Here is a 72,089-nt window from a genome sequence, read left to right on the forward strand (position 1 = left end):
ATGGTCTTTGGGAATGCCTGATAATCAGAATTATTGCCGCCAGATACATAGCTGTATTCATAAAATGACAAATGCTCATTTCAATTTCTGTCCTTGGCCATACAAATTAGAAGATCCTGTAGAGGGGACCCATTTTAGCAATCCAGGCCGGATTCAACCTAGCATAGTGGTTGGGAGACATACTACTGAAAAGGTGAAAGACACCAGGGGCTCCCTCCTTGAAGGATTGCTTCACAAAACTGGGTGAAATAGCTGCATGTGATCAGGTATCAAGTATGTGTTAAAATGAGGAAAATATTTGATGAACATCTGTAGATAATAGGGTAGCAGTCCTACTTTCACATAGGTCTGTTGCTATAACGAGAGAACATATTGTCACTATGCAGTACTCATGATTGGACGTTGTCAGGTCCCCTGCTTACATCATGTGACTTAATGAGGCACAGGCTAGGTAGCACAGCTGTGGTTAAACCTCTACTTAAAAAAACACACCTTGATCCAGGGTCTCTTAATAACTATTGGCCAGTCTCTAATCTTCCATTCTTCTCTAAAGTACTAGAGAGAGTTGTGTACCCATATAAAAGAAAACTATCTATATGAACCTTTTCAGTCGGCTTTCAGGCCCTGTCACTCCACTGAAACTGATCTGACCAGAGTGGTAAATGATCTTCTACTGGCGATCGACTCTGATTCCACTTCTGTGCTTCTACTACTGGACCTCAGTGCAGCCTTTGACACCATTGATCACTGTGTACTTTTAGATAGATTAAATTGTAATTTTGGTGTCTCTGGCTTAGCTCTCTCTTGGCTTAAGTCCTACTTATCTGGAAGAACATATTGTGTCTGCTATAATAATATTATATCAAAATTTTCTGACATGAAATATGGTTTGCCTCAGGGCTCAGTACTTGGTACTTTTCTCTCTTTACATTACACCTCTTGGCCAAACTATACGCAGTTATGGAGTAAATTTCCACTGCTATGCTGATGATACTCAGTTGTATGTGCCTATAAGGGCTGATGATCATACTCAAATCATTAACTTAGAGGCCTGCTTGGCTACTGTGAAAAACTGGATGTCACTTAACTTTCTGCTTTTAAATTCAGATAAAACCAAGATGCTAGTCATTGGCCCTGCTAGACACAGACACCAATTTGATCAAGTAACGATAACAATCGACAACTCTGGTTTCACAAAGTGTGGCAGCCAAAAATCTTGTTAAGTTTGATCCCAGCCTTTCCTTTGATAAGCACATTAAAGAAATCACCAAGACTGCCTTTTTTCACTTACGTAACATAGCTAAAATTCGGTCTTTTCTCTCCACGGCTGACGCAGAGATTCTAATACATGTATTTGTTTCATCGGTTTGGTTATCCACCTGTCTAAATCTTCCTCCTCTTCATCCTGCCAGCTAACTGCCTTCCCCCTGCCCCTAAACCCCCCCACTCCAACTCCCTCCCCCCAAATGCTCAGAATCATCTGAAATGCCGAGAAAAGTGGTTTTTAGCCATTTTTAGAAAATGCATAATTATAAATAATTATCTACTCATATATTTTCGTAACGTGTGTGTGTTAGTTAGTGTAGATAGCGGGACCGAAAACTAAAGCATTTATGATCCTAATTCTTTTTGGAGGTGGTAGGTATTGTCTCAGAGAGTAAGGGAAAAATCCCAGAAAATTAAAATTATGCATAATTATGCATAAATATGCAAAATATGCATTTTTCTAAAAATGGCTAAAAAACACTTTTCTCGGCATTTCAGACGATTCTGAGCATCGTTGATTTTCTCACCTATATAAAAAGAAATTTCTGGGACTTAGAAATGTTTTGGCATTATGCAAAATATATGCATTTTTGCAAAAATGCACTTATGATCCTAATTTTCTTTGGAGGTGGTAGGTATTGTTCCAGAGAGGACCAGAAAAATAGCAGAAAATTAAAATAACTGTAATAATTATGCATAATTATGAAAAATATGAATTTTCCAAAAATGGCTAAAAACCACTTTTCTCAGCATTTCAGATGATTCTGAGCATTTGGGGGGAGGGAGTTGGAGTGGGGGGGGGGGTTAGGGGCAGGGGGAAGGCGGTTAGCTGGCAGGATGAAGAGGAGGGAGATTTAGACGGGTGGATAGCCAAACCGCTACATTGTAGCGGGGTTCTTCTAGTTATAATTATATTTTAATTTTCTGCTATTTTCCTGGTCCTTTCTGGAACAATACCTACCACCTCCAAAAAAATTAGTATCATGAGTGCATTTTTGCAAAAATGCATATATTTTGCATAATGCCAAAACATTTCTAAGTCCCAGAAATTTTTTTTTATATACAGTGCTGCTTGAAAGTTTGTGAACTCTCCAGACATGGTCACTGTTTTTGTAAAAAACATTAAAATAAGCTTATTACACATACATCCAAATCCCAATTTGTAAAGCACACCTTCCAAATAATGGACACACACACAAAAAGCGATATATTTTCATTTTTTAATTCAACAAAGGTGGTTTATTTCACAAAAACTGAAAATTTAACATGTGCAAAAGTATGTGAACCCTTGTATTAGTAGCTTGTGGCTCCTCCTTTTGCAGCCATTACTTCAACCAAACGTCTTCTGTAACCACTAACCAGTCTCTCGCATCTGCTTATGGGGATTTTTGCCCAATCCTCCTTGCAGAACTCAGCCAGTTGAGAGAGGTTGGAGGGACATCTGGTATGTGTCAACTTCTTCAGATCTTGCCACAACATTTCAATTGGATTAAGGTCCGGACTTTGACTGGGCCTATCCAGAGTACGAATCCTCTTTCTCTGAAGCCATTCCTTTGTAGTTTTGCAGGAATGCTTTGGGTCATTGTCTTGTTGCACAATCCATTTTCGTCCCAGCTTCAACTCCCTGACTGATGGCAGGGGATTCTGGTCAAGAATTTGTTGATATGCTGCAGAATTCATGGTTCCTTGGATAATATGGAGTCATCCAGGTCCAGAAGCAGAAAAGCAGCCCCAGACCTTCACATTTCCACCACCATGCTTCACTGTTGGGAGGAGGTTCTTTTCTTCATATGCAGTGTTGGCTTTTCTCCAAACATGTTGGTTTTGATTGTGACCAAATAATTCTATTTTGGACTCGTCTGTCCAGAGAATGGACTTCCAGAAGGTCTCTGGTTTGTCCAAGTGCTCTCTGGCAAAGTTGAAACGGGCAGCTTTGTTCTTTTTTGAGAGCAGAGGCTTCCTTCTAGCAACCCTCCCATGAATGTCATGGCTATTCAATTTTCGTCTGATTGTAGATGCATGCACATTTGTCCCAGATGCTACCAGAGAGGTCTGCAACTCTCTAGAGGTGATGTGTGGGTTGGCCTTTACCCGATTTATTATTTTTCTGGTGCTTCTGGGTGATAGTTTTGATGGGCGTCCACTTCTAGGCAGAGTTGCTGTCATGTTGAAGGCCGTCCATTTGTAAATTAATTGTCTTACAGTGGATGGATGGAGCTGGAATCTTTTGGAGATGGTCTTATACCCCTCCCCAGACTGATGGGCTATCACTACCCTCTTCTTCATGTCCTCGGATATCTCCTTTGCTCTCGGCATTGTTGATTTGTATGGGACCACAGTGGTTTGGTTGGTTTCCTCTCTCTTTTAATTAGTGCTGGCCAAACCCTTTTCCAAGGATGTCTCATTTCATTGATCTGCTTAAATGATTAATTAAGCACCCAAATGTGTTTCACCACAGTCTGTTACCTGCTTGACTTAACCAATGCAGCTGGGGGTTCACTTACTTTTGCACATACCCTAATTCCATGTTTCATGTAGTTTTTTGGGTTCTTAAACAAGTTCCACTAAACAAGTAGATGGAATTGATAAACATATATCTGACATTTCATACATAAAAACTGGTGATGATAAAATAAGAAAATCATGGTAAAACAACAGAAACATCTGAACTGCTCAAGGGGTTCACATACTTTCAAGCAGCACTGTAGGTGAAAAAATCAAAGATGCTCAGAATCATCTGAAATGCCGAGAAAAGTGGTTTTTAGCCATTTTTAGAAAAAATAATATTTTGCATATTTATGCATAATTATGCATAATTTTAACTTTCTGGGATTTTCCCCTTACTCTCTGAGACAATACCTACCACCTCCAAAAAGAATTAGGATCATAAGTGCTTTAGTTTTCGGTCCCGCTATCTACACTAACTAACACACACACACACACGTTACGAAAATATATGAGTAGACTAGAAGAACCCCGCTACAATGTAGCGGTTTGGTTATCCACCCGTCTAAATCTCCCTCCTCTTCATCCTGCCAGCTAACCGCCTTCCCCCTGCCCCTAACCCCCCCCCCCCACTCCAACTCCCTCCCCCCAAATGCTCAGAATCATCTGAAATGCCGAGAAAAGTGGTTTAACCCCCCCCCACTCCAACTCCCTCCCCCCAAATGCTCAGAATCATCTGAAATGAGCATTTGGGGGGAGGGGGTTGGAGTGGGGGGGGGTTTAGGGGCAAGGGGAAGGCGGTTAGCTGGCAGGATGAAGAGGAGGGAGATTTAGACGGGTGGATAACCAAACCGCTACATTGTAGCGGGGTTCTTCTAGTGTTCTTCATAAATTCTATGTCCATTATAATTCTGTTATCCTCTTTCAATGTTGTATTATGTAAATTGCGTGAACACAACATCCATTGCATGCTGTCCGTCTTGGGAGAGAGGTCCCTCCTCTGTTGCTCTCCCTGAGGTTTCTTCCTATTTTTTCTCCCTGTTAAAGGGGTTTTGTAGGGAGTTGTTCCTTATCCGATGAGAGGGTCTAAGGACAGGATGTTGTGTTGCTGTTAAGCCCACTGAGGCAAATTTGTAATTTGTGATATTAGGCTATACAAATAAAATTGATTTGATTTGATTTGATGGGCAGAGCTATAGGTGATGCTGGAGCAGTGGATAGGAGATAACACAACAGTACAATACATTCCCAGCTTACACTTGGTTTCAACACTCTGCTTGTTGTGTGAAGTGTGTTTAGCACCCTTCTTGCTGTCTTCTTTAACATCACTGCTGCAACTGCTATTTTCGTTTTGCTCTGTATTCATCTTTGCCTTGGCTTTGTCTGTGAAAGACGGTTCTTCATCTTGTTTGGCCACAACCTACGCAAGGAAGAGCTCCTTAGTGGGTATGTCCTCCCCCTTATCTTTGTGGCAGGGTCTTTACTTGCCCCACTGGAATTCTGTTGGCTGGATGGGATTCACTTCAACTGCCAACCATCATGTTTCGCTGAAGGAACATCAGCTGTGGCCTGAGGTATGCTACCAACCGGACTGTACTCTTACCCATAAGTGGTAGAGGTTATCCGAACTGATGAAGCCTCTTGGATGAGAGGCAAAACGTCTTCATGGATATATACCAAGTCAAGTTCATGAACTGATGAAGCCTCTTGGATGAGAGGCGAAACGTCTTCACGGATATATACCAAGTCCAGTTGCACTCGATTCAATTCCTTTGGATAACCATGACCTGGATGAATGAGAACATTCACAGACAAGTGGTAGAGGGATTCTGCGTGGTGACTGGAGAGAGAAGGGCACATCGTCTGGCTTCAGCTTAATTGTATAAGGCCTCTGAACAAGACCAAGGCCGCTACACAGCTTTGGGTATGTCTGTTTCACTGTCTCCATGGTGATGCTGTCTAAGCTGGACACTAGTTGAAGTTTTGTTATTGCAGGCCTACCTAACAGTGCAGTGTGTGGGTTTTTCACGGCATAAATATCCTCTTAGGCAGTCTTTTTGCCTCTGCGCAGTGTTTCTTTGGCTACAACCAGCATGGAGAGCACAGTGCCTCCTGGCCCCAGCAATGGCCTCGTCGCCTCTGCCAGGCTCTCCATGTCTTGTCCCGCTGTGATGTCATGGTACACCTTAGCTGGAAGGACAGTGACATCAGCACCAGTGTCTACCCTTTTCTGTCTCACCTGAAGCTGCGCTGACCACGGGTCTTCTCCAGCAGCTACCTTTCCTAAGAAAAAGGTTGGCTGGATACCGTCTCCCTGCAGTCACCGCAAACGAAGCTACCTTTTTCTTAGGAAAGGTAGCTTCGTCTGCGGTGACTGCATTCAGAGATTTGGCATTGGCTCTGCATACTTCTTCTTCGTCTGGATTAATGGCGAATTGCAACCAGATGGAGAATTATCGCCATCTACTGTTGCACATACCCCCTCCCCTCTGAACAGGCGCTCCGACCGACCAGAGGAAACGCTAGTGCAGCGACGAGAACACATACCCACATCCGGCTTCCCATCCGCAGACACGGCCAATTGTGTCTGGACACCCGACCAAGAGGGAGGTAACATGGGGATTCGAGCCGCCGATCCCCGTGTTGGTAGGCAACGGGATAGACTCCCCCCTCCCCCCGCCATCGGGACGCACTGCCGCTCCTCTTTCCGTCAGCACCACTTTGCCCTGAAAGGAAATGTATTCTCCCTTGCTTTGACTGAGTTAACGCAGTACATCCGGCTTATTCAACCCACTTCAATTCAATTCAAATCTCTGTTGGTCTGCAGCCAGTGTTTGGTGTACCAGAGACGCGAGCACACACACACACACACACACACACACACACACACACACACACACACACACACACACACACACACACACACACACAAATCTTCTTCGGGTGCAGAGTCAAAGAAATCAAAATTGATCTGGGAAAAAGAACTCGCAAACAGATTTATTCCACCAGTAGAAACTTTAACCGCGCTGGAATAACTCTGCTGTGGAGCGTTGCATTTAGTTGCAGCCAGGGTTCAGCATAAGTACAAGGAGACAAACAGTACAATGCCAATGACCACATCAATACAATATCTGCATTCAGTGTTATGAACACATATATACACATAAAGGCAGAGATTAAAAATGCAAGCTTCAGTAACAAATACAAAAGCGCAGAAGAAGCGTATTGTTTCTACCACGCAATGCCGTTATATGTCAACAGTTATGGGGAAAGACCTTACTATACTGCAAACCTGTCGTGTTCCCTCATATCGAGAGATTTGTTTTTGAGCATCTTATTACGATATACAGACTTAAAAGAAGTTGTCCAATCCTTTAACTAAAAATAAATGTTGCGTGAGGTCCACGTGTGAGCAAGGCATTCGATTGTTTCTGTTACGCCATACGTGGAAACGTACACCGCAAATAAAACCAGTTTCTGATTCTGAGCACATCGGCTGAGGTGAACGCCACGTGATATCCAGATTGATGGATCCCCTCCTCTTCACCCACATGGCAGGGCCAGGGCCGTACCGTCTCCCTTTTCCATCGGCACCAATTTAATTGCGGAGAAAGAGGTCTTGGAATCCAGGAGCGCCCTGCGGCACCGTGTTTCACTTTTTACTGCCTCAATGAGGTGTGCCACGTCAGGACATCCGGGTTATAAAAGCGAATGACCCGCGGCTCCGGCCTGGAATATTTCAGCTATTACTGTCCATCACAAATCAGCACGTAACGAGATAAAGAATGGGACCGCGGAATCAACGGAAGGGGGCTGGGAAACACAATTAAAGAGCCAATTAAATGAGCTACGTTCTCTGAGCAGATTAAGCAGTGTAAAAACTTCCTCCTCTTTGGCTTTGCTCGCTTTGCCCCTTCTCCACACCTTCACATCCATTGTACACCTTTCTATTTCTTTTACTTATTTTTTTTCCCAGTTTCAACACTGACAAAACGTCGGAGGTGAAGAAGGGATCAGAGGGCAGCTTTCATCACGAGGAAGCAAAGCGCTGTTCAGGGGGCTCCTGGGATACCTCGAGGTGGTGCGGAGTAGAGGGAAAGTTTGCGGGTTGTGAATGCAGGGATGAGGCGGTCGGGCTGCAACCGTTAATGAGGGAGGGGATCAGGGATGACGCAAAGCCAGGACATGGGCGCGTTCAGCTCCGACAAAACGCTTATTTGAACGGAAACGGTGGTGCGTTTAATTTAACCCTGTCGTGTTATGCAAATGTTGCAACAACGGCCATCCTGGCCAGCTGCATCTCAGTGTGGTGCGACAACTGCACATCAGTAGACCGGAAAGCTCTGCAGCGGGTCGTCAAGGCGGCCCAGCATATCACCGGTACCCAGCCATAAAAGACATTTCTCACAAACGCTGCCTTCAAAGGGGTCTCAACATCAGCAGAGATCCCCCCCCCCTGCGCTCTGGTAGGTGCTACAGGAGCCCCAGAGCCCCGCACTACCAGGCTCAAAAACAGATTCTTTCCCCAAGCTGTTAACCCCCTGAACCTGGCCACCCACTGAATGTCTGTAAATCTGTTTACATTCGTGCTCTTTTTTTTTAAACTCATCTTTAGCTTTTAGTCTTCATCTATATATATATTATACTGTAGAGCCGAAGGAACGGAGAAGACCGTAGGTTCACACTTTAGCCGTGTAGGCAACTTTCTTTAATCCACGGTAAATCAGAGAGACAACCAAACCACAGCTCGACTGAGCGGAGGTGGCAATAATCACCAGAAAACTGGCTGGACACCATAACTTAACCCTGCGTTAACCTGCCAGGGCAACCATGACTTAACCCTTAGTTCCTGGGTTGAATTCTGTCCCCAATACGTGTCCACCACATGAGCCCCCCCAGAATTCGCCCTAGTAATCGAAGTCAGGCAGGCGCGGGGGGACGACAGGCCGTCCGCGGCGGCTCCGGATAACAGGGGCCGGAGTGTCTCTGGGAGGCATTGACGCGGGCCTGTGGAGGTCGGCCTGAGGAGCAGAAGAGGCAGCTCGGGCCTCCACGGGGGGAGGAGGCGGAGCCGGGGGACGACCGCGACGAGGAGGTTGGGCTAACTCCAACGGCTGCGTCAAGTCCAGGTGTGCGGGTTTAACTCGGTCCACTGAAACATGCTCGGCCGTGCCCCCAAGATCCACCACCAGGTGCTTAGTTCCCCGTTCCAGGACGCGGAAGGGGCCGTCATAAGGGGGTTGCAGAGGGGGGCGGTGTGCGTCGTGACGGATGAACACGTAGTCCGCTGACTGCAGACCTGGGGGCACCTGGGACACCGGCGCGCCGTGTTGGGCGGTAGGGACGGGTGTGAAAGCTCTGACCCCATCCAGCAAGGAGGCTCGTTGGTCCACAGCTGACCAGGGACGCGTTGCATTGGGCATGAAATCGCCTGGGACTCGCAGCGGCGTGCCGTACACCAGCTCCGCAGAGGAGGCTTGTAGGTCTTCCTTCGGGGCGGTCCGCAGACCCAGCATGACCCATGGGAGCTTGTCGACCCAGTTGCAGTCCTTGAGAGTAGCCCGAAGCGCAGCCTTCATGGACCGGTGGAAGCGCTCACATAGGCCGTTCGCCTGAGGGTGGTAGGCGGTAGTGCGATGAAGCTTGACGTCCAGAGCCTCACCCACAGCATTCCATAGCTCTGAGGTAAACTGTGGCCCGCGGTCAGATGAAAGGTCGGAAGGCGTACCGAAACGTGAGACCCACGACCCAATAAAAGCCCGGGCCACATCAGCAGACGTCGTGGATGCCAGGGGAACAGCTTCAGGCCAGCGCGTAGTCCTGTCCACCACAGTGAAGAGGTAGGTGAATCCATGGGAGGGGGGTAGGGGACCAACCAGGTCGACGTGGACATGGTCAAATCGTCTCTCCGGCACTGCAAAGCGTTCCAGGGGCGCCTTAATGTGGCGGTGTATCTTAGCCCGCTGACAGGCAACACACGAGTCGGCCCACGCTTTCACGTCTCTCTTAAGTCCCTCCCACACAAACTTAGCAGAGGTCAGGCGCACGGATGGCTTACCGCCTGGATGAGAGAGGCCGTGCACAGCTTCAAATACGGGGCGTCTCCAGCTGTGCGGGACGATGGGCCTGGGCTGTCCTGTGGAGACGTCACACAGGAGGGTGACACCTGTGTCGCTGAAAGGAACGTCCTGCAGGCGGAGCCCCGTGTCGGAGGCCCGGAGACGGAGGATGCTCGGGTCCGTGGCCTGGTCAGCGGCCATCTGTGCATAGTCAAGGCCTAGGTGGACCGCTCCAATCACTGCCCTAGAGAGGCAGTCAGCTACCTGGTTAGACTTACCAGCGACGTGCTGGATGTCGGTTGTGAATTCCGAAATGTAGGAGAGTTGTCGCTGCTGGCGAGCGGACCATGGCTCGGCCGTCTTGGACATGGCAAACGTGAAGGGCTTGTGGTCCACGTACGCAGTAAACTCGCGGCCCTCTAGCAGGAAACGGAAATGCCGGACGGCGAGCCAGAGACCGAGGAGTTCCCTGTCAAAAGTACTATACTTGCGCTCTCGGGGTGTAAGCTGGCGACTGAAAAAGGCCAAAGGCTGCCAAGCCCCCCCCACCCACTGTTCATGAACCGCACCAACAGCATAGTCCGATGCATCCGTGGTTATGGAAATAGGCGCTGTAGGTGAAGGATGCGCTAGCAGGGTAGCCTGGGAGAGCGCAGCTTTAGTCTCGGTGAACGCACGGTCCCGCTCTGCTGTCCAGTCGACCGCCTGGTTGGGGGACATGCCTTTCAGCGCCTCGTACAGTGGCCGGATGATAAAGGCGGCTCGGGGAATGAAGCGGTGGTAGAATGTCACCATCCCGATGAACTCCCTGAGCGCACGAGCTGTTTGGGGGCGCGGAAAGGCCGCCACCGCTTCCACCTTTGAGGGCAGGGGGACTGCCCCGTCCCCAGTGATGCGGTGCCCGAGGAAATCAATGGCTGTCAGCCCGAACCGGCACTTCGCCGGGTTGACGATCAGCCCATGCTGGCTGAGGCGTGTGAAGAGGGCGTGAAGATGGGACAGGTGTTCTTCCTCGGAGGCGCTGGCGATGAGTATGTCGTCCAAATAGACAAAGATGAAAGGAAGGCCACGGAGCACTGAATCCATCAGCCGCTGAAAGGACTGGGCCGCGTTTTTGAGTCCAAATGGCATTCGTAGGAATTCAAATAGGCCGAATGGGGTAGTCACCGCTGTCTTGGGGATGTCTGAGGGGTGCACGGGAACTTGATGATAACCACGGACCAGGTCGACTTTTGAGAAGACGCATTTGCCAGACAGGTTTGCAGAAAAGTCCTGGATATGCGGGACAGGATAGCGGTCGGGCGTGGTGGCGTCATTTAGTCGGCGGTAGTCCCCGCATGGGCGCCAACCTCCATCAGGTTTAGCGACGATGTGGAGTGGGGACGCCCACGGGCTGTCAGAGCGGCGGATGATCCCCATGCGTTCCAGGTGCTCGAACTCAGACTTGGCAATGGTGAGTTTGGCGGGGTCGAGACGCCTGGTTCTGGCGTAGACCGGGGGCCCCTTCGTAGCAATGTGATGCTCCACCCCATGCTTAGCGGTGGGTGCAGAGAAGGTAGGCTGGGTGAGGTCAGGGAACTCAGCGAGGAGGCGGTTGAACTTGTCTGCCTCTGAGAGAGAGTTGGCTAGACCTGCATAGGCCGCTTCCCTCCGCGTAGATGCGAAGGAGGAGAAGGTTAAGGCATCGACCAGACGGCTGTTCTGAATGTCCACTAGCAAACCGTAAGCGCACAAAAAATCAGCTCCGAGGAGGGGAAGCGTTACATTGGCCATGACGAACTCCCACGTGAAACGTTGTCCACCAAAACACAGTTCTACAGACCGCACGCCGTAGGTGTGGATAGGGCTGCCGTCAGCCGTCGCCAACTGGGGGCCCCGCTCCCCGCCCATGATGTCGACGTCAGTAGCAGGGAGCACGCTTCTCTGTGCGCCCGTGTCACAAAGAAATCGCCGACCGGAGATGGTGTCGAGGATGAAGAGTAGCCTGCTCGTATCGCCAACACTCATGGCCACTACTGAGTGTTGGCCCTCTCGTTTCCCGTCGGCCTGTAGTTGCAGGGGGAACGGCACCGTTTAGCTTTCGCACCAAATCGAGCGTGGCACATACAGAGTCCAGAGGGCTTGTAGCGGTCTGACGCTGTGGCGCCACCGTCGGGCCACGCCCGCGATGTCGGCGGGGGGCCAGTGAAGGTAGGAGCCAGCACCCCGGCATGGGAGGAACGTTGTGTAGCGACGAAGAATCGGTCAGCCTCCTTTGCCAGCTCACGGGGATCAGTGATGGTGGAGTTAGCGAGCGCAGTCTGGACGTGGGGCGGCATGTTGCGCAGAAACAGCTCCATAAACAGGAAACATGGCTTTTCTTGACCCAGTAGGTTTAACATCCTGCTCATTAGCTCCGATGGTTTGCCATCTCCCAAGCCCTGAATTGCGAAGAGGCGACGTGCTCTCTCCGTTGTTGACAGTTCAAAAGTTTCAAGGAGGAGATGTTTAAGTGCGGCGTATTTACCATCGGCCGGTGGGTTGGTTATGAAACCGCTTATCCTGGAGGCCGTAGCGCCCCCAGCGCTGCCACTACGTAGTAGCACCTGGTCTCGTCTGCTGTTATGTCTCTGAGCGCGAACTGTGCCTCAGCCTGCGCGAACCATGTAGCCGCGGAAGACTCCCAAAACTCCGGCAGTTTCATTGCAACGGCGTTCGTAGCCATAATGTGTGTGGTTTCAGAAAACTTATCCGAAAACCGACGTCGGGGTCACCAGTGTAGAGCCGAAGGAACGGAGAAGACCGTAGGTTCAAACTTTAGCCGTGTAGGCAACTTTCTTTAATCCACGGTAAATCAGAGAGACAACCAAACCACAGCTCGACTGAGCGGAGGTGGCAAGAATAACCAGAAAACTGGCTGGACAACCATAACTTAACCCTGCGTTAACCTGCCAGGGCAACCATGACTTAACCCTTAGTTCCTGGGTTGAATTCTGTCCCCAATACGTGGCCACCACAATACTATGTTTGCCATGTTCGTCTATGTCTGTCTTGCACTGTTTGGCGAAGCTGCAGCCGTCATTTCGTTTTTACACATGTGCCTGCACATTGTTTTTAATGACAGTAAATTGAGTTGAATTGAATTGAATATGGGCAGCTGAGAAGGCCTTTCATTGCCTTCTTTTCGAAGAATTTTCGGAGCCGGTTTACATATGTGTTTAAAATCGAGATGAAATGGAAAAATATCTATTTAACCCTTTTATATAACATCCCAGGACATATTGTGCACCTACTTAACAATAGATGCAAAAAAATAAATTTCTTTGTGCTTTTATATCAAAATCCAATCATGTTTGTTGTGTATTGATAAATGTTCTATCATTCACTGTTGATACGGAACTACTTATTGTTTACATGTTGTTGACCGGATGTAACCCCGCCCAGAAAGGAGATAAATATTAGGTGCAAAAGCGCCAAAACCCAGAACTGCGCTCTCTAATGCCTTGACAGTAAGGTGGACATGTACAGCCGAGAGATATGAATAAAAGCTCCTGTACATTAAGTAATCTCCGGGTACTGTGTCAATAAGAACGCAATACTGGCGACGAGGGGGATTCGTTTTTCCACGAAAACTTTTTCTTCTGAGACGGAGAAAAAGGTGTGAGAGAAGAGAGAGCTAACCGGAGCAACGCGCTAGCTAGTAAGCAAAGGAGCAACTAGCAACGTCAGTCACGACATGGCTGTGTTTAGCAGTGATTCGGGTTTGTGCTTCAACGAGGCTAACGAAAGCTTCAGCACGGACGAGGATCGTTTTGCACAGTTTATCGAAGCCAACGGGATTGAGGAGGGGAAGCAACGGGCTGTGTTCCTATCCGTGGTGGGTGCAAAGACTTTCGCTTTACTGACTGACTTGGTAGCGCCAAAGAAGCAATTGGAAACGCCATTAGCTGATATTTTTAAAGCATTGAGGGTGTTAGGGTTTGTGGAAGACCCCGAGCGCACGACACCAGAGAGAGATGGGGTTAGCCGAAAACTGGCGTACTTTATTCCTTACGCGTACAAATAGTTAAACATCGACAAGGAAAAAACGGAAAGTCCAAGGGGGAAAAAAACTCGCGGGTAATCCAAACGGGAACACGGCAGGATACTTCCACGGGAAAACTTTGCAAGGGAAAAACATGAACCAAGGGCTGGGATGAGTTCGTAGAGAAAAGGACCGTGGGAGTACAGTACCCCCCCCCCCCGTCCCCGGGAGCCACCAGGCGACTTGCCCGGCTTGTCGGGATGGGAATGATGGAACTCAGTGAGCAGCCCAGGGTCCAGGATGAGCTGGCGGGAGACCCAGCTACGTTCTTCCGGACCGTAGCCCTCCCAGTCCACCAAATACTGGAACCCCCATCCTCGGCGCCGGACGTCCCATCCACGATCTCAGGGGGAGGCGGAGCCGGGGCCGGAGGCATCAGAGGACTGTGGGAGACAGGCTTAACCCGAGACACATGAAACACGGGATGGGTCTTCAAGGGAGCCGGAAGCTTAAGACTCACCGCTGCGGGGCTGAGAACCTTCCTGATCTCAAAGGGCCCGACAAACCGGGGGTTCAGCTTCTTCGCGGTGGACTGAAGCGGGAGATCCTTCGAGGACAGCCACACCCTTTGGCCTGGTTGGTGCGTAGGTGCTGGGGACCGGCGTCAGTTGGCTCCCCGACTGGCGTGCTCAGCTGCCCGGAGCAGAGCAGCTCTGGTCACCTCCCAGACGCGACGACACTGGTTCAGATGGGCCTGCACGGAGGGAACCGCTACTTCCGACTCCTGCGCAGCAAAGAGAGGCGGCTGGTAGCCCAGGGACACCTCAAAAGGTGAGAGGCCGGTGGCAGAGCTGACCAGGGAGTTGATGGCATACTCGACCCAGGGGAGGAACCGGCTCCAGGAGCTGGGCTTCTTGGCGGCCACGCACCGAAGGGCAGACTCCACGCTCTGGTTCATCCTCTCTGTCTGTCCGTTAGTCTGTGGGTGATAGCCAGAGGAGAGACTAACAGAGGCACCCAACCCCTTATAAAAGGCCCGCCATACCTGGGAGACGAACTGGGGCCCTCGGTCCGAGACGACGTCCAGAGGAAGGCCGTGGAGACGGAACACATGGCTTGTCAGGAGGTCCGCCGTCTTTTCAGTCTGGGGAGGGCCACCAGGTGCACTCCCTTACTGAAGCGTTCCACCACTGTCAGGATCACAGTGTTACCCTGGGAGGGAGGCAGTCCGGAGACAAAATCCAATGCCACATGGGACCAGGGCCGGCTTGGAGTTGGGAGGGGCTTCAGCAGACCCGTGGGTGCCTGGTGAGAGGCCTTGCTGCGAGCACAGACGGAGCAGGCCCCTACGAAGTCCCTGACATCGTTCCTCATGGTGGGCCACCAGAAACGCCGAGCCAGAAAGGTGAAGGTGCGGTGGACACCCGGGTGGCAAGCAAACTGACTGGCATGGCCCCACTGGAGAACCCGGGGCCGGACTGCGTCCGGGACGAATAGGCAGCGTGGAGGGACGTGGCTCGGGGCGGGATGGGAGCGCAACGCCTGCCTGACCACGGTCTCGATGCCCCAGGTAACCACGCCAACCACCCTGGCCTCAGGAAGGATGGGAGTCGGCTCCTCTGTAGCTGGCTCCCTCCTCGGGTGTTGTCGGGACAGGGAGTCTGCGTTCGTGTTGCAGGACTCGGGGCGATAAGTCAGCGTGAAGTCAAACCGACTGAGGAAGCTGGCCCACCGTGCCTGCCGACCATTGAGGCGCTTGGTTGCCAGCAGCTCCCGGTTCCCGACATCGTAGTTCTCCTCGGCGGGGAGGAACCGGCGAGAAAAGAAGGCGCATGGGTGGACCTTCTGGTCAGACGCTGACCGCTGGGAGAGGACAGCCCCCAACCTGGTGTCCGAAGCGTCCACCTCTACGATGAACTGCCTCTTGGGGTCGGGGTGGAGCAGGACCGGGGCGCTGGTGAACCTCTCCTTGAGGGACTGGAACACAGAGCGGGCAGCCGGGGACCAGATGAACGGCTGGGAGGGGGAGGTCAGCCTGGTGAGAGGTTCTGCCACGTGGCTGTAGTTCCGGATGAACCTCCGATAGAAGTTCACAAACCCGAGGAAGCTCTGTAATTCCTTCCGTGATGTGGGATCGGGCCAGTCCACCACAGCCTGGATTTTGGGTCTGTCCCCTCTCAACGACGAAGCCCAGGTAGTCAACGGAAGGGGAATGGAACCGGCACTTCTCTGCCTTGACGAAGAGCCGGTTCCGGAGGAGACGTTCGAGTACCCGGCGGACATGCTGGACATGTTCCTTGAGGGTCCTGGAGAAGATGAGGATGTCATCGAGGTACACCACCACAAACTCGTCGAGCATGTCGCGGAGAATGTCATTTATGAGAGCCTGGAATACCGCCGGGGCGTTGGTGAGGCCGAACGGCATGACCAGGTACTCATAATGACCCCGGGGCGTCTTAAAGGCTGTCTTCCACTCGTCCCCCTTCCGGATCCAGACCAGATGATAGGCACACTGGAGGTCCAGCTTAGTGAAGACTGTAGCCTGGGTGAGGGGCTCAAGGGTGGAACTCATGAGAGGAAGGGGGTACTTGTTCTTGACGGTTATCTCATTGAGTTGGCGATAGTCAATGCAGGGTCGGAGGCCCCCGTCCTTCTTCTTCACGAAAAAGAATCCAGCTGCCACCTGGGAGGACGAGGGCCGAATGAGCCCCGCTGCCAAGGACTCGGAGATGTACTCGTCCATCGCAGCCTTCTCGGGGATGGTCAGACTGTACAGACGACTGCTGGGAAGGGGTGCCCCAGAGTGGAGGTCGATAGCACAGTCATAAGGCCGATGAGGAGGAAGAGATTGGGCCCGGGTCTTGCTGAAAACCTCACCTAACTCATGGTACTCAGGGGGAACAGAGGAGAGGTCGGGAGGCGGGGTACTAGGGGCACGTCGTGGGGATGGGGCGGGAGCAGCCTGGAGACATTGGGCATGACAGGAGGAGCTCCACTCCATGATGGTACCGGAGGCCCAGGCGATGTGTGGCTCATGCTGCACGAACCAGGGGCGCCCTAGGATCACAGGGACTAACGGGGACTGGATGATGTAGAACCGAAGTCTCTCCAAATGGTTACCTGCTATGGTGAGAGAGACAGGGTGGGAGCGTTGGGTGACGCTGGCCAGGCAGCACTCGTCCAGCGGGAAGGCCTCCATGGGCTTCTCCAGCGTCTCCAGCGGGATGTTAGCCTGGGCAGCAAACTCCGAATCCAGGAAACACTCATCAGCCCCCGAGTCGAGGAGTGCACCCACCGTGAGCCGCTGGTCAGCCCAGGCCAGGGTAACGCTAACTAGATGGTTCTGTGGGGCAGGACGGCGGGAACAGGAAAGTCGGCTCACTGGGATCTCCCGGGGCCCCAGTGAGCCTAGTCTTTTGGCCGAGTGGGGCAAGCACTGATCAGATGTCCCTTCTGGCCACAGTAGAGGCACTGACCCGCCTTGAACCGGGCCTCCCGTTAGGCCAGGCTAAGGCGCGTGCGCCCCAGCTGCATAGGTTCCTCCCGCGTCGTGGTCTGGGGCGCGGGGGGAGAAACGGCCACAGGGAAAGTGGGGCGAACAGGAGTAGGGATCCTGTTAGGAGTGCTGGACGACTGGGGAATGGACGGGGATCCACACAGGGCTCGCTCATGCCTCCTCTCCCGGAGGCGTCCGTCGATGCGGATGGCGAGCTTGATCAAGTCCTCGAGGGAGGTGGGCTCCTCTTGGGTGGCTAGCTGGTCCTTGACAGCTTCGCTGAGACCTCTCCGGAAGGTGACCCGAAGTGACCGGTTGTTCCAGCCGCTCTCAGCTGCGGCCAGCCTGAACTCCACTGAGTAGTCTGTGACACTGCCACTGCCCTGCTGGATACTGCTCAGCCGAGCACCAGGGTCCTGGCCACCGACTGGATGGTGGAAAACCTTCCGTAGTTCCGCCTCAAAGGCCTCGTAGGTGAGGCAGAAACTGGCCTTCATGGACCAGGAAGCAGTGGCCCACTGAGCTGCTCGGCCTGTGAGCAGGTTGGTCACGTAAGCGACCCGGGCAGCATCAGATGTGAACATGCTGGGTTGGTGCAGGAAGACCAGCTCACACTGCATGATGAACGTGGCACAGGTCTAAAAGTCGCCATCAAACAGTCGTGGGCTGGAGAGGCAGGGCTCCTGGGGAACTGGGTTGAGCCCCACAGGGTTAACCGGGGCAGCGGGCCCAGGGGGCGGGTTACCCACGACTCCAGGGGCAGGCTGGCCCGGCGGCTGGATGGTGAGAGCCGCCGTGATGGTTTGCAACTGCCGCAGGATCTCTGCTTGTTGGCTCGCCAACGCCGCCTGCTGCCTCGTTAGGTTACCCACACAGTTCTGGAGGGGCGGGACCCGAGTCTGAAGATCTCTCACCGCGGCGGAGGCCGCCTCTAGCTGCTGGGTGTGGGAGTTATTCAGTTGGATCTGTTCGATGAGAGCCGCTCGAAGCGGGCTGGCCGGTATGCTCTCTGTGTCGGCTGGGGTCATCATGGTCAGTTCGTACTGTTAGGGTTTGTCGAAGACCCCAAGCGCACGACACCAGACAGAGATGGGGTTAGCCGAAAACTGGCGTACTTTATTCCTTACGCGTACAAATAGTTAAACATCGGAAGGCAATGAGCGACAAGGAAAAAACGGAAAGTCCAAGGGGGAAAAAAACTCGCGGGTAATCCAAACGGGAACACGCCAGGATACTTCCACGGGGAAACTTTGCAAGGGAAAAACATGAACCAAGGGCTGGGATGAGTTCGTAGAGAAAAGGACCGTGAGAGGAGAGTAGCCGCTACCGCGGGTGCGGGGAGGTTACAACACGAACTGACAACGGGCACGTGGGAGGCCACCAAACTTAAGCCCAGCCCTGATGACTAAGCCCGGCCCTGACGAGCCGATTGGCTGCCGGCGCGGGGTGGGCGGGCCACGGCGCGGGGTGAGCGAGCCATAACAGAGGGACTTTTATGTGCCAAAGAAGAATGTCCTTAGCGAACGTTATAGCCTCCGTGCCCGCAAGCAACAAAGTGGTGAGTCTCTAGCCGAGTATGTTGCCACGCTAAAAGGGTTAGCAGCCTCTTGCGCATTTGGCGCGGCGCTAGAAGAGCAACTGAGAGATCAGCTAGTATATGGTATCAGTAGTAAAGAGCTGAGAACTAAGCTGTTGAGTGCTGCTTATGGACAAGAGCTAAACTGGGCTAAAGTGATGGACACGGTGAACAATTTTGAGTGCACATCCACAAGTCTTAGAGTGTTCCAGCAAGCTCCGCTGAGAACAGACATTGTGAGAGCCAGCAGCTACAAAGGGAGCGCCAGTGCACGCGGAAACGCGGCACACGACATGAAAAAGGGCGCCAGGGACACGGCGTGCTACCGGTGCCTCGGAGAGGGACATCAAGCAGCGACATGCAGGTACAAAGAGTTCCAGTGCAGAACCTGCAACCGGAAGGGCCATCTGGAGAGGGCGTGCAGGTCCACTGCATCACTGGAAACGGAGACGGCCAACCAAGGCGGCAGCTCCAGACGGGGACCTAAGACGAGCAGGAGGGCCAATCCTGCAGAGAGGCAGACTCGCTCCATCACCAGGGAGGAGTCTCCCCACGAGCAGCAAAGTGCATCGGAGGAAGAGACTGATGATGAGGACTACAGGGCCTCCAACAAAACCCACAAGCTGACCATCATCAAGGTAACAGGGACTGAAAAAGACTTGGGGTTGTTTTCTGCTACCGTTAGGCCTAAAAATGATAATGAATATGTCAGACCATATATGGTCATGGTGAGATGTAATGGTGTAAAGATCAAAATGGAGGTAGATACAGGCGCAGCCATGAGTATCATAAATGAGAAACTGTACAGACAGAGGTTTAGCAAGTGTAAACTAATGCCATGTGATGTAAGTTTAAAAACTTATTCTTCAGAGCCGATTCCATTCTTGGGTAAATTCCAAGTGAAAGTACAGTGTGGGGAGCAAACAGAACAGCTATCTTTGTTAGTGTGTAAGGGACATGGGCCAACACTGATGGGTAGAAACTGGATCCAGTTCTTAAAGTTAGACTGCTCTAGAGTGAACCATGTACCGGTGGTAGTAGATCCACTGACTGAGATGTATCAGAAATACTTCCAGGTGTTTGAGAGAGACAGGGGGGTCATTTCAGCAGTAAAAGCAAGGTTACAGGTGGTTAGCGACGCCACGCCAAAGTTTTGCAAAGCAAGATCAGTGCCTTATGCACTGACTACAGCAGTAGAACAGCAGCTAGACAGACTGCAAGAAAAAGGAGTATGGACCCCGGTAGAATATATTGAATGGACTACTCCCATAGTATGTATCCCCAAAACAAATGGAGAAGTCAGAATATGCAGGGATTATAAAGTGACAATAAATCCATGGCTAGAGGTAGACAAATATCCTCTACCAAAGACACAAGACATGTTTGCTAAACTAGCAAGTGGCAGGTATTTCACCAAGTTAGACCTCACACAAGCATATCAGCAAGTAGAGCTGGATGATGAATCCAAGCAGTACCTAACTATAAACACGCCTAAGGGGCTGTATCGTCTAAACAGGTTGCCATATGGAGTAGCAAGCTCCCCAGCAATATTCCAACGCATCATGGATCAGGTATTACAGGGGCTGCCAAGGGTGGTGTGCTATTTAGATGATATATTCATCACAGGGACAACAAAAGCCGAACACTGGGAAAATGTAGAACGAGTGCTGGAGCGGTTACAAGACAGAGGTGTAAGGGTGAACAAAGACAAGTGTGCCTTCTGCCAGCCAAGTGTTATATATTTAGGACACAAAATAGACAAGGAAGGGTTACACCCCATAGAAGAGAAGGTAACAGCCATAGCAAATGCTCCCACCCCAAAGAATGTCACAGAACTGAGAGCATTCTTAGCCCTACGGATATATTATGGGAAGTTTATGGACAACTTATCCACTATCATAAAGCCTATGACTGAGTTGTTACAGAAAGAAAAGCCATGGGTATGGTCTACTAAGTGCCAGGAAGCCTTTGAGAAGGCCAAGAGCCAGTTAACATCAGACACAGTGCTGACTCACTTTGACCCCCAGCTACCACTATTACTAGCATGTGATGCAAGCGCCTATGGGTTAGGAGCAGTGATAGCACATAGAATGGCAGATGGTAGTGAACGTCCAATCGCATATGCCTCACGCAAGCTTAGCAAGACTGAGATCAACTACTCTCAAATTGAGAAAGACGCACTAGGCATCATTTTTGGGATACAAAAATTTAGGGACTACTTATATGGAAGGAAATTCATATTAGTGATGGATCATAAGCCTTTAGTGAAGATTCTAGGGCCAACAACAGGGGTGCCAGCGTTAGCCGCTGCCCGCCTGCAGAGATGGCCATTACTCCTCTCTGCCTATCAGTATGACATAGTCTACAAACCCTCCTTACAGCATGCAAATGCAGATGGTCTGTCCAGGCTCCCAGTACAGGGAGAAGCACCAACGAGTAACCCAGAGTACAGAGTGTCTTGGTTAGAAGCAATGCCAGTCTCAGCCAAAGATATTAAAATCCAAACAGATAAAGACAGGGTGCTCACAAAAGTTAGGCATTTTACACAGACAGGATGGCCTAAACATGTAGCAGATGAAGAATTAAAGCCATACTGGAACAGACATGACGAGCTCACAGTGGAAGCCGACTGTGTGCTATGGGGTTTACGGGTAATCATACCCATGACACTGAGACCTACACTCTTGAAAGAGTTGCATGCAGAGCATTTGGGCATTGTGAAGACAAAAGCAGTAGCCAGAAGCCATTTTTGGTGGCCACGCTTAGATCAGGAAATAGAAAATATGGTAAACAACTGTATTTTATGCCAAGCAAACAGACACCTGCCCACCAAAGCGCCCGTACACCCATGGAAATGGCCAGAGCAGCCATGGGAACGAATCCACATCGATTTGGCAGAAAAAGGGAAACAGCAGTTTCTTTTGGTCAGTGATGCATACTCGTGCTGGCCAGAGGTCAAGCTTATGACCAGTACTACAGCTACAGCCCTAGTAGATGCAATGAGGGGCCTCTTTGCAGCGTGGGGGCTCCCCCAAGTGGTCATTTCAGATAATGGCCCACAGCTAGTGTCAAAGGAGTTTGAAACCTTCTTAGAATAAAATGGTGTCAAACACATCAAGTCCGCTCCTTACAATCCAGCTTCCAATGGACAGGCAGAAAGGTTGGTCTAGACTTTTAAACAGTCTTTAGAGAAGCAGAAGGAATATGGGTATCCAGTGCAACAGTGCATTGATAGTTTTTTGTTTAGTTATAGGAACACTCCATCAACAACCACAGGGAAAACCCCAGCTGAGCTCTTTCTGAAAAGACAGGTTCGAACCAGGTTGTCGCTGATAAAGCCAAAATTCTCAGCACAGATGCAAGAGAAACACACAAGGGTTACAGGCAGTCCTAGAACCCTCCAGCCCAATCAGAAGGTGAAGGTTAGGAATTTTTGGGGAGGGGATGAGAAGAAATGGAAACCAGGGGTGATAGAGCGAGCTCTAGGGCCAGTGACTTACTTAGTCAAGGTAGAGGGGCAAACCCTCAAGAAACACATTGACCAGTTGATCACAGATAAGACCACAGACAACACAGGAGACCCAGAATTTGACATTGCAGAACATGTGTTTGTCAGGGCTCCAGAAACAGAGGTGGTACCCAGTGGTGAACTGGAAAGAGATGAAGCACCTGCCGCTACTGAAGCACCACGCACCAGATCACAGCGAAACAGGCGAGCACCTGATAGGTTAACTTTATAATCTGCTTAGGAGAAACATAGGTTATAAACAACTGTTCATTGATTGTAAACAACTGTTCATTGAGTGTTGACTGTAATAGGAAAAATAATGTCACTGCTGTGGGTGGGAAACGGGTTTTATTTTTTTGGTTGTTGTTTCAGATGAAAATATGAGAGGTTTAAAGTTTCTGGGGAGGAATGTTGTGTATTGATAAATGTTCTATCATTCACTGTTGATACGGAACTACTTATTGTTTACATGCTGTTGACCGGATGTAACCCCGCCCAGAAAGGAGATAAATATTAGGTGCAAAAGCGCCAAAACCCAGAACTGCGCTCTCTAATGCCTTGACAGTCAGGTGGACATGTACAGCCGAGAGATATGAATCAAAGCTCATTTACATAAAGTAATCTCCAGGTACTTTGTCAATAAGAACGCAACAATGTTTTCTTCCTATAAAACAAAATGTGACGCGTGCTTGCATAGGCTTGAACCAACAAATTTCAACCAATAATATCATGACCTCAGCCCATCATTCAATCTTCAGCTTTTAGCGGCACAGATCTAAGATTACTTAGCTAGCTAGCTAGCAACACGTCCACTTTTCAACGTTCAGATAAATCAATTGCTCCCTGTTATTGCCTGATCCGTACCAGAAACCCGATTTGTTCAACGCATGTGCAGAGATGCGTCTACTCCCAACGTTATTTTTTTTACTTCCTATATAGTAAATACAAAAAAAACAGCTATTGCCAGGGGGTCAAAACATTAACAGAAATCACAAATCAGCTCACAAAAATGTTATAAAGGGTACATACATTTATGGTTTTAATAGCCTTCCTATTTTTAGAACATAGAATAGTTGTAATGTATTGTTTTATTTTATTTCCAAAAATTAAAAAAGATGGTTTATGATTGGAAAACTTAGATTTATGAATACGTGATTTTGCAAGTAATAAAATCAAATTGATGATAAAATATTGATTTGCTTTGCTAGAATTATAAGTAAAGAAGCTAAATAACACATTTTCATAGGAAAGGGAAATTTCCTGATCAATATGGGAAATAAATGTACCGACATCTTGCCAAAAAGTACAAACGTGGGGACAAAACCAAAATAAATGACAAATCTTCTGGAACCAGTTGACAAAATGAGTAGTCCACACCAATGTCCGTTTTGTAGCTTTGTAGAAATAACTTGGAGGGATTAAAAACGATTAATAATTTTAAAACTTACTTCCTTATCCTTATTAATAATCAGATATTTAGAAGGTAAGCACCAGATTTTCTTCCAGTTCCGGTCTGAAGTAAAATTATTCCAGTAAGAAACTACATTTGGAACAGAGACTATTTCTCTTTGAAATAAAACACATATATCACGGTTATTGTTGCTCTTTTTAGAGGAGAAAAAGATCCGACCAACATCAGTAACAACCAGATCAAGTGGTAGTAAAGTCAGTTCAGATACTACTGAGTTTCCAAGAAGCATTACGACACCAGAAGGGATTGCACATAAAACTGAAGCATATTTTCTTGGTGGGACAGGAATACCACATTTATCTAGAAGTTCAGATGATGACATTGATGTGCCAATAGAATTGAGGAGCTGCTTAACCAGATAAATTCCATGGATGAACCAGGTTTCCAAGAATAACCATTTGTGTTTATACAGTGGCGCTTGAAAGTTTGTGAACCCTTTAGAATTTTCTATATTTCTGCATAAATATGACCTAAAATTTCATCAGATTTTCACACAAGTCCTAAAAGTAGATAAAGAGAACCCAATTAAACAAATGAGACAAATATATTATACTCGGTCATTTATTTATGGAGGAAAATGATCCAATATTACATATCTGTGAGTGGCAAAAGTATGTGAACCTTTGCTTTCAGTGTCTGGTGTGACCCCCGTTTGTGCAGCAATAACTGCAACTAAACGTTTCTGGTAACTGTTGATCAGTCGTGCACATCGACTTGGAGGAATTGTAGCCCATTCCTCCATACAGAACAGCTTCAATTCTGTGATGTTGGTGGGTTACCTCACATGAACTGCTCGCTTCAGGTCCTTCCACAACATTTTGATTGGATTAAGGTCCGTACTTTGACTTGGCCATTCCAAAACATTAACTTTATTCTTCTTAACATTCTTTGATATAATGACTTGTGTGCTTAGGGTCATTGTCTTGCTGTATGACCCATGTTATCTTCAGAGTCAGTTCACAGACAAATGTCCTGACATTTTCCTTAACAATTCGCTGATATAGTTCAGTATTCATGGTTCCATCAATGATGGCAAGCCGTCCTGGCCCAGATGCAGCAAAACAGGCCCAAACTATGATACTACCACCACCACGTTTCACAGATGGGGTAAGGTTCTTATGCTGGAATGCAGTGCTTTCCTTTCTCCAAGCATAACGCTTCTCATTTAAACCACACAGTTCTATTTTGGTCTCATCCGTCCACAAAACATTTTTTTCCAATAGCCTTCTGGCTTGTCCACATGATCTTTGGCAAACTGCAGACAGGCAGCAATGTTCTTTTTGGAGAGCAGTTGCTTTCTCCTTGCAACCCTGCCATGCACACCATTGTTTTTCAGTGTTCTCCTGATGGTGGACTCATGAACATTAACATTAGCCAATGTGAGAGAGGCCTTTAGTTGCTTAGAAGTTACCCTGGGTTCCTTTGTGACCTGGCCGACTATTACACCCCTTGCTCTTGGAGGGATCTTTGATGGTCGACTACTCCTGGGGAGGGTAACAATGGTCTTGAATTTCCTCCATTTGTATACAATCTGTCTGACTGTGGATTGGTGGAGTCCAAACTCTTTAGAGATGGTTTTGTAACCTTTTCCAGCCTGATGACATCAACAACGCGGTCCTCAGAAATCTCCGTTGTTCTTGCCATGATACACTTCCACAAACATGTGTTGTGAAGGTCAGACTTTGATAGATCCCTGTTCTTTAAATAAAAAAGGGACTCACACCTGATTGTCATCCCATTGATTGAAAACACCTTACTTTAATTTCACCTTCAAATTAACTGCTAATCCTAGAGGTTGACATACTTTTGTCACTCACAGATATGTAATATTGGATCATTTTCCCCAATAAATAAATGACCCAAGTATAATATTTTTGTCTCATTTGTTTAACTGGGTTATCTTTGTATATTTTTAGGACTTGTGTGGAAATCTGATGATGTTTTAGGTTATATTTATGCAGAAATATAGAAAATTCTAAAAGGTTCACAAACTTTCAAGCACCACTGTATACTATGTCTCTATTGTTCCATATGTAGTATCTGTCTGGGGGTTATGTTTATAAATTAAAGACCAGGGGAGGCGCATTTGTTTGCGAAAATTTGAAGGGGATTTTTCTCAACATTGTAGCTACATAGTAAAACAAAATTAAGGCCTCCAAGTTTTGAGAACAATTAATTGGGAATAAAGTTCCAAATTTAAGTCGGATTTCTAAGAAACTGTTTAATTCAATTTATCTTGAACATGTTTTTAAGGGTGGAAAAGTCAAGAAACTTCAGGCCAACATGTTCATGTGAGTTCATTAAGACTGATTTTCGAACATAGTGTATTCTGTTTCTCCACACAGAATTATAAAACATGTTATCAAGGGCAACAGAGGTCTGTTTGTTCACATCTAGAGATAAAACTGCATAAGTAAGTCGGGATAGGTCCTCTGCCTTTGTTAGCAAAATTCTTCCTCTAACGGATAAATGTTTTTGAAGCCATAAATTTAGTTTTTTTTTCTTCACCTTTTCTATTATAGGGCTGAAATTCAAAGAGCATCTAGAGACTTTGTTCTTGTTAATAACAATGCCAAGGTCAGTGACTGACTCTTTCACAGGAATATTAGAGATGGAGGGAACATTACAATTTTCGAGGGTGAGCAGCTCACACTTACTGATGTTTAAACAGAGTCCAGAAGCACTAGACAATGTTTTAATTGTATCAATGGCGACTGAAACCTGTGAATCATCCTTTAAAAATAAAGTGGTATCGTCAGCTAACTGACTAATAATGATCTCTTTTTCAGCTGTTGTGATACCTTTCAAAGGGCTGAGCTTTCAATGAAGTCAGAGAGTAATTGAGCACAAATTAAGAACAAATATGGCGAGATAGGACCTTGTCTGGGACCGCGATTTAAGTCAAATCTAGGAGAGGTGCCTGCATACAGTTTAATTGAACAATTTGCATACTTATACATGATCTTCATAGCTGCACAAAAGTAAGGACCAAAACCACATTTCTCCAAGGCCTGAAATATAAGGTTGTGTTTGACTGGGTGAAATGCCTTGCAGAAATCTAGAAACAAAATAATCTGTCATCACTGCAACGATCAGCATAGTTAATGAGGTCAAGAACAAGCTTGATGTTATTAGATATACTATGTCTATGCCTCATAAAACCAATTTGGGTTTCATCAATAATGTGGTCCAAAACAGCTTTTATTCTTTTGGCGAAAATCTGAGCCAGGATTTTGTAATCATTATTAAGAAGGCAGATTGGACGCCAGTTGTCAATGTAAAGTGGATCTTTCCCTAGCTTTGGAATTAGGATTAAAAGTCCTTGAGATAAAGTGGGAGCAAGGGTTTGATTCTCATTGCTTTCTATAAACATACCGTGGAGGAAGGGGGCAAGTTGCTCTGCAAAAGCAATATAAAATTCGAATGTTAAGCCATCAACCCCTGGGATTTGTTGAGTTTTAGGTGATGAATGGCAAACAGGACTTCATCTGATATTATTGGGCTATCACAAACATTTTTTTGGTCATTCTTAATTGACTTTGTTTTGGTGAGATATCTTAGAAAATGGTGAGCTGCTACCTCATAATATTGTGATTCATTCAAATTTTTATAAAATGTGGAACAGTAATTTGCTGTCTTATGGGGATCATCAGTAATAATTCCATTGATACTGAATTTTTGAATGGAATTGGTTTTACTGCGTGATCTTTCTAATTGGAAGAAATAGGCAGTGTTTTGTTCCCGTTCTTCCAACCATTTCTGCTTGACCTCACAAAAGCTCCCTCCACTTACAATCTGTATATTTCATTTAATCTATTTTGCTGTAAACTTAAATCCTGTATGTTATTTTCTGATGCATTTTCAGGCATAATCTGAGTAAGAGCAGTTATTCTAGTAATTACCTTTGTTTCTTCAACTTTCCCAGATTTAGCCAAAAGGGACCCATACTCTCTTAAATATTTTGTCACCTCAAATTTCAAAAGTTCGCAATTTCTGCAAAAGCAGAATTTAAGGCCTTGTTCCAGAAACATTTTATCAGACTTGATTTTCTTCATCACTAAATCATGTTTTAAAACAGAGTTATTAATTTTCCAATAAGAGCCTCTAAATGTATAAAAGGTGTCACAGCCTCTCGCCCTTGACATCAAAGCGATCGCCCTTGACACCTGCTACACCAGCTGACACCTGCTACGCCAGCTGACACCTGCCACACCAGCTGACACCTGCTGGCCCCCCCTTCAACCCGGCACGCCAGCTGGCCGTCAAGCAATCGCCCTCACCCTTAAAAGGCCCTGGCAGCGAGCCCGTGCTGCACTGTTCAGGGCCTCCGGCCGTTACTAGCGCTTGGCGGATCGTCATCACACCCCTGCTCCGGACTACTCCCCCGGTGACCAGGTATGGCTCTCTACCAAGGATCTAAAAAAACTGTCCCCCAGATATATTGGTCCCTTTCCCGTTGTCAAAGTCATTAACCCCTCTGTGGTCCGTCTGAAGCTGCCCCGCACTCTCCGGGTTCACCCTTCCTTCCATGTGTCCTGCCTCAAGCCTGTCTCTACCAGCCCTCTAGTTCCTCCGGCCCCCCCGCCCCCACCTCCTCGTATGATCAACGATCATCCAGTTTACACTGTCCGTTGTCTCCTGGACTCTCGTCGCCGCGGTCGCGGTCTGCAGTATCTCGTGGACTGGGAGGGATATGGCCCGGAGGAGAGGTGTTGGGTCCCTCGTCGCCTTGTCCTGGACGCGAACCTCATCCGGGACTTCCACAGGACGCACCCTGACGGGCCTGGTAGGTCGCCCGGTGGCGCCCCTCGGACGGGGGGGTACTGTCACAGCCTCTCGCCCTTGACATCAAAGCGATCGCCCTTGACACCTGCTACACCAGCTGACACCTGCTACACCAGCTGACACCTGCTGGCCCCCCCTTCACCCCGGCATGCCAGCTGGCAATCAAGCAATCGCCCTCACCCTTAAAAGGCCTCCACTATGGACCAGTCTTCGCTGGAACGTCGCCATCCATGGACTTCTGCCTGCCTGCCTACCTGCTACTGAGCCAACTCCTGCTCTACCCCCGAGATCGGTCACTTCAATAAAGACTTGATTCTTCCCTTACCTGGTTGTCCCGTCTGCTTTTGGGTTCTTTCCTGACACGTGACAAAAGGTCCGTTAGTGGAGTTTTTATTATGTTAGCAGTAATATTATTCCCTTTTCAACAATCAGAAACTAACCAATAATCTATGCGTGACATATGTGCAGGAATTATTATTCCATGTATAAAGTTTAACGTTTGGATCCTCCCCATATATCTACCAAATTGAACTTTTGCATGGTGGCACAGTGGCGCAGTGGTTAGCGTGGTTGCTTCACAGCAGGAAGGTCCTGGGTTCGAGCCCCGGGGTAGTCCAACGTTGGGGATCATCCCGCATCGTCCTCTGTGTGGAGTTTGCATGGTGTCTGCGTGTGTTTCCTGCGGGGGCTCCGGTTTCCTCCCACAGTCCAAGGACATGTAGGTCAGGTGAATCAGCCGTACTAAATTGTCCCTGTCCCTGTGTGTGTGTTTGTGTGTTAAGAGTTATATCCATATACACTGGCAAGACGAAAGATGTTATCAGCATTAAGAATGAATAACACATAACGGCTATTAGGATCACTTTCTGAGTGCAAAATATCTCCGTTGAGATTATTGTAGCTGTAGCAGGAAAATGTCCTTCTTTCTTAATATCGTAAAAAACATTTCCAGAGGAAACAGTTTGTTTAGTACAATAAGTGTTGTTGTGTAATCATATTGTAAATAACATTTGTAAATATAACTTTTGGTTTCACAATGTTTTTGGGTAATAATGACACCTACTGTTCACATACGTGAGCTACGTTGAATAGGCAAAATACTGGTCATGTGATCAAATTAACTAATTTGATCGGAATTAAATGACCTGTCTAAATGACCACCTACTCACAGGACCTGATTTAACTAATGCTCTGACTGGGGTGCTGTGTATTTGCGATGTGGCGGGAATGTTCCACCGCGTCAGCCCAGAAGGTCGAGATTTCTTGAAGTTGCTGTGGTGGGAAAATGGGAACACAGAAAGGGAGCCCAAGTAGAGTCGCATGCGAGTGCATATTTTCGGAGCAGTATCATCTCTGGGGTGTGCTTATTATGGCATGAAATATCTTGCCAGTAAATATGAAAAGGATTACCCGTTGGCAGCGAGCTTCATCCGTAAACATGTTTGCGCGGATGATGGGCTTATCGGCGTTGATTCGGTCGAGAAAGCCAACCAGCTAGTCACGGAAGCACAAGAAGTCTTTGCTAAGGGAAAACTACATTCACACAAATTTGTGTCCAACAACGGAGAAGTCTTGGATGCTCTTCCAGAGAGTGAACATGCCAGTGTAGTGGAGGACGTAGATCTGAACTACAGTGAGCTTCCAACACAGAGTGCACTGGGAGTAAAGTGGAACATACAGACTGATGTGTTCTCATTCAATGTCATCCTTAATGAAAGGGCAGCCACACGGCGAGGAATCCTATCAAAGGTCGCAAGTATATACAACCCATTAGGATTTCACTCTCCCTACATCTTGACAGGGAAAAAAGCGCTTCAAGAGATGTGCAAACGGGGAGTAGGATGGGATGAACCTCTTCCCCCAGAACTAAAACCAAAGTGGGGAACATGGCTCCATGACTTGGAGAATCTTCAAAATTTTTAAATACCAAGATGCTTTATTCCTGAGAACCTTGGCACAGTCCAAAAAAAACAGCATAATTTTTCAGATGCGAGCATTAACGGTTATGGGCAATGTTCATATATTAGGATTGTTTGGTAAGGCCAGAGTGGCACCCACCAAGGTTGTCAGCATACCACGCCTTGAGAGGACAATAACCTATAGGCTACATTGTCCTTCTTAATACAGGATAGGCTACATTGACCTTCTTAATACAGGATAGGCTACATAGGCTACATTGTCCTTCTTGATAACTCTGTGACTGTGTAGACATTAAAGCAGCTGTCAGGTGTGCTGCGCCAAGGTAAATTGTCCTTGATAACTCTGTGAATGTGAGGACATTAAAGCAGTCAGGTGTGCTGCACCAAGGTAGATTGCGCCCCCCAAAAATTGTTAGGACCAGTCGCTAGCTCTAGCTACGGTACCTAGTTAGCACTAGATACAATGGAGCCTTAGGTTCCATCTACGCTGGTACCTTTCTACCTCGTTGATTTTCAGTTCCACCTCTGACAGCCTCATGACATTTTTCTCACATGTGGTCTTCACTGATCTCCTGTCAGTTTTCAGGGTTTCGACCTCTGTAAACACAAAGTCAATGGATTTCTTTAAAGCGTCGAAGCGACAGTGTTACGGTTCATCACGCTCTCCAAATTGTCGGCCCGTTCGTTGAGTATGGCAGCAGTGTTGTAAACAATGTTGTTCTGCAAATCAATAAGCGTTCTGTCGCTTTTCAACCTCTTTCCATCTGACTTGACTGGAGTATCAGGGTTGGACTCTGGCAGCGGTGAAAGCGCTGGACTCTGGCTGCGAGTGTTGTTGGAGCAAGTATAATTATGCTCGGAGGCAGTGTGGGCGGCGGTCGTAGAACAACCCTGAGCACTAGTGATCTTAGCAGTTGCCATCGCACCTTTGGGTGAAACTTTCGTCGTCATATTCTTGGTGAAGAGTATTTTCTGTGCTCAGACGGGAACATGGTGACAGCAGTTCAGTTTTGTGGGACTTAAATCTAGTTGGTAAGCAAATATTACAAAGTTGCGGCTAACGTTAGCTTGCTGCTGCACTCGATGCAGTGTAAATTGCAATGTTGGTGAAGCACTTTCTTGGTAAAACTAAGCAGGGAGATATAAAGATGTATGAAAAAATAGTCGACTTAAATGCTGTACAAAAATAAAGATAGTGAGGGATGAAAACTGAAAAATCCGACTCAGCCACAAATCTTTCCATTTCACTGGCCACCATCCTGCACAGGCGATTTGTTCACCGCATGCGTGAAAATGTGTCTACTTCCTGTCGGCAGTATGTCGAAGCAATTTACAGAACTCTCAGACAACCATCACTCCCTGATCCGTTACGGAAACCTGATTTCTACTTCCTGTCACCGCTATCGTTTTACGGCATTGTCGAAAAAGTTTCATCCCCTCGCCTGATATGGGTTGGGGTTGTTTTGTTTTTTTTTTGCCTTGTATGGATTCTTTTGCCTTCCACGGTGATTTGCAGGAATAACATTTCACAATAACATGCTGTTTCAGCTGGACTTCAAAACTATAAAATACTGTCGCGGTTTTTCTATAGCCCGGATAACTATGGATGGAGGCGGGGACTTTTAGGTGTGACAAACCGGGCTTCACCACCGTTAGCTAGATAGCTGCGCCAATGCTAGGGCTAGCCTGCTAGTTAGCTAGTTAGCCGTGTGCTAATGGGTTAGCAAGCTCACCTTGGGACCAGGGCTGGTGATGGAACAGGGCGGCTGAGCTCTAGGCGGGGCGGGAGATGGATGGCTGCTCTCCGGGGTGCGTGTCTCTCTCTCTCTCTGTACTCTGGCTCCGGTGTGACCGGGTGAATGTCTCTCTCAGTCTCTCTGGGGAAGCTCTCGGGGGTAGTCAGCTAGCTACAGGTACCGAGGCAGTCTGCTGCTAACACTACCACTGCTAGCCGCCGTATCTACTGTCTAGCCCAGGATACGCTAGGTTTCCCTGCTCTATCCCACGCTAAGGTGACAGTCTACGATATGGTTACTAAACAGTTCTGGCCCTTTGTCTCTCCCGCGGTGTCTAATATAGTTGCGTCTGTGACAGCGCGAGCTAACCTGTGATTGGTCCTCTAGCTGCACGAGCCCAGTGCAACATTCCAAGTACATCCCCAGGCATTTCCCACTACACTGCCCCCCTCCAGCACTGTTGAGTCCCTTCAACATAAATGAACAACAGACTACAAAGATCAGTCTGATTAATCTAACACGATAAACGGGACAGAACACCCATGAAATGAACTAGGCCCGGAACAAAGGGCGTCAAACAAATGTGGGTGGTCGCTATCCATACTGGACTCTTGTGACTAGCCTAGTAACCCCCAAGTCAACTAGTCACGTCCGTCAAAGTTAGTCTAGGAGCCAGGCGGGCCTCCGGACTGGCCGGCCCCGTCTGGTGGTGTACGGGAGATGGGACTCAGCGGCGTCGGCTTCGTCTCCTTCTGGGTCAGGGGCGTTGGACTGCCCGCCCGGAGCACAGGCTGCTGTCCCACGACGTTGGGTGATTGTCGACTCGCCTGAAGAGTAGCTGGCAGCAGTGTGTTGGAGCGGCTGGAACCGAGCCAGGGAGCCTGGTGTGCTGGGTCCTCCATCGTCGTTTGCGTGGAACAGGTCCTCCAGCCGGAGATCAAGGTCTTCATCGATCTCCTCCTGCTCTGTCACTCCTTCGTACTCCTCTGTTCTCTGCGCCCCCGGCTCCTCCATGTCAGCAGCGGGAGGACCTCCTTCAGGTGTTTCCTGCGGCCCTATGGCTGGTGCTGGAGCAGACAACAGAGCATGGCGCCTGTCATCTGTGCCCCAGATCTTCACCAGGCAGTCATCTGAGCCCGTGAAAATGCGTCGCCCGGTGCGGTCGAAGGTGACACAGTAGACAGAGGAGAGATGTCCCAGAATCCTCTTGTGCATCTTCATGTGCTGGTAGACAGCTGTAGGCAGTAGCTGGCGTAGACGGTAGGAGCCATTGAGCCGACGCCCATTGCTCGTCTCCACGATATTGGGTGGACTCCCATAGATAATAGGAGGCTCTGGGGGTCGTCCACAGTGCAGAGCAGCCAGCGCTGAGCCCTTCCACACAACATGCTTGCAGCTCTTGTTGGTACGCAGGAGGTTCTGCCTGCCGGCTCCCAGGATGCTGTGGAGACCAGGCACGCTGGCAGGAACCTCTTTCTCCAGCAGTGGACATACTCTAGAACACACTTGGAGTAGGTGGTCTGGGCTGATGTGCCTGTGCAACTTCACCTTGTTAATGTTGTCGATGCCACTGGCCAGGGTCTTGAGCTCGGGGGTGCTCATGCTGTCTCCTACCGGCGGAGGACTTGGAGAGCTATCGCGACGCCGCTCGTCTTCCCATGCTACTCGCCGGATTCTCCCTTTTCCTTCAACCTCTCGCCCCAGCGTCGCTTTAAAGTCATACTCGCGTGCCTCAACCTTCCTGATTGCTTCAGCTAGTGTTTTGGGTTCTGCCCCCAGGACTTCATACGCGATGTTTTGGTTCTTCAGCCCGCGCAGAAAGGCTTCGGCAGCGTAGGCCTCCTGCAGTGTAACACCAACCTGCGGGTATGCCAGTGTGACAAGTCTCCTCACTTCCTCGCCAAACTCATAGAGGGTCATCTCTCTGGCCTGCTTAACCTCGCTGAGTTTACGGCGCGCAGTTCCCTCAGGCAGCTCTTTACCGTAGCGGCGGCGTAACTAGGTGATGAGCGCGTGGTAGTCATCTTTTATCGGAGCCGGCTGCGCGATGACAAAAGACATGGCGTTGTCCCTCAGTCGGAGATACAAGGCGTCCAAACAGGTCTTGTCGGTCCAGCCCCTCTTTCTCGCCATCCGTTCGAATGGTCCAACGAAACTATCCCAGTCGCCCTTACCATCAAAAGTGGCGAGGAGCTTGATGTCATTTTCGTGTCCTCGGTCGGGACCTTGTGAGCTTCGGTTGCCGCTCCGACTTTGAAGGTCTCCTGTCTGGCTCTGTTGACCTCTAGAGGAACCTGCCTGCCCTCCAACGCTGTCATCCAGCAGGTTTCGGCCGCCGTTGCTGTCCAGGGACATTTGGCCACCCTGCATCCCGTCGGGGGGTGGTACTGCAGTCGCTCCATTTTTTCCACCATGACCGATCGGAGTGCTGGTAAGTGGTGCGGGCTCACTGGGTCCATTTCCTGTATAGCGCAGGGCTGCTGGGGCCGCTTTGCTGCTCGGCCTGGCTGGCGTCTCCTCGTTGCGCCGGTCGCTCAAGTTAGCCACTGCGGCCATAGCTGCTGGCAACAGGTGATCAGCGCCGTCTCGCTGTCTGGCCCCTGGGTTCTCCCGGGCCGGGGTGAACTGCGAGAGTAGGCTCATGTCTTGCACCGTTCTGCTAGTTCGTTCTCCGAGCACAGCCCCTGCCGACCCTACACCACTATCGCTTTGAGGGCTACTAGGAGAAACCCCTTGCTTCACTACTTGAGCGATGGGCGACAAACCGGGAGGCTCACCTTGGATGTCTGAACGATGACGGGCCCAATCGGTGCGCTGAATGGGAGGTGTGGGGGGACGAGATCGCTTAGCCACCGCTTCCGCTAGTCCATCGATACGCGCTGTGAGGGCCTCCATCTGCATCTCTATCTGGCGTTGCATCTTAACCTGGGTCTGGCGTTCCATGTTTTCCATCTGGCGTTGCATCTGAACCTGGGTCTGGTTCATGGTTTCCATCTGCACCAGGAGGAGCTTCATCCAGGCGTGCTCTCCGGGGTCTTCTGTCCCCACACCAGCACCATCCAGACTCAACTCAGACTGTTCTTTTACATTTCCGTTGTCCTGTGACATTTTTATTTTTCCACTGATTTACGTGACTACTGAAGAAATTACAGTGCTTCACAAAATGGCTTCTTGCTAGCTGGGTTAGCTCACAGTGTGCAGGCTGAATTATGCTGCCATGTGACCGGGGCAGGATCCTCCGGTGTTGAGATTATGGCGAATCCCAACCTTTTATCCCACTTCTGACACCACTTGTCGCGGTTTTTCTATAGCCCGGATAACTATGGATGGAGGCGGGGACTTTTAGGTGCGACAAACCGGGCTTCACCACCGTTAGCTAGATAGCTGCGCCAATGCTAGGGCTAGCCTGCTAGTTAGCTAGTTAGCCGTGTGCTAATGGGTTAGCAAGCTCACCTTGGGACCAGGGCTGGTGATGGAACAGGGCGGCTGAGCTCTAGGCGGGGCGGGAGATGGATGGCTGCTCTCCGGGGTGCGTGTCTCTCTCTCTCTCTGTACTCTGGCTCCGGTGTGACCGGGTGAATGTCTCTCTCAGTCTCTCTGGGGAAGCTCTCAGGGGTAGTCAGCTAGCTACAGGTACCGAGGCAGTCTGCTGCTAACACTACCACTGCTAGCCACCGTATCTACTGTCTAGCCCAGGATACGCTAGGTTTCCCTGCTCTATCCCACGCTAAGGTGACAGTCTACGATATGGTTACTAAACAGTTCTGGCCCTTTGTCTCTCCCGCGGTGTCTAATATAGTTGCGTCTGTGACAGCGCGAGCTAACCTGTGATTGGTCCTCTAGCTGCACGAGCCCAGTGCAACATTCCAAGTACATCCCCAAGCATTTCCCACTACAATACTGTAGCGAATTCGGGGGGCAATCGCAGGGCCTGCCACAGCCGAGACGCGAACCCGTATGTCTCGCACCACGGAAGACACCGCTAACCCCTCGACTAAACAGTTTGACCTGTTAGCCAAGGGCCGACGTGTCTACTTATCCATGCACGTTACACTACCCCTCTCCTTCGGGAAAGCGCGTCCGCGCATATCCCACTTCTGACACCAATGTAATGAATTCGAGGGGCAACCACAGGAACTGCCGCAACCGGGACGCGAACCCGTATCGCTCGCACCGCGGAAGACACCGCTAACCGCTCGACTAAAGGACCCTTTTGGTCGAGCGGTTAGCGGTGTCTCCTGCGGTGCGGGACACCAATGTAGCGAATTCGGGGGGCAATCTCAGGAACTGCCGCAGTCGGGACGCGAACCCGTATCTCCCTCACTGCGGGAGACATCGCTGACCACAGGAACTGCCGCAGCCGGGACGCGAACCCGTATCTCGCGGACCGCGGGAGACATCACCAACCGCTCGACCCTTTAGTCGACTGGTTAACGTAGTCACTTGCGGTGTGGCAGCCACGGGTTCACGTCCCGAGCTGCCCCCTGAATTCGCTACATTGGTGTCAGAAGTGGGATACGCGCGGACGCGCTTTCCCGAAGAGGGGGGGGGGGTACTGTAACGTGCATGGATAAGTAGACACGTTGGGCCTTGGCTAACGGGTCGGAAGATTTAGTTGAGCGGTTAGCGATGTCTCCCGCAGTGCGGAAGATACGGGTTCGCGTCCCGGCTGCGGCTGTTCCTGGGGTTGCCCCCCGAATTCGTTACAATACTTACGACGAGCACGTCTTCAACTGCTGCAGGGGACGCATTTGTAAAGACCTTTAGTTGGATCCAATGAGCACACTTCCTTTTTTAATAAGGCGGGGTTTGTATACACGTCACTGCCGACTAGTAACATGTGTGACACACCCACCAAAAAAGAGAAAATGTACCTCAAACCCCATTGCACATTGTTTCGTAGAAACATGTCTTTCAACTCGGACAACATAACAAAATGATGCACACTGTTTTCAGGTTGAACGCGCCCCAGGTGAGCTCACTGACGAACAAGTGTGGCGCTCTTTGATGGCTCTGCTGCTGTGGTGGATAGAGGCAGCGATAATATATTAAATAGGCCTTACGTGTAAGATGTGGGCTCCCCTGAATATGAATAGTAAACTTCAGCAGGGGTTTGCTGAGTGGTAGAGATCGAAACAAAGAAAATGACTCCCGGCCCCCTCGCTCCCCAGATTTCCACAGTTGAAAACACAGTGTAACCGAGCGTATTTCCGCCCGTTGAGGGATTCGATCTGAGGTGTATTACACCACAAGGCGGCCTCGCTAAACACTCGACTAAAGGGGGCAGACCCCCTGGCGATCAGCCAGTGAGTCTTTTTGTGTGTTATAGTACTCACTCTCTCCCGGAAGCGCGCCCTCGCGCTTGGTTATTCCCGCGCCCCGTAGAGACTTGTGAGGATCTGCACGCTTCCGGATCGCACCGCTGCCAGCAATGTAACCCAGCATACTTCCGCCCGCAGCGGGATTCGATCCGGAGTTGTACTGCAACACGAGGCGACATCGCTAACCGCTCGACTAAAGTGGGCCGACCCCCTGGCGATTGGCCAGTGAGTCTTTTTGTAGGTTACAACAGGAACAGCGTTGTTTTTGTTTTATGGATCACGACACATCTCCAAAGACTTGGTTCACAACATCAGCATCCGTCATTACCGATGCTCTTTCAGTCGCTGTACAGACACACTGGTGTACTTCGACAAACATTTCCAAGATGCACCAGTCTTTGAGGAGAAAGCATCTCTAATATATAAAATACTTTGTATTCAGTTGTGGATTCGTATATTCACTGCCGTTCATTATCTCTGACAAGCTGCCGAATCGCCGAGACAAGTAGCCGCATCACAGAACACGGGACTCACCAATCAGGCTAATGCCCATGCACCGGATATGCCTGCTTGTGAGTAATTCATACCACCTTGTGCCCAAAACTCCGAGCTGATCCTCTTCCTCCTCTTCTTCCTCCTCTTCTCTGTATGTGTGTGTGTGTGTGTGTGCGTGCGCGCGTGTGTGCGTGCGTGCGCGCGTGTGTGCGTGTGTGAATGGTGTGATATGAGTCTCCCATGTGTGCATGTGCAGTCTGTCCTCCTCCCAAGTCACCATCGTGATGGTGGTCGCCACCTGGGCGCTCCTTTGCATCCCCCTCATCACATTTGTTTTTTATATCTTATAAATCCTTGTAATTTTGTTATCCTGTTTCAGTGTTATATCCTCTCACTTAGGCGTGTGACTAATGTGTGTTTTTGTTATCATTTTTTTAATCTGCATGGTGATGGTGGTCGCGTGGCTCGGGTCCTGGGCTGTTCCGGTGGCGTCTGGACACTGCCTGGAATCCTCCTCATCATATTCTTGATATACTTTATAATTCCGTTATACTGTTATACTCTTTCAATGTTGTATTGTGTAAACACAACACCCATTGCACGTTGTCCGTCTTGGGAGAGAGACCCCTCCTCTGTTGCTCTCCCTGAGATTTCTTCCTAGTTTCCCTCCCTGTTAAAGGTTTTTTTTTTTTTAAGGAGTTGTTCCTTACCCGATGCGGGGGTCTAAGGACCGGATGTTGTGTTGCTGTAAAGCCCCTTGAGGCAAATTTGTGATATTGGGCTGCGCAAATAAAATTGACTTGACTTGACCGTCCCTTTAATACAGAGCATGTTGATACCGGAGTGCAATCAACCTCTTCATCGGAGAGGAGCATCTCGGCACAGGTGATGGTGTTTTAATCGGAACAGATCCCGCCTCTCCGGGGATGACTGTGTTATTAAACGGGGAGCCGGGTATGCCTCCGTGTCTGCTCCTGTTTATCCAGATCACCCCTGGACTCTGTCAAACCCACCAAACCGGCTTGATCGCCGCCACACTGACCCCCGGTGAGATCAAGTGCATGTGAGCGCGCGTGCTCGTTGCTCCTCCGAGCGAGCGGAGCCGCCCTCGTCTCCGTGCCCTCCATCGCTACTCCTGGGTTGCTCCTCCGCCATACACTCGCTTGTCCAGGTTAATAGTATGTCCCCCAGTAAAATCGCTGTACTGAGAAGTTAACTTTCGGAACATGGTTCATTTTGAGATTTATTCTTGTTTTCACAGCGAATGACCCCCCACCCCCCACCCCACCCCCACCGGCGCATACGTAGAGTAAGAAAAATGCGCTGCCAAATGTATTACTGACCCCTGCCCCCCCCCCCCGGAAAAGCAAACTGCAGAATCGGTCACAGGTCTGTGAGAGTACAGTTGCTTGAAGAAACAGGTCCTGCCCTGGAGCTGCCTGTCAGTCCTTTACATTTACTCAGCCAGCCAGCAGTTACTTTTATCCAGCGACTCTTGCAAGTCAACCGCGTAGGCAGAAATCACAGCGTGTGTGTGGGCACAGAGAAAATCCGGTGGGCCAAAGCCCGTCCGAGACCAATCATACTTAATAGGTTCTGAAATGCATATGCTAACCAAAATAGGCCAGTGCAACTATCCTTGCCTGAATGCACCGCAGTTTAATCATACAAGCCTTACTACACACACGCACACGCACACGCACGCACACACACACACACTCACGCACGAACACACACACACAGCTGACATGCAACAGCACCATTAATCAAGCGTATGGATAGAGGTACACACTGGCACCAACATGCTGAGTAACGTTAAAGATGGCACTTGAATACAGCCTGGCACGGTGGCCACATGAACCACGCTCATGCAGCGCGCGCAGAAGATGCAACATCAGTACAAAATCCAGTTGACCAACCAACAAAAACTAAACAATAATATTGAAATAGGCAATAGGCTACTACAGTCCGAAATTGTAAATTATTCTTGTTTTGGCGATTACAGCAAGAGAGGACGGGGCGTGGTGTTGAACACTATAACTCCTTCAGCAGCACCGCTTTTGCCACTTGTGAGAGGAGGAACTGGAGCAGGGGGGGGGGGGTGTCTGGGTTGAGAATGATGCCTGAACTCGAGCTGAATTCTCTTCCTCCTGCAGCTCACCACATCTTTCTGTGACAAACTTCAGCAAAGTGCTTTGTTTCACCATGATTTGTTATCTTGATATGTACTCTGAGTGGAAGAGGAGGGGCTGCTTGCAAGCTGGCATTTGCGAAATGCACTGCCGCAAAAATAACTGGACCGGCGGGTGTATTACACGCTTTGGCGTGATACCGAGCTGCATCATAATATGGTAAAGAAGAAGCAAGAAACGATAATTATTTTATTTTATTGGTCGTGTTTTTTTGTCAATTAATTTCAACAGTGTAAGAAATAAATATTAAGAATTTTTTTTAATGTGCAGCTAACTCCTACATTTTTTTTTACATGTTTTTATGATTATTCTGGGTATGCCGGCTTGAAATTTAGATGGCGCAGGCACACCCGGGCACACCTGTGGCCGCGCAGCTTTTACACGTCAGCACTTGCAGATAAACTGGAGCGTTCCCAAATATAGGATCCTCGCGTGCCGGAAGTGTAACTTCTCCCTGCATACTTTTGAAAAATGCTAAAAAGTGGGCAAGCAGCAGGCGGGTGGAAGGGGGGGGGGGTTAGCAGGGGAGATTCGTGAGAAGGGCCCGGCACATGTCCAGAGTCGCCACTGCAAACCGCGGTAGTCTTGCTCCACCAGCACGGCGTTGGACACCGCCCCGCGGAGACGCCCCGACCGCCGCGACAGACGGAAGCGAGCAGTGGGTTATCCAGTGCTGCAGGATTCAGTGAAAAAGTCATATTGCCATATAATAAACTAATTTATAAATATAAAAATAATACAAATTTGGCGTGTTGCCGCGACATGTAGCGACTTCCATTTTGCATGTTTTACACGGTGCCTCTTTCCGCTCAGTGTCGCTGAGCTTGAATCCAAATATCGCCATAACAGGTCGCATTTTTGTTTTTTCTTCCCCCAGCTCATCAGCATTAACCTGCTCGTTGTCATCGGTATCCATTATATCCTTCTTTCTGGTCTGCACACAGCGCACCGGATAGTCATGTGACCTTAGACTGCGCACGCGTCACTGCCTAAGCAGAGGTTGATTGGTCGGCCCTTGATTATGGGCGTAGATATTTACACTGCGCACAAACAGACGTTCACGCGCGCACATTTTATTATTTAATTAAGTCGGTTATATAATTGGACAGGCTGACATCGCGATTGCGAGTAGATTAATCGTGCAGCACTGTTATATTTTTTGTCATTCTCGCCGTAGACACGTCCCCTCCGCTCTCCATGTTAGCATTAGCCCTGTAAGGCTAAGGGCTAACAGTAGGTGGCTTGTTGAGCCACTATCAACCCATGAAATGCCGATTTTTTTTATACATTTGGTAAGAAATGACCAGCAGTGATGCGTTTCATTGCCGCACAGTAATATCATTCAGTTTACAACTAAAACAAAAACAAACACACGTGTAAGTTTTTAGTGCCTCTTTAACCGTGGGGAAAACGTCTGACATTCGCGAGCTCTGCACGTGTAGCTCGCAGCTGTTTAGTACCGGAGGCGCGGTTGCGGCAGCTTCGCCCAGCTATGCGGAATGAGCCTCTGTTAGGGTGGGCACGTGTGTGTTGTAGTGTGCAGGGAGAGACATCTTTGAGACGTGCCGGGCCGTTGGGAAACCAGTAAACACCGCTTGCGTTCTCTTCAGCTGAATGCTTCAGTGTTTCATGGTGCTTCAAGCATAGACGCATCACTCCAGATAAAAGCATCGCTGCTATCTTCTTCCAAAGTATTTACATTACCGTGAACTTGTGTGTGTGTGTGTGTGTGTGTGTGTGTGTGTGTGTGTGTGTGTGTGTGTGTGTGTGTGTGTGTGTGTGTGTGTGTGTGTGTGTGTGTGTGTTTACTTCGACAAACAATACACTCACGTTGACGTCAAATAAGTTTCAGTTGCTGAATTAAAGAGTTTTTTATTGTGAGAGCTTGGTGGGTGTATACAAAAAAACGTGGATTATACCTGCGTCAATGTAGAGGTTTGTCCGAGGCATTTATAATGAGGGGGGGGGCGCCCTGTGATGGCCTGGAGGCCTGTCCAGGGTGTCTCCCCGCCTGCCGTCCAATGACTGCTGGGATAGACTCCAACATCCCTGCAACCATGAGAGCAGGATAAGCGGTTTGGATAACGGATGAATGGATGGATGGATGGACACACCAACTGTCGTGTTTCTCCTGCAATAGCCATTAGTGAGTGGGTGGGCCGCCAACCTTTTCGGTGAAAAGAAAAACGCATGTGTCCAACAAAAGTTCACTTTACTGTACCATAGAAATAGACAGGTTTAAAATAAATAAATCTTTAGCTCTCTGAACGTGTAGTGTTTTGACCACAATGCAGCGTTGTATGGTGAAGGGAAATTGCAGCACTGTTGACAACGCAGATGATAAACACTGGCGTCTGATCTTGACCAAACCGCGGTGATGTCTTATAACACAGTATTATCTAATTATCTTATTATTTGACAGATGGGTTCAAGGTGGAGGTGGGATTACATCAAGGATCGGCTCTGAGCCCTTTCTTGTTTGCAATGGTGATGGACAGGTTGACGGACAAGATCAGGCAGGAGTCTCCATGGACGATGATGTTCGCGGATGACATTGTGATCTGTAGCGAGAGTAGGGTGCAGGTTGAGGAGAGCCTGGAGAGGTGGAGGTATGCACTGGACAGAAGAGGAATGAAAGTCAGTAGGAGCAAGACGGAATACCTATGCGTGAATGAGAGAGAGGACAGTGGAATGGTCAGGATGTAAGGAGTGGAGGGGACGAAGGCATACGCGTTTAAATATTTGGGGTCAACTGTCCAAAGTAACGGGGAGTGCAGAAGAGAGGTGAAGAAGAGAGTGCAGGCAGGTTGGAGTGGGTGGAGAAGTGTGTCAGGAGTGATTTGCGACAGAAGGGTACCAGCAAGAGTTAAAGGGAAAGTTTACAAGATGGTTGTGAGACCAGCTATGTTATATGGTTTGGAGACAGTGGCACTGACGAAAAGACAGGAGGCGGAGCTGGAGGTGGCAGAGTTGAAGATGCTAAGATTTTCACTGGGAGTAACGAAGAAGGACAGGATTAGGAACGAGTATATTAGAGGGACCGCTCAGGTTGGACGGTTTGGAGACAAAGCAAGAGAGGCAAGATTGAGATGGCTTGGACATGTGTGGAGGAGAGATGCTGAGTATATTGGGAGAAGGATGCTGAATATGGAGCTGCCAGGGAAGAGGAGAAGGCCAAAGAGGAGGTTTATGGATGTGGTGAGGGAAGACATGCAGGTGGCTGGTGTGACAGAGGAAGACGCAGAAGACAGGAAGAAATGGAAACAGATGATCCGCTGTGGCGACCCCTAACGGGAGCAGCTGAAAGTAGTAGTAGTAGATCTAATTATCTTATTATCTAATTATCTTAGTAGTGTCTTATAACTATGACTACAACACGCCCGGTTTCAAATTCACTATGCATTTTCTCTAAAGATTGCTTTAAATTACTCCAGGCAAAAGTCACTGTGAGTTGAAAGGTAACTGGTCGTGGGACAAGACTAATTTTATTTTCATATCATTTGATTTAATTTTCCCCCACAAAGAAAATAACGTCACTGTCAGGTGAAAACCATGCATCTGCACATTTGCTGCTTTTCTTTTCATACCATAAACCGGTTGCATATGTCCCCATTTAAGGCTCATGAACACTTCAATATTCCTAGACAAAAGAAAATGTGAACGTGTTTGTCTTGGGGATCATTTGAATACATGCATACATGCATACGTATACGTGGATGAATTCCACCTAGCAGACATATACTGGAGCAAGATGATGTAACCCAGTTAAAACACGTGGTTATAAGGGGCGATGCTATAGTATAAATAGTGTTAAAACATTTAAATAAGGGTTAGTTTAAAAGGCTTTAAGAAGGTTAAAATCATTTTAACAAGTGTGATGTGTTTTGGTTTATTAAAGAGTATAATGTTTTCCTGGAAACTGTCTAAAACCAGCATTTACGGGGGTTAATGACACGCTGCAGGAGTACAGGCCGGGAGGTGTTTCGACACGGACGAGAGAGGGGAGGGACGGTGGACGACGGGGCCGGAAGAGAGTGGCGAGTGAGTGCGATACAGATAACTTCTGTGTTGTTGTTGAATTAACGTTAGCCATCCTACAGCGAATTAATTGTCTTGCCAAGACATAAACACAAAGTGTGCCATTCAGGCGGAAAATGATACACACCCACACCGTGCTCTTGCGTTCGAACAAGAGAAGAATATTTATTTGACAAATGCGCAGATCTATATATACAATACGGGTCCTCACAGGATCAAACAGCTGGTCATTGACAATGCGTGGATGAGACCGCATTAGATCACATGTTCAACACCCCCACTCGGGCTCATCTTTACAGCAGTGTCAAAATAACAAAAAACAAAAACAAAATAATGTCACCCATGTTCCCATACACCAGTAGAATGTTTTTCATAGACACAATTGTCTGCTGCGTTCTGTTCAAAACCATTTTCTACCAGGTGATCATGAAATAGCTTATTCCAATTACGTCCAGATTGCTTTAGACCATACAAAGACTTGTTGAGTTTACATACTAAATGTTCATTAGTTTTAGACTTTACTTCAAATCCCTCAGGTTGCTCGATGTAAGCCTCACAATCTATTGGCGCATGTAAATAAGCTGTTTTGACATCCATTTGGTGGAGCACAAAGTCATCCTGTGCAGCTTTCTGCATGAGAATCCTCACTGAGGTCATGCCAGCGGTTGGAGAGAAGGTCTCCTTGTAATCTATACCTTCTACCTGGCTGTACCCCTTTGCTACATATCTAGCTTTGAAAGTCTCAGGTTGGTCAGGGCTTTCTTTGACAGCAAAAACCCAACGCCCCCCCCCACTGCTCTTTTTCCCTTTGGCAGTGGACACAGGGTGAAGGTGTCATTCTCTTTTAATGAGGTAAATTCGTCCTCCATTGCTTTGACCCACTTCTGAGATCTTTCAGAGCTAATAGCCTCTGTATATGTTTTGGGTACATCATAGACAGCTCTATAGAAATAATCCACCTCCTGTTCATCTTCAATATGTTCAGTCTTACACTGATAGTCCCTAAGATATGCTGGTGGTCTTCTATTTCTGTCTGCCCCCACTATCACCTTGAACCCTAGGTGATGTGCCACTTTCACCCCTTGCCTCTGTAGGCGCTGTCTGACTAGCCTGGGGCTGTTCACCCATCCTAGTTGGTGCTCCATTCAGCTCAGTGTCATCATAACAATCATCATCAGAATAGTCATGTGGACCTGTCTGGATCTGGCTGCCCTTCAATATGAGCTTGACTTGTCTGTGCTTTGACACTCTCCTTATCTCTGGGAAGTACACGTTGTATGCAGGGCTATATTTGTCATACCCTATGAAAGTGCCCTTTTCACACCTTGGATCAAGTTTCTTTTTGTCTTGCTTATAAGCATAACACTCAGTACCAAATACCATCATGTGAGCAATATTGGGAGTTTTACCTGTGAAAGCACTATATGGAGTTTGCCCAAGTCGCTTGCAATAGCATCTGTTGCGTATCTGTGCAGCCGTTTGCACTGCAAACCTCCATAGCTTTTTTGGTAATTTACTCTCAATAAGCATGCACCGGCCCATGTCACATAATGTTCTCCAATTTCTCTCTGCTGTGCCGTTTTGATGCGACGAATAAGGAGCACTAGTCTGATGACTGATCCTGTTCTCCCTAAGAAGGTCTTGGACACTATCTCCCAGTGAATTCTGTACCATTGTCAGAGCGTATAGTCTTGACTTTCCCGTATGGGGCAGTATCAGCTAGGAATTTCTCTGTGGCTCTGGATGTGTCACTTTTTGTCTTAAGGAAATAGGTCCAAGTCATACCACTATAGTCATCTGTGAAGGCTACTGTGCATCTATACCCGTCTCTGTCGGTTGGGTCCATAGGACCACACAGGTCAGTGTGAACTAGTTCTAGTATCTCTGTAGCTTTGCTATCAGCCTGTCTGTTTCTCATCTCAACAGTTTTGCCCTCTATACATATGTCACAGTTGAGAGTGGACTGATCACACTTTCCCTTGATTTTCATGCCATCAACCACATTTTCCAATCGGGAGACATCATCAAAGTTACAGTGTCCAAGTATTCTGTGCCACGTTTGAATATCATGACACACCTTGACCTTGTCATTGTTTTCATCAGTAACCGTGGGCAGATAATACAGTTTACCACATACCTCAATGTTAAACCTTGTAGCATCATTGACACCCATCCAGTTATCACCATCTTTGAAATGCAATTCTGCCCCGTTGCCTGTAGCTGCCCTCACAGAGAAAATATCTTGTGGAAAGGTTGGTATATACAAAGCATTTTTCAGTAGTGCTGTCACCTTGTGACCCTTACTGTCTACAAGTGAGATTTCTGCTTCTCCTCTGGCTTTGGCAACCCCAGTAACTAGTACCATCAGCTAGTTCAATCACATGGTCCTCAGGTTTGAAAGCTTTACCGATAGTCTTAAACTTCTTAAAGTCACTTATCATGTGCGATGTCGCACCACAGTCGACCATTAAGCCTTTAGTGTTAACCGTCCTCTTCACTGGACTACCGCTATCGATCAGCTTAAAACAATACGACCTGTTATCGCCGCAGTCCCCATCGTCTGCGTCTCGTCTTCGCCCATGCTGCTCTTCGTTGTGGCTCTTCTCCCATCGCCCGCGACATGGAATCCCGCTGTCTTCCCCGGCGTGGCGTGTCACTCCTGCGGTCTCGTCTCCTCTCGTCAGGTAGGTTGTTGTTGGGACACGTCCTGGAAATGTGTCCCATACGGTGGCATCTCCAACATTCAACGTTGGTCGAATCTGGTCCTCTGTCCTCCGGTCCTCCGGTGCTCCGTCCTCTGCCTCGTCCCCGCGGCTGGTAGCTGGCTGTCCCCGCGGCTCGCATCACGTTGTCCTCGGTCAGGTCACTCGGCTTGAATCTTTCGGTGTCCTCGAAGTTCCTCAGCTTTGCCTTGAAGTCACTGAACGTCAGATTCTCGCCCGTCTGAGTAATATGGACCACAAACGGTTTAAATAAGTCCGGCAGGCCTTTCACTACCATCGCAACTTTCAACCCGTCGCTGATATTCTCGTCTGCCCCGCCAACCAAGCGAATCTTGTCTCAGCGCGGTTTTGCACGTGGAGGGCCGCGAGCTCGCAGTATAAACTTACTACACGCGGCTTTCCTTTGCCCGCATAATGCCCCCGTAGTATCGTCAACGCCTTGCGTCCGTCTCCCGCCGCCTCTCTCATAACAAGCGAGAAACTCTTGTCTAAAACGTGCACCAGTTCCACGTATCCCTGTGCGTTCTTCGCAACGTCGGCTGCTCGTACAGCGTCGGCGTCCTCATCTCCGCCAACCGGCGGCTCGGCTTGGATTGTTGCCGAAAGCTCGCGCAGTTCCAAATGTGCGAGGAATCTCGTTTCCCACAGTTCATGCGACCTTTCATCGCCGTCAAACAACAGCCGGCTAAATCGTTGGCTTGACATAGCGCTGGGCCCATAACCTGGTGAATTAACGTTAGCCACCCTACAGCGAATTAATTGTCTTGCCAAGACATACACATAAAGTGTGCCATTCAGGCGGAAAATGACATACACCCACACCGTGCTCCTGCGTTCGAACAAGAGAAGGATATTTATTTGACACGTGCGCAGATCTATATATACAATACGGGTCCTCACAGGATCAAACAGCTGGTCATTGACAATGCGTGGATGAGACTGCATTAGATCACATGTTCAACAGTTGTATGTTAAGTTTAGAGTGCACAAACCGCTGTGTAATGCATATTGTAGCGAATTCGGGGGGCAGTCCGGAAGACCGTCACCACAGCCGGGACGCGAACCCGTATCTCCCGCTCCGCAAGCGACAACGTTAACCAGTCGACTAAAGGGTCCGACCCGTTAGTCAAGGACCAACGTGTCTACTTATCCATGCACGTTACACTATTTTAGGATTGTTTACACAACAGTCGGGGTGAGAGTATAAATTATATATTGTCGGAACGTGAAGAATTTCTACCCGAAATTCAAAGAGCGTTTAGGTGTGTGCTACTGCTAATGCTAAGCGCTCGACGTGTAGCATAGAGTCTGTTCATTAGCCGTGTACGGACATTTGCTAGCTTAAGTTTAACTCGCTCAGTTGAACTGTTCGAGGGGTGAGCTGCTGCTTCCAACCACCAGAGGGCAGAGCAGAGACCTGGGACGAAGTTTGGAGCAACCAGGGCTTCACTCAGCGTGTTTGTGGCGACGCGGGAGAGAGGACAGACATCAGACGGTGACTGTGCGAGATGCCAACCTGCTGCTAAACCTGCAACCGGGACGGTTGAAGAAAGACAAACCAGGAACATCGTCTCAGGTACCCCACTTGTTCCTCTGCTCACGGAGGAGCGAAGGGGCCATTAAGTTTTTGGCCACAACGATCACCGAACCAGGCCTGCAACTTTATATTTTGTTTTAACATAATTTTGGTTTTGCCGTCTTTAGGGGACAGTATCCAGGTGTGAGTGTGTGGGCCCACGAATTATATTGGTTGAATTTAAGTGACATTGAGATTGGTTAATTGTGATTTTCTAGGAGAATCCATTTTGGTGTTTAAGTCTAGTGTTTTGTTAATGCACTTACAGTGATGAAAAACCTTAAGAGGGTTTTCCTGAAGAAAGGGAAATTTAAGTTTGAAGAACATTCCTATAATTTTATTTTTTAATTTTACATCAAAACTCGTTCTTTAGTTAAGTAAATAATTGAGACTTATTTTTCTATGAAACCTCAGTTGTGTGATTTTATTATTATACTTACCAGCTTAGAGGGAATGATTTCATATTGAAGGAGACATACAGACACATTTGGTTAGAAATCCTTATTAAAACCATAACTTTAAATGTAGCTTTAAAGGTAAGTTCATAATAGGTAGGTTTAAAAAACTGCAGGTGTGTACTGTAAAAAGGGATCCAGGACAATAATTAAAACTGAGTTAATCAGGGTTAAAATTTATTAAAATAACCCAAAAGCCCTGCCCTTACTAATGTAACTGTTGAGAGGAGCGCTACAATGGGATACCGGGGAAAGTTCAGGTGTATCACTGCGTTTTAACCGGACGAGAAGTGAACTCTCGCTTCGCTTTCCTCCCGCAGGTTCGATCGCTTGCCAGAAAAATTAACAAGCGAATTTTGTGCACGTCACAGCAAGCCGCTTTGATTACACCACTGCCAGCAAGTTTGATAGACCCAATAGAAGACAGCTAATCAATCAATCAATCAGTCAGACTATATTTGTATAGCACTTTTCATACAAACACATGCAACTCAAAGTGCTTCACACAATGAAACAAAATCTCCCCTCACAAAAAAGAAACCAACGGTCAAGTCAAAAAAAGGTAAAGACAAGTTTTATAAAAGTACAGCCAACTGAGTTAGTAAACTGAGTTAGTAAAATAAATAAAGGTGCCATAAACACTGGTTAATTAAAAGTAACGACAATCGGAACAGAATATATGAAAATGGCAAAATATACAAAACACACACACACACACTTAGAACTTAGCCGTAGGCTATTTTAAAAGGTAAGGTTTTTAACCTGCTTTTAAATGTGTGTGGGGGGCCTCTCTCAGGTCCGCAGGCAGGGCGTTCCATCTACTTGGGGCGAAAATACAAAATGTAGTTTCCCCTGCTCTCGACCTATATAGCACGAGGGATGGTTAAAAGACTGCTGCCATTGGACCGGAGAGTTCTTGCTGGTTTGTAATTAATTAGCATGTATTTCATATAGTGTGGTGCAAGGCCGTCTAGCGCTTTGTATACAATTAACAGAATTTTAAAATCGAGTCTAGTTTTGACGGGGCAGAGATCTAAGTAATGTGCTCATACCTTTTAGTTCCGGTGAGAACACGTGCTGCCGCATTTTGAATTAACTATAGTTGGCGCGCAACTGATTTTGGGAGGCCAGTGAATAGTCCATTGCAGTAATCTAGTCTACTTGTTATAAATGCATAGATTAATTTCTCAGAGTCCGATTATGATAGAAAGCCCCTTAGTTTTGAAATGTTTTTAAGGTGGTAGAAGGCCGATCTTGTGAGATGATTGATGTGGTTCTTAGAAATTTAGATCACCGTCTATGATTACACCAAGATTTCTAGCTTCACTTTTGCACTCCAGCGACAGAGAGCTGAGATGAGCTGCCTTGTATTTCTGTCTTGTCTTTGTTCAGTTGTAAAAAGTTCTCTGGCATGCATATATCAATATGGTCAGTACACTGAATTAGGGAATGTATGGGATCTAGGTCATCAGGGGATAGGGATATGTACAGTTGTGAATCATCTGCACAATTATGGTAATTTATTTTGCGTTTCTGTAAATGTGCGAGTGGGAGCATATAGAGATTGAATAGTAGTGGTCCAAGAATCGACCCTTGGGGTACCCCACACATTATACCCACTTTGTACAAGGAAAAGTCTCCAATAGACACAAAGAACTGCCTGTCCTGTATGTATGTTCTAAACCAACCAAGAACTGAGCCAGAAAGGCTGACCCATTTTTCTAATCTCACTGGCAAAATATCATGATCAACAGTGTCGAAGGTGGCACTGAGATCCGGGAGCACAAGAACAGACAATTTATTAGAATCTGTGTTCATATACAGATCGTTCGCAACTTTGATAAGGGCTATTTCTGTTAGGGTTTGTGGAAGACCCCAAGCGCACGACACCAGACAGAGATAGGGTTAGCCGAAAACTGGCGTACTTTATTCCTTACGCGTACAAATAGTCAAACACAGGGAGGCAATGAGCGACAAGAAAAATGGAAAGTCCAAGGGGAAAAACTCGCGGGTAATCCAAAACGAGAACACGGCAGGATACTAAAACATAAACCAAGGGCTGGGGTGAGTTCGGAGAGAAAAGGACCGTGAGGGAAGAGTAGCCGCTACTGTGAGGAAGTTACAACACGAACTGATAACGGGCGCGTGGGAGGCCACCAAACTTAAGCCCAGCCCTGACGGCTAAGCCCGGCCCTGACGAGCTGATTGGCTGCTGGCGCGGGGTGGGCGAGCCGTAGCAGTACCCTACCCCCCCCCCCTCCACGGGAGCCACCAGGCGACTTGCCCGGCTTGTCGGGATGGGAATGATGGAACTCCGTGAGCAGCCCAGGGTCCAGGATGAGCTGGCGGGAGACCCAACTACGTTCCTCCGGACCATAGCCCTCCCAGTCCACCAAATACTGGAACCCCCGTCCTCGGCGCCGGACGTCCAGCAGCTGGGGGTGCCCATCCACGATCTCAGGGGGAGGCGGAGCCGGAGGCATCAGAGGACTGTGGGAGAAAGGCTTAACCCGAGACACATGAAACACGGGATGGGTCTTCAAGGAAGCCGGAAGCTTCAGACTCACCGCCGCAGGGCTGAGAACCTTCCTGATCTCAAAGGGCCCGACAAACCGGGGGTTCAGCTTATTTACGGTGGACTGAAGCAGGAGATCCTTCGAGGACAGCCACACCCTTTGACCATGTTGTTACGTAGGCGCTGGGGGCCGGCGTCGGTTGGCTCCCCGACTGGCGTGCTCAGCTGCCCGGAGCAGAGCAGCTCTGGTCACCTCCCAGACGCGACGACACCGGTTCAGATGGGCCTGCACGGAGGGAACTGCCACTTCCGACTCCTGCGCAGCAAAGAGAGGCGGCTGGTAGCCCAGGGACACCTCAAAAGGTGAGAGGCCGGTGGCAGAGCTGATCAGGGAGTTGAAGGCATACTCGACCCAGGGGAGGAACCGGCTCCAGGAGCTGGGCTTCTTGGCGGCCACGCACCGGAGGGCAGACTCCACGCTCTGGTTCATCCTCTCCGTCTGCCCGTTAGTCTGTGGGTGATAGACAGAGGAGAGACTAACAGAGGCACCCAACCCCTTACAAAAGGCCCGCCATACCTGGGAGACGAACTGGGGCCCTCGGTCCGAGACGACGTCCAGGGGAAGGCCGTGGAGACGGAACACGTGGCTCGTCAGGAGGTCCGCCGTCTCAGAAGCCGATGGGAGTCTGGGGAGGGCCACCAGGTGCACTCCCTTACTGAAGCGGTCCACCACTGTCAGGATCACAGCGTTACCCTGGGAGGGAGGCAGTCCGGAGACAAAATCCAATGCCACATGGGACCAGGGCCGGCTTGGAGTTGGGAGGGGCTTCAGCAGACCCGTGGGTGCCTGGTGAGAGGCCTTGCTGCGAGCACAGACGGAGCAGGCCCTTACGAAGTCCCTGACGTCGATGCTCATGGTGGGCCACCAGAAGCGCCGAGCCAGAAAGGTGAAGGTGCGGTGGACACCCGGGTGGCAAGAAAACTGACTGGCATGGCCCCACTGGAGAACCCGGAGCCGGACTGCGTCCGGGACGAATAGGCGGCGTGGAGGGACGTGGCTCGGGGCGGGATGGGAGCACAACGCCTGCCCGACCACGGTCTCGATGCCCCAGGTAACCACGCCAACCACCCTGGCCTCAGGAAGGATGGGAGTCGGCTCCTCTGTAGCTGGCTCCCTCCTCGGGTGTTGTCGGGACAGGGAGTCTGCCTTCGTGTTGCGGGACCCGGGGCAATAAGTCAGCGTGAAGTCAAACCGACTGAGGAAGCTGGCCCACCGTGCCTGCCGACCATTGAGGCGCTTGGTTGCCCAGATGAACGTCAAGTTCTTATGATCCATCCAGATGGTGAACGGCTGTTCCGCCCCCTCCAGCCAATGGCGCCACTCCTCCAGAGCAGCCACCACTGCCAGCAGCTCCCGGTTCCCTACATCGTAGTTCTCCTCGGTGAGGAGGAACCGGCGAGAGAAGAAGGCGCATGGGTGGACCTTCTGGTCAGACGCTGACCGTTGGGAGAGGACAGCCCCCAACCCGGTGTCAGAAGCGTCCACCTCTACGATGAACTGCCTCTTGGGGTCGGGGTGGAGCAGGACCGGGGCGCTGGTGAACCTCTCCTTGAGGGACTGGAACGCAGAGCGGGCAGCCGGGGACCAGATGAACGGCTGGGAGGGGGAGGTCAGCCTGGTGAGAGGTTCTGCCACGCGGCTGTAGTTCCGGATGAACCTCCGATAGAAGTTCGCAAACCCGAGGAAGCTCTGTAATTCCTTCCGTGATGTGGGATCGGGCCAGTCCACCACAGCCTGGATCTTGAGGGGGTTGGCCCGGGTCTGTCCCCTCTCAACGACGAAGCCCAGGTAGTCAACGGAAGGGGAATGGAACCGACACTTCTCTGCCTTGACGAAGAGCTGGTTCCGGAGGAAATGTTCGAGTACCCGGCGGACATGCTGGACATGTTCCTCGAGGGTCCTGGAGAAGATGAGGATGTCATCGAGGTAGACCACCACAAACTCGTCGAGCATGTCGTGGAGAATGTCATTCATGAGAGCCTGGAATACCGCCGGGGCGTTGGTGAGGCCGAACGGCATGACCAGGTACTCATAATGACCCCGGGGCATCTTAAAGGCTGTCTTCCACTCGTCCCCCTTCCGGATCCGGACCAGATGATAGGCACACCGGAGGTCCAGCTTAGTGACGACTGTAGCCTGGGTGAGGGGCTCAAGGGTGGAACTCATGAGAGGAAGGGGGTACTTGTTTTTGACAGGAGGAGCTCCACTCCATGATGGTACCGGAGGCCCAGGCGATGTGTGGCTCATGCTGCACGAACCAGGGGCGCCCTAGGATCACAGGGACTAACGGGGACTGGATGATGTAGAACCGAAGTCTCTCCACATGGTTACCTGCTATGGTGAGAGAGACAGGGTGGGTGCGTTGCGTGACGCTGGCCAGGCAGCGCTCGTCCAGCACGAAGGCCTCCATGGGCTTCTCCAGCGTCTCTAGCGGGATGTTAGCCTGGGCAGCAAACTCTGAGTCCAGGAAACACTCATCAGCCCCCGAGTCGAGGAGTGCACCCACTGTGAGCTGCTGGTCAGCCCAGGCCAGGGTAACGCTAACTAGATGGTTCTGTGGGGCAGGACGACGGGAACAGGAAAGGCGGCTCACTAGGATCTCCCGGGGCCCCAGTGAGCCTAGTCTTTTGGCCGAGTGGGGCAGCCACTGATCAGATGTCCCTTCTGGCCACAGTAGAGGCACTGACCCGCCTTGAACCGGGCCTCCCGTTCGGCCGGGCTAAGGCGCGTGCGCCCCAGCTGCATAGGTTCCTCCCCCGTCATGGTCTGGGGCGCGGGGGGAGAAACGGCCACAGGGAAAGTGGGGCGAACAGGAGTAGGAGTCCTGTTAGGAGTGCTGGACGACTGGGGAATGGACCGGGATCCACGCAGGGCTCGCTCGCGCCTCCTCTCCCGGAGGCGTCCGTCGATGCGAATGGCGAGCTTGATCAGGTCCTCGAGGGAGATGGGCTCCTCCCGGGTGGCTAGCTGGTCCTTGACAGCCTCGCTGAGACCGCTCCGGAAGGTCACCCGAAGTGACTGGTCGTTCCAGCCGCTCTCAGCTGCGGCCAGCCTGAACTCCACCGAGTAGTCTGTGACACTGCCACTGCCCTGCTGATACTGCTCAGCCGAGCACCAGGGTCCTGGCCACCGACTGGATGGTGGAAAACCTTCCGTAGTTCCGCCTCAAAGGCCTCGTAGGTGAGGCAGAACCTGGCCTTCATGGACCAGGAAGCAGTGGCCCACTGAGCTGCTCGGCCTGTGAGCAGGTTGGTCACGTAAGCGACCCGGGCAGCATCAGACGTGAACATGCTGGGTTGGTAATGGACAGGGGCAGACCCCATCTTGCAAACAAGCTGTCAAGGACATCGATAATGGCCCTACTGGTCACTGTTCCCACTGGAACAACCACCGGCCATTTTGAATGGAGGTCGTACACCACCACCAAGAACCATTGATGATGAGGGACACCTTGCCCATGTACTTCCCCGCAGATGTCCAACTGGACATGGTCCCAGGGACAGGCTGGCCATGCTAATGGTTGTAAGGGCAGTGTGGCTGGCAGTCCAGTTTTGCCGCTGAGGAGGCATGCAGCGCAATCCCTGACCAGCGCTTCAATATCATAGTCAATGCCTGGCCACCACACCAAGTCTCTGCATCGCTGTTTGAGCTTCACTATGCCCAAGTGACCCTCGTGCGCCATGGCTAAAACACGGGCACGCAGGCCACTTGGGACCACAGTGCAAAGCTCCCGAGAGTCACAGACATCTTCCCAGCAGGAAAGCTCGTGTTTGATTCAAGCACAAGGTGCCAATTCGGCAGGCACTTGAGATGGCCATCTGGCACGTATGTACATGCAGAGTTTTGCTTGTATAGGGTCCTGTTCCGATGCCTGTTTGAGCTCATCCAATGCCATGACTGGCTGGAGGGGCATGAACAACATTTGTATGAACTCTGCTTCACCGTCCTCCGGTGAAACAGTCGGAATAGGAGCATCAGTAGAGCGTGAGAGGAAGTTTACTACCACGTTATCCTTGCCCGGAGTGAACTTCAGCATGTCGTTATACTGTCTAAGGCGATCGGCCCACCTGTGTAGCCACAAGGGCTTGTGGCCTGAACCTGAGGCCGACAGCAGCGTGGTGAGTGCCTGGTGATCGGTCCGGAGCATGAACTGACGTTCGTACAGGTAAAGATGCCATCATTCACATGCCCAAACGCAAGCCAGTGCATCCTGTTCACCCCCGAGTAGTATTACTCTGTGGGAGTCAGGGCCCTGGAGGGGAAGGCCACGGGTCTCTCGACGCCGTGCTGCTCCTGAGAGAGTATACCCCCCACTGCTCCAGCAGAGACATCGCAGGTGACCATAGTAGGGCATGACGGGACAAAATGAGCCAGCACAGGTGCAGTGGTGAGTGGGTTCTTTAGCCCGCTTCTGAACATACTGCTGTCCAGGTCCATGGCACATCCTTCCTGAGGAACTGGCAGAGGGGCACTGTGGTCTGGGAATACCCAGGCAGTAAACGGAGGTAATAGGCCATCATAACCAAAAATGAGGCCACCTGGGAGGCTGATGCTGGCTCCACGATGCGGTGGATGACCTCAATGTTCAACATGAGGGGAGAAATGCCCATAGCAAAGACATGAAACCCCACGAACTCGACATGCGGTGCTGAAAAAGGTGTACTTCCCACTGTTCAGGGTCAGGTTGTGGCGCAGCAGGGCGCTGAACACTCTGTGGAGATGCTCGTCATTAGTGTGTTGGTCCACGCCATGGAAGACTATGTCCTCCAGGTACACTGCCACTTCAGGTATTCCAGCGAGGACAGTGGACATGATCTTTTGGAAGCAGCTGGGGCGGAGCTTAGACCAAACGGCATGCACATGTACCTGGACACGCCAGCGCGCGTTACAAACGCTGTAAGATCCCTGCTGCCACCGTGCAGAGGCACCTGCACTTATCTTTGCCATAGGTCGAGCTTCGTGAAAACTGTGGAACCGTGGAATATGGTGGTAAGCACCTCAGCTGTGGGCAAGGGATGTAGCCTTGTTGACGGCACGGAGATCCACACATATCCTGATCTCCCCAGATCTCTTTTTGGCAATGGCTAGGTTAGAAATCCAGGGAGAGGCATCAACCAACTCAATGATGGCGTCGTCCAACAGTGACTGAAGCTCTTCCGTGACGCCCTCACGCAATGCCAGAGGGCTCCGACCTAGGGGTTGGATGACGGGGCTCACATCATCCCTCACCAAGGGCTTGTGTGTAAAAGTTCTTAGACAGCCCAGTCAATCAAAGAGTGCAGGCCATGTCTGCTGCCACGTGGTGGTGACCTGAAATATAGCCGCCCCATTGTCATGCAGGGAGAAGCCCGACCCAGTATGTTAGCGCCCCTCTTGGAGATGTGGAATGTGAAGGTTGCCATAACGCACAGGGAGCTGGAGAGTGCCTACTACTGTGATCTTAGAGCTGCCATAACCACACAGATCAGTGGAGGGTGGTTTAAGTGACATAAACAAAAAACTTATTACAAGTGTTAGGTTGAGCATCGAAACTGCAGCACCAGTGTCCAGTAGTAGAGATAAGCCTACTTCCCCTAGCTGCACAGTGCAGGATTGAATGCAACATGGTAGCTGGAAACATGACGAATCGCAGTGTGGTCAGGTGGGTTCCCTGGAGACTTGGCCTGAACAGTGTTACTAGCAGGGGCTGAGTGTCACATTTTGGCAAAATGGTTAAATTTGTTACAGTTCTTGCATCTACGTGCCCGAGCCAGGCAGTTCGGCGCCCTAGTATTGTGAGAGCTAGCCCCACAATTGCCACAACACCGCCTGTTAAGTTGCCTGTGTTTGTGCTGCATGAGAGTGTCACTGTCCGAATCTACGCTATGTGCAGAAGAGGACGTGACCAGTGCACGCTCTCTGTGCGCTGGCTGGAGCTGCTGCATGAGGGCAGGAGATGGCTGCTGCGTGCGCGGCAGATTACCAATTAACATAGAGGCGCATTCTGGTGCTAACTCGACTTAGATCGCTATTTTGACAGCGTCCTCAAGTGACAAATCATCTGATTCTAAAAGTAGTTTCTCCCTCGTTTTGTCACACAACGTCCCACAAATTAGCTGGTCTCTGACCATTTCATCCTGCAGCTTACTCTAATTGCAATGGCCCGCTAGCTCCCTCAGGTTAGCCACGTAGCTAGTGGCTGACTCTCCAGGCCAGCAGCTGGGCTCTTTTGCTCAGGCAGTATTGGCATTGCAGGACCCGCTGCTTACCAGCAAAATGGTTGTGGAACAACCGGACTAGGTCTGTGTAGGAGGCAACTGGGGAAACGTTTCCTTGTCATTCGCCAAAGAATCCTGACTGCCATGCTCAACAAGTCTGTAAGCAGACTCAACACCACAACTCTGAGGACATTTATTTATGAAACAATGGCCATAATCAACAGCAGGCCACTAAGTGTTGAACATCTTCATGATCCTACCAGTCCAGAACCTCTAACTCCCAACCGTGTACTAACCATGAAATCATCAATTATTCTGCCCCCATGGAAAGTTTTGCAAAGAAGACCTCTATCTGTGCAAAAGGTGGAGAAGAGTGCAGTTCATAGCCAATGAGTTCTGGCAAAGATGGAAGCGGGAATACCTGATAAACCTCCAACAACGACAGAAATGGCAAAGAACAACACGGAATTCACAAGTAGATGACATTGTGATTCTACAAGATGACAGCTCACCAAGAAACGAATGGAAGCTTGCCAGGGTTATAGAAGCTCACCCTAGTGCTGACGGCATGGTGCAAAAGCTGAAGCTACCAGTCAGTGACACTACACTTGATAAGGGAAAACCACTTACTAGATCAGTTCACCACGAAAGGCCTATTCACAAGGTAGTTGTCGCGACTGAGGGCTACTTCCCACACCACAATAACCAGATCCACAGGCAACACGCAAGAACACTAATAAATTATTACAAAGAGTTTATTCATACAAGGCACAAATAACACAGGGCACATCTTAAGTTAAAACACATCAATCTGGAAACCGCAAATTCATCCCACTTATACAGCAGTGCATCTACTCCACACCACAAGGAAGGAAGTAATCAACCCAGTGTCAGCAGGTGGCAACAAATACACCCTTGCAGTTCCCGCCACACTAATAGCAGCCACAGAGTCCACTGTCACCCAATCTAGACTGGTGACGTCACGTTCCAGGGCGTAAATGGAATGGTGCCGTCTCGATCAGGCCGAACGCACCTAGCCGGCACTTCAGTGTGAGTGTAGTCGCTCGAGGCTCCGCCCCCAGCTACAGAGGAAGCACAACAACAGGGCTCAGTTTCATGGCCTCACCGAGCCGAGGACGAAAACTAGCAATGGGACAACACCAACAGAATGGAAATACAACTTCCCTTCATCTGGACGAGTCGAGAGCGTTGTGCACAGAATGGTCACCCGTCGCTCGTCTCCTCATTCCACTTCCCGGATGTAGCTCACGTCTGATGAACACCGGTCTCCTCGGCAGTAGGCTACGGTCAACACCCAGCAGTCAGGACGACAATCGGCCGCTTTTAGAGCAGCGATTACAACATTAAGTAGATGGGAATGCAGCGCCAACGTTCCTGAATTGAATACTTAGCTCGCGTTGCAATCGCTCTCTCGGCGCCGGTCCCACCACTCTCGTCCGTCCGGCTTCCGCATCCCTGCTTCCCGCCAGCAAGCTCCTCCCCCTCGTTCATCATACTGCTCCTTTTAAGAAGGGAAGCAACCTATCCCGGTCCAGTGTTCACTCACTCATCAAGCGATCAATCAGTCATTAGAGCCATTGCAATTAGTCCTTAACACAGGCGAGTGTCCATTCTCAGTTACAAGAAAGTCTCTCACAGTGAATCCACATACAGTCCATAAGCACAGATAGACCCCCCCCCCGCAACATATAAAACCCACTCTTAAGAGTCACATTACAATAATAATAACCACAACTTATATTCACATAATTGACTATGAGCCAGGTCACTTGACATAGTTACCTTACTTGAGGCCAACTAAGTCACATACATAAGGTCACATTCATTCAGACTTAAACCAATTTATTGATTCCTTTCATAATCTTTGTTTAAAAGTAAATCCCACATTCCAAGTTAATGAGTGATTTTGGTGGGAGTGTTAAGTACTGTTGCATAAATGCTCTATGTTAATGATTCATAATTGATTCCATAATTTCATACAATAAATAAATAATTCATTTGATGTAAGGTTAAAACTTAAATCTGATGTGATTTGACGGACAGTAAATTAATGTGTTACAGTTAAAATACAACAAGGCACACGCTCAGGCATATAAAGGGCAGCCTGACACAACGCCTGTGTCTTAACATCTGCATTTAGAGAAACGCATTTCCTGCCATAGCTGGTGAACCATGCGGAAACTGTTTCGAAGAATAAAAAGTTCTCAAGTGCTGCATATGGTGAGCGTATGTCTCTCATGAAGCTCCGCTATATTACATTAAAGGTCAATTATTGACGTCTGAAGCCAAAGCAGACAGTCAAAAGAGACTTTCAAAAGACTCCCAGGGACGTGAGAACCTCTTTTCATGACAAGTGGCCAACGAGGTATTTTGCTCTACTTGTAGAATGCCTTTGTTTCATGTTCGCGCTCAGTGCCATTTTGTATTTTCATTTGTTTTCATGATATGTATTGTATAATTTGTGTATGTATTTTATATTATGTTCATTGACAAATATAGTTCTCACGGCGTGACTAAGGCGTGGATGTATCAGAGAAACAAGACGTGCCCAAGCAATAAACACCCATTTCAAAGCACCAGCTTGTGTCTGTGTTGTTGTGAAGAGAGCTACATTCAATGTACATTTTACCATCACAAAACCAACAACCTCTCATGCGTGACCAACAACCACAACCACTCAAACGGACTACAAACTAGCAAGGTGATTTCCGCGTCCATCACATCCTGCACTGCTCACATTCAACACAAGATATGAATTTCCCCCGACAGGTTCTGGTCATTCGCCTGCATTCGTGCATGTGTGACTGTAATGTTGAGAGGGTGATGTCTGTTTTGTCCACTATTGGTACCGAGTGACTGTGTGGACTGCAGTGTTTGTGTCGTAATGAAAATGAGCTTCATTTTCTGTGTCTGTGTAGGTTTGGGGTCTAGATCCCTAACCTACTTCATGCATAAAACACCAGAAAGATATGTCTGGATGCATGCTCAATAATCCAGGTAAGGAAATAACAGAAAGTTGGATCACTTTGTCTGGACATGTTTATTGAGAGGAACGTGTCATCACTCATCTAAGTCAAGTCAATTTTATTTGTATAGCCCAATATCACTTCTTCAGTCTCAGCTGACTGCCCTTGTAAACAGCACAGTGGTATAAGGACGGACCCCCCCCCCCCCCCGTTCGGGGATGGTCGTTCCCTTTTCACATAGATGGCCTCCTTGACTCCCCGTTCAAACAAGCATTCCTCCCTATCATGGATGTGCACATCCTCATCCTTGAAACACTGGCCACTGGCCTGTAGATGGGTGTAGACTGCGGTGTGATGAAACGTTTCTCTCAAACGTTGTGTCCAGACGAGCTGATTCAACTTTCTGTGACCGGAGAGATAGCTCTTTTATTTTAATTAAAAATGGATGAAAGGGATTGCAAACCTTTTTTTTGTTGAAAACATGTTATGGCCCTAGGATGATATAACTTATTGCGCTCATGATAAATTCAAAGGCCACTTTATGTGAGAAAATTAATTGGTTTTATTATGTTCTGGGAAAAATCGACATTGAGTTCGACCCCTGATTTGCCTAGATTATATGGGGGATCAAAGACCATTTGATGTGATGTAGACGACACGTGGTTTCCAGTATATAAGACTAGTAAAACTTGAGGCGAGTAGAAAGGTCCCATCATCCATACTGATGATGTTAGCCAACTAAACTCACTGAGTAAACTTGTGACAAGCTGGGATTATATTTTCCCCTACAACACTGTTACCTTCAGTCTGACCCACACCTCCATTACTGTCCCCATTATATTCATTATACATGGACACCACCATTACTGTCTTTGACAGCTACACCCCATTATACCCTTTATACATGGACACCATCTCTGTCCTCTACACCGACACCCCTTTATATCCTTTATACATGGACATCAACATCACTGTCCTCTGTATCTACTACTACTACTACTACTTTTGGATGCTCCCGTTAGGGGTCGCCACAGCGGATCATCCGTTTCCATCTCCTCCTGTCCTCTGCATCTTCCTCTGTTACACCAGCCACCTGCATGTCCTCCCTCACCACATCCATAAACCTCCTCTTTGGCCTTCCTCTTTTTCTCTTCCCTGGCTGCTCCATTTTCCGCATCCTTCTCCCAATATACCCAGCATCTCTCCTCCACACATGTCCAAACCATCTCAATTTTGCCTCTCTTGTTTTGTCTCCAAACCATCCAATCTGAGCCATCCCTCTAAATTACTCGTTCCTAATCCTGTCCTTCTTCGTCACTCCTAATGAAATTAGCATCTTCAACTCTGCCAACCCCTGCTCCATCTCCTGTCTTTTTGTCAGTGCCACTGTCTCCAAACCATATAACATAGCTGGTCTCACAACCATTTTGTAAACCTTCCCTTTAACTCTTGCTGGTACCCTTCTGTCAAAAATCACTCCTGACACTCTTCTCCACCCACTCCACCCTGCCTGCACTCTCTTCTTCACCTCTCTACTGCACTCCCCGTTACTTTGGACAGTTGACCACAAGTATTTAAACTCATATGCCTTCATCACCTCTACTTCTTGCATCCTCACTATTCCACTGTCCTCCCTCTCATTCACGCATATGTATTCCATTTTACTCCTACTGACTTTCATTTCTCTTCTCTCCAGTGCATACAGAGGATACACTGTCCTCTGTATCTACACCCCTTTATATCCTTTATATATGGACACCATCATCACTGTCCTCTACATCTACAACTCATTATATCCTTTATACATGGACACCACCATCACTGTCCTCCACATCTATACCTCATTATAGCATTTATATATGGGCATCACTATCACTGTCCTCTACATCTACACCCCTTTATATCCTTTATATGTGGACACCACCATCACTGACCTCTGTATCTACACCCCATTAAATCCTTTATACATGGACACCACTATCACTGTTCTCTTCATCTACACCCCTTTATATCTTTTTCTAATTGTGAGTAGGTAGAGACAGCCTGAAAATGAGGTCTTACTCTCAAATCAGCACATTTTTATGAAATAGTCATCTGGAATTGGAATAATTTTCAGTCATTCTAAGTCTGTGAGTACTATTCTTTGGGTGGTATTTAATTGACATATCAGTAAAAATAATAAATGTGACAAGCATGTAGACTGTATAGGAAGAACACCAGGCAAGAAAAGTGCTCTGGACACTGAATAATTCGTTCAATGCAAAAACATAAAGCAAGCCTGGCAATCTGCAGTTTTCTGCTTTTGTGGCTTTAAGTGACAATTGAACGCAGTTTCCTACTTTCTCCCCCTTTCAGTCCTGAGATTTCTCACCCATATGCCCAAACACACATGACTAGATGGAGGTTGATTCCATATACTAGGTGTTTGTGGACTAGATGAGCCCCTCCTGATTCTCCAAAACGGTGCACAAACCACACGCTGTGTTCGGGTTATCCAAGCCCAGTCTCATCCAATGGCATCAGCTATTGACAATTTTTTTTAACCCACAGTAGCTTAGCTTAACTTTAAACTTAACCACTGTCTATCCTGTATGTCATTAATAGGCCAAACCATCATCAGAGAGAAATTGTTGGTGCTGATTCAAAAAGCTGTAGTTGTCCAATATTTCTACAGGAGGTTTGACAAAGGAGTTTATTAAATACCAGGTGCTTCTTTACACAGACGCCAAACGGTACATTGCTTTTCCTGTGTCATTGCTTTGGCAAAAGTGTTGATATAGGCCGCCATGAGATAAGAATGTGGTGACCTTCCCTAAGTTCCCTCAATGGATTTTCCTTCTGAATTCGAGAATTATCACTCCACTCTATGTACCTTCAGTCTTTCATTTAGTATTGGAAATTTTTTACTCCCTTTTCTGTTCTTTTTGGTGTTTGTAGTAGTGGGGTGCGGTTTCGCCTCAGCTGCAGGTGGAGAGACAGGGGGCATGTGTCACGGCAGAGCAGACCTGCTTGCGATGCTGATTGATGATCAGCCTCAGGTGTGCCAAGCTGTCCTTTATATTCTGCAGTGAAGCTGGGTCCTGGGACTGACACACTGAAAACAGAAGTGAACACAGATGAAAAAGAAGGCAACAGAGATGAGACAAAGTTGGAAAAAAGAGTGTCTCCGGCACCAATGAGCCCATGTAAAGTGCAGAAAAGACATTGAACTGTGTAAGTAGTGTACTTGGCCAATTACCCCGCTGCTCCACCCCCTCTGCTGATCCAGAGAGGGCTGCAGACTACCACATACCTCCTCCAATTCATGTGGAGTCACCAGCCGCTTCTTTTCCCCTGACAGTGAGGAGTTTTGTCAGGGTGGCATAGCGCATAGGAGGATCACGCTATTCCCCCCAGTTCCCTCTCCCTCCTGACCAGGTGCCCCGATTGACCAGAGGAGGCGCTAGTGCAGCGACTAGGACACATACCCACACATGGCTTCCCACCTGCAGACACAGCCAATTGTGTCTGTAGGGACGCTCGACCAAGCTGGAAGTAACATGGAGATTCGAACCGGCGATCCCCGTGTTGGTAGGCAATGGAATAGGCCGCTACACCACTCGGATGCCCCACTCCTACCCAATCTATCAAAAATACTCGTGCCCACGGTCTTTAACCAAGTGTCTGAATTCCTTTCTGAGAACAATCTGTACGATCTGAATCAGTTTGGGTTTAAGCAAGGTCACTTTACCGAGACTAATGGAATCACTGCGTTTGGCTAGAGCTGCTTTTCAGTCCTCAACTTTATTGCTGCTAGATCTGTCAGTTGCCTTTGACACAGTTAACCACCACATCCTCCTCTCCACACTCACTGAGCTTGGTATCTCAGGATCTGCCCTCTGCTGGTTCATGCCCTATCTTTCAGGGAGATCTTTTAGAGTATCTTGGAGAGGAGAAGTGTCCAAACTGCACGGCTTATCCACAGGTGTGCCTCAAGGGTCAGTGCTCGGTCCCCTTCTCTTCTCAATGTACACCACCTCACTTGGTGCAATCATCCGCTCCCATGGTTTCTCATAGCATTGCTATGCCGACAATACCCAGCTCTTACTATCATTCCCACCAGATGACCCCACAGTCTCGGCATGGATATCGTCATGCCTTACTGATATCTATGCATTGATGAAAGAACACCACCTTCAGTTTAACCTATCTAAGGTGCTCCTACAACTGCTGAATACTACAACGTTTTACTGGCAGGTCTCCCTGCATGCACTTTCAAACCTCTGCAAATAATCCAGAATGCGGTGGCACATCTGGTCTTCAACCAACCCAAAAGAGCACATGTCACGCCACTGTTCATACCCCTCCACTGGCGCCCAGTTGCTGCCTACATCAAATTCAAAACCTTGATACTCGCTTACAAAACAGTAACTAAAATGGCTCTCGCCTACCTGAATGCCCTCATCCAGGTCTACACTCAATCCCGCTCACTATGCTCTGCCAATGAAAGGCACCTGGCTCTTTTGCCACAATGGGGCCCTAAGTCACTAGCCAAACACTTCTCTTCTGTAGTTCCCCCGTGGTGTAATGAGTTACCAAACTCCATTCGATCCGCTGAGTCCCTCTCCATCTTTAAGAAGAAGATAAAGGCCCAGCTCTTTCACGAACACCTCCACACCTGATGGTATTAATAAAAATGCAAAAAAAATTGCTTCTATGCAGCCTATACATTGCCTTTGTGCACTGCCTGTTGATACCTATGTCCTATCTAGTTTTTTTACACTTACTTGCATTGGGGTCTCAAGACTAGATCCTTGCTTGTGTTGTAATAACTCAGATGTACGTCACTTTGGATAAAAGCATCTGCTAAATGAAATTGTAACGTCTCACAAACAGACAACAGTTCATCAGCATTAACAACTGCACCTCCTTCACCGCTCCTCTGTCCCAAGGCCTCTCCCAGGGTTTGGCAATTGGCCCTCTCCTGTTCATTCTTTACATGCTTCCCCTTGGTAACTTCATACGTCGTCATGGTCTCCACTTCCACTGTTATGCCGATGACATCCAGCTTTATATCGCCACTAAATCCATCACCCCTACAACTTACTCCAGTCTGACCAATTCCCTCACTGAAATCAAACCATGGATGCAAGCCAACTTCCTCAAACTAAATTGTGATAAATCTGACACAATGATCACCAGTCTCAAATCCCTTACCAAAACCACTCACAACTTCTGCCTTCCCTGTCCTCCAGAATCTCCACTGGCTCCCTGTCCCACAACAGACCCAATTCAATGTCTTTCTCTTCACTCACAAAGCCCTCCATAACCAGGCCCCCTCCTTCCTCACCGACCTACTCCACTACCATACTCCTTCCCGCAGCCTCCGCTCCTCTGATGCCAACCTCCTGTCTCCACCACAGGACCAAGCACTGGACCTGGGGCGACATCGCCTTCTTCATAGCTGCCAAAAACAGAGACTGCACCGATTTTTCCATGCTCACATCACTAATCAAAACTCACCTTTTCAGGTGTGCTTTTAATGTGTGATTATTGGTGGGTTTTATGTTTTTGGTGTGTTGCTTCTATGTTTATTTTAACATATGTAAAGCATGTTTGAGTATTTTGAAAAGCGCTGTACAAATAAAATGCAGTTATTATTAAACGCAGAAGCATTTAAAAACATCATATATCTCTCAACACAGAAAGCCCTGACAGAACAATGAACAATACCAAGATAAGAAGATGAAACCTTTAAAATTAAAGCAGTAGAATCATTAAAAAGCAAGGTAGAAAGATGGGTTTTAAAATGCTGTTTCTGAGTTGGCATCTCTTAGATCCACAGTAGCGAAGGCACATTCCCCCCTAGATTTCATCATGCACTAAGTTTAGGCCATAAGCACTCGGTCAGAGTACCTAAGGGACCTTGTAGAATATAAAGGGAAAATAAATTCACATATGTCATCAGATGCATCCCCATGCCGAGCCTGAACAAGAGAATCGTATAATCAATTCTGAATTTAATTGGAAGCCAATGCAGAGAAGCAAGTACTAGACTAAAAGGGGACCTGTGTGATGTCCTTGTCAATAACCAATTGATGGTAGCTTAGCTGAGATAAAGGGAACAGGGCATTACAGTAGTACAGGTGGGTAGAGACGAAGCCATGGATATGTTTTTCCATACCGTGGTAACACTCAAAGGACTGTTGTAATGAATGAAAGATGTTATTACTTTGAAGGTCCTGTCACGTGTTTAACTTGACCTACTCACGGGTGTACGTGCAGTGCGTGTGACGTATACAGGAAGTGAGACGCGCATGTTATGAAGGTTGTATGTTGGATGAACGCTAGTAAACGCTACACAGTTAAGAACCTACGAAGTCGGCTCATTCATGAATTATTCTTATGTCAGTAAGACAAGGCGTCTACGGACATTACATGGTGTCAGAATAGTCTGTGTATCTGAACACGAGCGGTCATGCCGAAGTTTAATCCGCCGAGTGAATTCAAGTTTGACTGCCCCGTTGAATGGCCGGAGTGGAAACAACGGTTTTGGCGCTTCAGGCTCGCGACAAAGCTGGATAAAGACGACGGGGAGATTCAAGTGAGTTCGCTGATTTATGCAATGGGAAGCGAGGCTGAAAAGATATTCAGCTCGTTTGACTTCGCGGCGGAGGGTGATAAAGTGGACTATGATATCGTACTGAAAAAGTTCGACGACTACTTTATTCCCCGCCGTAACATCATACATGAGAGGGCGTGCTTCTATCAACGTAGCCAGCAGCCAGGAGAAACAGCGGAGATGTACATCCGGACATTGTATGAGCTGTCTGAACACTGTGAGTTTGGGGACAAGAGGGATGAACATATCAGAGATCGTCTGGTAGTGGGCATAAAAGACAAAGTGCTCTCCCGTCAGTTTCAGCTCACAGCGGACCTTACTCTGGTGAAAGTCATTGAACAAGTGCGCCAGGCGGAGGCAATAACAAAGCAGCTCAGCCTCCAAGCTAACCAACCAGAGGCCCAGCTGGCTAACGTCAATGTTGTCCGACGGCGGGACGGACGCCAAAAGAAAAAGGGCGGACAGCGTCATGGTGGCAGCAGACTTGCAACCAACAAAGTAGATGAATGCGGGAGGTGCGGCAAGACGCAGCACACCGATGAGCGGAAGTGTCCTGCAATGAACAGTAAGTGCAACAAGTATCATAAAAAGGGACATTGGGAGCGTGTATGTCACTCTAAAGTGGTGAGAGAAGTCACTGAAGAGGTTAAACAGCTGTACTTTCTGGGAGAAGTTGGGAAAGAGAGCAGTCAGGAAGATTGGACTGTTAGTTTAACAATAAGTGATGTACCAATAACCTTTAAAATTGACACGGGGGCTGACGCTACTGTTATCAACCAAGGGACATTTAAAAAGCTGAAGCCAAACATAAAACTGGGGCCTCCTGACACATGCTTCATAAGCCCAGGTGGAAACATCAGCTGCATAGGACAGTTTCAAGCCACAACCAACTACAAGGAGAAACAATACTCCTTTCCAGTGTATGTGATCAAGGGGAGAGGCAGCTGTCTGCTGAGTCGTCCAGAGGCAGTGGAGATGGGTCTAGTGAAGCGGATGAATGAGGTCAGTGGAGTTTTCGGTTCAAGTGGACTGCTGAAAACAGACCCAGTGAAAATAGCTCTGGTGGAGGGTGCCCAGCCATACGCGGTGCATACAGCCAGACGGATACCGCTGCCACTTGCACCACTGGTTAAGAGAGAACTGCAGCGCATGGAAAATGAGGGCATTATTGAAAAAGTGACTCAGCCCACAGAATGGTGCGCCGCTCTGGTGCCGGTGCTGAAACCGAACAAGAAAGAGGTTCACTGCTGCGCTGACCTCAGGAGGCTGAATCGAGCGGTGAAACGTGAGAAATACGTGCTGCCCACTATGGAGGAAATAATGCCAAGGCTTGCAGGGTCAAAGTTCTTCACAACGTTGGATGCAGCAAGTGGGTTTTACCAGATCCCCTTGCATGAAGACAGCAGGGGGCTCACCACTTTCATCACCCCATTTGGGAGGTATGCTTTCTGCCGCCTTCCATTTGGTATAACGAGTGCTCCAGAGATTTTCCAGAGAAAGATGGCGGAAACTCTGACCGGGCTAGAGGGCACAGAGGTGTACATGGATGACATCCTTATACATGGAGAGACTGAGGAAATCCATGACCGGCGCTTAGCAGAGGCGCTGGGGGTCATTGAAACAGCAGGTCTCAAACTGAACCAAGCGAAATGCAAGTTCAAACAGAAACAAGTCCGCTTCCTTGGTCACATCATCGACGAGGCAGGCATCAGACCTGATCCGGACAAAGTGGCCGGAATAGAGAACTTTCCTCAGCCCCAGAACGTGACGGAACTCAAGAGGTTCCTCGGGATGGTGAACTATTTGGCAAAATACGTCCCAGAGCTGTCCACTGTAGGACAGCTGCTTTATGGACTGCTTAAAGCAACGACAGAGTGGCTGTGGGGACCTGCACAGAACACAGCATTCCAAGACCTTAAAGCAGCACTCGCCACCGCCCCGGTACTCACCTTTTATGACGTCACTAAGGCTACGGTGGTGTCAGCAGATGCCAGCAGCTACGGGCTGGGGGGCGTTCTGCTCCAGCAGCACGGGGAACACTGGAAGCCCGTGGCCTACTGCTCCCGACGGCTGAGTGACGCAGAGACATGGTACGCACAGATCGAGAAAGAGTGCTTAGCCAGCGTCTGGGCATGTGAAAGGTTCGAGAAGTACTTGTTTGGGCTTGACAATTTCAGACTTGTCACCGATCATAAACCACTAGTGCCTCTCATGAACAGCAAAGACTTGGATAATGTGCCCATTAGGTGCCAGAGACTGTTAATGAGGCTGATGCGTTTCAATGCAGTGGCTGAATACGCACCAGGCAACACGTTAGCTGTGGCTGACGCACTCTCCAGAGGCCCAGAGCAGTGCTACGGAGATGGTGCTTCTCATGATGATGTTGCAGCGCACATTGATGCCATCGTGTGCCAGGTGCCTGCCACACCTCAAAGGATGCAGGAGATAAAACAGAGCACGGATGGGGATCTGCAGCTCCAGACAGTGTTGGGCTTCATCAGACACGGCTGGCCTGAGTATGTCGATAAAGTGCCGGAGACAGTCAGAGACTTTTATCAGGTGAGAGGGGAGTTATCTGAGGTAGATGGTTTAGTCATCAGAGGCAGTCGTATCGTCATTCCCACAGAGATGAGGGAGGTGATCTTAGAGAGAATACACGACGGGCACCAGGGGATAGTTAAGTGCAGAGAGAGAGCTAGCCAGTCAGTGTGGTGGCCCAAAATGACAGAGCACATTACAACAAAGATACAGCAATGTCAATTCTGCAGAGAACACAAGAACACACAGAGAAAAGAGCCTTTAATGTCAAGTGAGCTCCCATCCAGACCATGGCAGAAAGTTGGCATAGACCTGTGTGAGTACAAAAAGCAAAACTACTAAATAGTTTCTGACTATTATTCCAGGTTTTTGGAGATCCTAAATCTACCAACAACTACTAGCAGTTAGGTTGTAGCTAGGCTGAAGGCTACATTTGCACGTTTTGGTATCCCTGAAATTGTAGTTAGCGATAATGGGCCACAGCTAGTTTCAGAAGAGATGAGGAGGTTCAGTGAGGATTATGATTTCATCCATGTGACTTCAAGCCCACACTACCCCCAGAGTAATGGACAGGCAGAGAGGGCTGTTCAGATAGCCAAAAGCATTTTAAGACAGGAAGACCCTCTCCTCGCCCTGTTGACATAAAGAGCTACACCCTCTTCTTCCACCGGAGCCAGTCCAGTGGAATTGCTCATGGGTAGGAGAATCAGAACCACCTTACCCACATTGCAGCATAACCTGAAACTGGCCTGGCCTAAAGAGGACCTGATCAAAACCGCTGACGCCGCAGCCAAATCGAGGCAGGCTTTCTACTACAACCGCAGGAACAGCGTGCAGACACTGCGCCCACTGAACTCGGGTGACGCAGTACTCACCAAACTTGATGGACAGAAAACATGGACAATGCCAGCAGTTGTTCAGTCAGAGCTCCACTCCCAGATCCTACATAGTTGAGACAGCTCAAGGTGAACATTACAGAAGGAACAGGCGCCACCTGTTGGCCACACCCAAAACACTCACCTTTGTCAGCAGGGATCCTGACCATGTCACTCCAGGGGAGAATGGAAACACGGATGAGTCCCGAGCAGCAGAAATGCCAACTTCCACACCATATGTTACTCGCTCTGGCAGGGTGAGCAAGCCAGCAATCCGGCTGGATTTGTGAGGCGTATGGACTTGTGTACTGTGGGGGATTTTATTTTTTTTGTGAAAAGGGGGGTGATATACAGGTTAGAAATCATCTTAGAGGGGAAGATGTAATGAATGAAAGATGTTATTATTTTGAAGGTCCTGTCACGTGTTTAACTTGACCTACTCACGGGTGTACGTGCAGTGCGTGTGACGTATACAGGAAGTGAGACGCGCATGTTATGAAGGTTGTATGTTGGATGAACGCTAGTAAAAGCTACACAGTTAAGAACCTACGAAGTCGGCTCATTCTTGAATTATTCTTATGTCAGTAAGACAAGGCGTCTACGGACATTTCAACTGTAACTTGGCTCGATTTCTGATTTAAAAGAAACAAGACTGGTGTGGCAGGAATGAGGAAAAACACAGGAGACCAAGGCGAGTTTGATGTTTATTCCTCAACTCCAAAAACCAACTGCAGCAGGAACAACCCTGCACCGGCGAGCCCGGGAACGTAAACCACGCCCCCAGCTCACAGTCCTGCTGGGTGAGAGGCATAGCCCCTAGTGTCCGCCACACAGCCCCCCCTCCCCCCGAACACCCAGAAGGGGCTCCTGGAAAGAAAATTAGTGTCTCACTGGAGGCTTAAGCAGCCTGCCATAACGACTGCGCCGTCCCTCAGCCGAAACAGTAGGTGAAACACAGTCCAAAGCCGGCTGAGAAGCAGAACGCTGAACCCGTGAAGACACTGCCGGGGTCCTGGAAGGAGGACGACCCCGACGGGGAACCTGGGCCGGAAACACAACTTCGCCTGCCACCCTGTGCGCCGGTTTAAGCCTATCAAGCGTGACACGCTCCCTACGCCCACCCATATCTAGCACAAAACCCTTAGGACCCGTCTCAAGAACCCGAAATGGGCCATCGTATGGGGGTTGGAAGGGCGAGCGGTGAGCATCATGCCGTACAAAAACAAAACCGAGCCGACATGAGCTCCGCAG

The sequence above is a fragment of the Lampris incognitus genome, chromosome 10, assembly GCF_029633865.1.
Source record: "Lampris incognitus isolate fLamInc1 chromosome 10, fLamInc1.hap2, whole genome shotgun sequence".
Lineage (NCBI taxonomy): Eukaryota > Metazoa > Chordata > Actinopteri > Lampriformes > Lampridae > Lampris > Lampris incognitus.